General features: G+C 42.5%; 1 pseudogene; it reads left to right on the top strand.

The window, feature by feature from the left end:
• Positions 1-402: 402 nt before the first annotated feature.
• LOC139361139 (large ribosomal subunit protein uL23 pseudogene) lies at positions 403-40,308 on the top strand (annotated as a pseudogene).
• The last annotated feature ends 19,202 nt before the right edge of the window (positions 40,309-59,510 follow it).

The following is a 59,510-nucleotide window of genomic DNA, read 5'->3' as shown; positions in this document are numbered from 1 at the left end:
CCCTGCAGTGCCCCGGCGCCAGCAGGGGGCGCTGGCCACAACTGTAAGAAAGAGGGCCCTGCAGTTGCTCTAGTCACCAGCAGGGGGCGCACTGGCACAGCACCGTGAGCAAGAGGGTCCTGTAGTGCGCGGCTGCAAGCAGAGGTCACCGGAGCCCGGCTTTTCAGATTACTGATGTTTCGCCCCTGTCCGCGGCTCCCCTCGCGGCGTGCGTCTCTGCGCCTGCGCCGCGACCCTTCCCCTACCCCCCCACACCGCGCGGGCATGCTACTCTGCGCTTGCGCGACGCCGTCCTGCGACTCTGCACCTGCGCCGGCCTGCGCTGGGGCCTGGCCCACTACTCTGCGCCTGTGCGGCGCCGGCCTCTGACTCTGCGCCTGCGCCCGCCTGCGCCGCGCCTGGCGTGCGACTCTACGCCTGCTGCGCGGGCGTGCGACTCTGCGCCAGCGCCAGCGCTGTACATTTGTGAGGGCGGAGCTGCATTCTCCTCAGCCCAGACACTGAGAGTATCGCGAAGGCGGAGCTGTGTTCTCCTCTGCACCATCCTCGGGGTACCGTGAAGGCGGAGCAGCGTTCTACTCAGCCCAGACCCTGGCGTGGATGGCACCGCGAGGGCAGAGGTGCGTTGTGCTCAGCACAGACGTTGGCGGCACCGCCTCGCTTTGGGACAACTCGGGGCCGCATCCACAGTGAATAAAATACTTCCTGTTTCTAGCCCTGAATAACGTAGGTCAGAGACTACTTAGAATGGTTCAGTGTGGAAAACGGGAAACCGAAATCCCCTCTGAATCCTGCGCCCAGAGGTTCTCTCCACCCAAGGGTTAGGGTTAGGATTTTAGGGTTAGGGTTTTAAGGCTAGGGTTAGGGCTAGGACGAGGACGAGGGTTAGAGGGTTAGAGGGTAGAGGATTAGAGGGTTAGGGTTAGGGTTAGGGTTGTGAGGGTTAGGGGTTAGGGTTAGGTTTCGGGTTTCGGGTTTAGGGTCGGGGTCAGGGTCAGGGCTAGGGTTAAGGGTTAGGGTTAGGGCTAGTGTTAGGGCTTAGGGTTGGGGTTAGGGTTAGGAGTTAGGAGTTGGAATTGGGGTTGGGTTTGGGGTTAGGGATGAGGGTTTGGGTCAGGGTTAGAGGTTACGGTCAGGATTAGGCGTCAGGGTCGGGTTCGAGGTCGGGGTCAAGGTTAGGGTTTAGGGTTGGGGTGGATTAGGGTTGGGTTAGCTGTAGGGTTAGTGTTAGGGTTGGGTTAGGGTTAGTGTTAGGGCTAAGGCTAGGGTTAGTGGTTAGGGTTAGGGGTTAGGGTTAGGGTTGGGTTAGGTTAGGGTTTGGTTCTGTGTTAGGGTTAAGATTTGAGTTAGCGTTCGGGTTCTGTTTTGGGTTAGGTTTAGAGTTAGGGTTCGGGTTCGGGTTAGGGTTTGTGTTTGGTTTCAGGTTAGGGTTCAAGCCATTCTCCTGCCTCAGCCTCCCGAGTAGCTGGGATTATAGACACACACCACCATGCCCAGCTATTTTTTTTTATTTTTGGTAGCAACAGGGCTTCACCATGTTTCCCAGGCTTCTCTCAAACTCCTGACTTCGAGTAATCCACCTGCCTCCGCCTCCCAAAGTGCTGGGTTACAGGCATGAGCCACTGTGCCCAGCCTTCACTTTCTTCTCTGAGTTAGAGATCTCTAGTAAGATAGCCTTTTCACAACTTTTATTACCACGGAAGTATTTCAGAACTTTGTCAGGTTAAACTGTTAAGGGTATGTCTGTTTTTCTGTGATACACCGAATTTAGGAATTTATGAGTCAGTAATGAAAGTTGATCTGGCATCACCCTTGGCATTTGAGTTCCTAGATGGAGAAGGGTCTGTTTTTCTGCCATGATCATGGCTTACAGGAATGCAGCACCCCAAGAGGACCCTAGCAATTGGGAGAATTTTGTTTACATGACACTAAGCCCCAAGTGACCTTAAATTCTAAATAAAAGTTCCAAGGGTAATTTGTATAAGGGTCTTGTTTTTTGTTTTTTGTTTTGAGATGGAGTCTCACTCTGTCACCCAGGCTGAAGTGCTGTGGCATGATCTTGGCTCACTGCAACCTCCACCTCCCGAGTTCAAGTGATTCTCCTGCCTTAGCCTCCAAAGTAGCTGAAATTACAGGTGCCTGCCACTATGCCCAGCTAATTTTTTGTATTTTTAGTAGAGACGGGGTTTCACCATGTTGGCCAGGCTGGTCTCGAACTCCTGACCTCGTGATTTGCCCGCCCCAGCCTCCCAAAGTGCTGGGATTACAGGCGTGAGCCACCGCACCCAGCCAGGGCCTTGTTTTTAAAGAAAATAAATTATATGACAGGTTTGTTTCATATACATATATATATATGTTTATATATATATATGTTTCATATACATATATATGTTTGTTTCATATACATATATATATATATATAAACTATACTCGTGAACATTTTACTCAACATTTAAAAATCTTTAAGACCTTTCAGTACATAAAGCTTACATAAGAAAATCTAGCAAAAGTGTATAAAATCTAAACACATTTCTAAAAGAAAGGGTGAGGCTTTCAGGGTGGCTATGCTGTGTTGGACGTGGGCAGTGTTCTCTCTCTCTTGTGATTTTGCTTATATGGCAGTTCCAGCTCACAAGATCCCTCGGAGCCTGTCTGTCGGCCTGCATCCTGTGGCATTTGGCAAGTGAGATCTGTTTAATATAAGGTGTCCATAAAGCCAAGGTTATGATATCTAAAAATAATCAACACTAATTCCCCAGAAATTTTGTCTTTTTTGACCAAGCCACTGGTGCAATGTGGAGTCACTGCATTATATGCAAAAAGAATAATGCCCTCACTCCAGAGTCTGAACCAGAACTGACCCTCAGTCGTGACTCCCCCTTTATTCTAGGAGGTGTTAACATTAGCTATGGCAATGTAAAAACGGTGTTTCTGGAGGCAGTGGGGGCCGAGAATGGAAAGTCCTCTGCAGCCGTCAACATGGAGAGTGAGACAATGCAGGTGTTGACTCACGGAACTAGACAAGAATCTACTACTCCTTCTCTAGTGAGAGTCTCTGTCATTTGCATAGAAGGCTTAAACGCAGGGAGGGCATGGGGATTCCGTGTAAACTTCAGTAAGCTGCATAAACAGAGGCCGTGATGTGTTTTGTCTCTGACCTTTTCCAGGTAGATCTGACCCCAGGGTTGCAGCGTGATGCTCACTAACAGAAGCTGACTCAATTGTGTTATGTCTCTGATCTTTTCCAAGGACATCTGGACCCAGGGTCGCAGTGTGATGCTCACTAACAGAAACTGACTCAATTGTGTTTCCTGGTTTTGGGGAATATCTTTAATTACTGCAAGAATGTTTGTAAACTGTTGGGGCTAAATACGAAAGTTGCTCTTCAGGTGCCCTCTCCACCGAGCCACTGTGTACATTTTCTTTCTCTCTCTTGCAGCTGTTCTCTTCCTACAAACTGAACGAAAATGAAAAGGAAGTCATTTCTGCATGTGTCACAGAGGCATCCTTTGGTTCTAAAGGGAGCTGAGTTGGATTCCACAAGCGTATGGTCCTTGTAGCATGTGAATAGGATTCAGTCACGGACGAGAAGGAAGGGTTCGGGGGAGACTGTCATCGCCCTGTCCAGGCTAACCCTCCAGCTGCCCAGGTGACAGGCTGGCCTGTGTTTGTGTTGTGTAAGTGTGTACAGCTGCTAATGTAGGGTCCAGAAACATCTTACAAAGTAAGCCTATCCCTACATGTAGTTTTATGTGGGTATAAATTCATTTCAGTTCTTAACATGAACATTTGTACAGTGCTTCCAAGTGAGAGTTTGACTGCCTCACATCTGGAATCCTTCAAGTTTATCCTTCTTGGAGTCAGTGTCGTGAACGTTTTCCTCTAGGTCAAGAGTCTGCTGTCAACATGATGTTCTCTAATTACACGGCTTCATACAACTCCCAGCTTTGTGGACATATATTTTAGTATTTAAGGTGTTCCTTCTTTTACTTCTGTTTATAGTTCATCCTTGACAGTGCTCTTTTCCCACTGCCTTTATCTCAGGTCCTTCCCAAGCTTTCATCCTGGCTGACTTCTTTTAAGTAATGGAAGGAGAGGACGTGGGGTCAGTCAGCCTGACTTCCGATCCCTTCTCCACCCATTACTTGGCAAATTAAAGCTGTGTTTAGGCTTCATTTATGTCATCCTGGATTTCTCAAGAGTTACAATTTTCTGATATATTAATTACAATTATAGGATTGTTTAAAGATCAAAGAAGACAATGTATATTGATGTGTTTTGTAATCTTTGTTGTTGTTTGTTTGTTTGAGACTGAGTCTCACTCTGTCACCCAGGCTGGGGTTCAGTGGCATGAGTGACCTTGGCTCACTGCAACCTCCGCCTCCTGGGTTCAAGCGATTTTCCCGTCTCAACCTCCCAAGTAGCTGGGACTACAGGTGCCTGCCACCACACTTGGCTAATTTTTGTATTTTTAGTAGAGATGGGGTTTCACCATATTGACCAGGCTGGTATTGAACTCCTGGCCTTGTGATTCACCCAACTCGGCCTCCCCAAGTGCTGGAATTACAGATGTGAACCACCGCGCCTGGACTGTAATCTTCAAAGCTCAATAGAAACGTAAGATCTTGCTATTATTATGCGATGATAAAATCTTTCATTCTTTGCTTTTTCCTTGGTTGCTGGCCTAGAAATTGAATCAATTCTGTTCTCTCTTTTTTTAAAAAAAAAACTTGAACGTGTGAAATTGCTGGTATTTTAATATGTTGCTGATGTTTGATCTATTTGAATGGTAGCTTCCTATGGTTTCTTCTAATAGTTAAAACTCTATCAGGCCGGGCATGGTGGCTCATGCCTATAGTGCCAGCACTTTGGGAGGCCAAGGTGGGAAGATCCCCTGAGGTCAGGAGTTTGAGACCAGCCTGGCCAACATGGTGAAATCCTGTCTCTACTTAAAATACAAAAATTGGCAGGAGAACCACTTGAACCCGGGAGACGAAGGTTGCAGTGAGCTGAGATTGCATCACTGTACTCCAGTCTGGGCAACAGAGTGAGACTCTGACAAAAAACAAAAACAAAAACGAAAACAAAAAACTATATCAAAGTGATATATTTGTGTAGTGAAACCCCAGACAGTGCCGCTAAGTGAATGATGATATAATACTCTTATTTCTTATTTTGCTACGATGTTAGTTTCTCAACAATCACTCCACCTGCCGGGTTGGTCTTTTTTCCCATTGGGATTGGTTTCCCTTAAATGTCTGGTGATTCTTCATTGTTCACATTTAATAGTGACACAGGAAGAAGAAGAAAGGAGTCTGTTATCATTAGTAAAAGGCTCGTCTAGAGGGTTTTTTTTCCGGGAGTCGATAGGGTTTCCACATGTTAGTAAGTGATGTCTTTGGTCTAGATGGTTTCCTTTCTCTGGAGAAAAACTTCTCTCCTCTCTGGAAGGCAGGTGCTTGCTGTTGGTTGTCGGTGTTCTACTCACTGGTTACCTGAGGGGTGGGGTGCAGGCATCAGTGAGGGAGGATAATAAGAGTTGACTGTTAATGTACAGATTTTAATCAACCCTCCTGTTTTCTGACGCCTGCCTCACTTCTTCGCCCCTCACCCCCAGGAAGGTCCACAGATGATGCTCCTTCTCAAGGCTGTGAGGCCATCAAATCACTTTTTTGTCTCTGCTGCTCTCTCTACATGATGGATAACCATCATGGTTTCTTGGGAGGGAAAGGAAACAACTGGGTCAGTATTTGGTCTACCATCTTTAAGTTGGAAGCTGCTTCTTCCAACTGAAGCTAAAATAACAAAGCTTCAGAGAGGGTTTTAAAAATATCTAGTATCTCAATTTTTGGGGACAATTTGAACATCTTAAGGCACAAAGTTACTGAGTTTTCTGAAAAGGGTGATGGGGGAACCATTAATTAATTAATTAATCTCTGCTTTGTTTTAAATATATTGCACCAGATTTGTGTATTATAATTCACACTCAAAAAGTACAGATTTAATTTTGATATATTTTCTTTGAAGAAATAGCTTAACTACTCTTCAGTGCTGCATTTACGATGTGGCCAAATCTTTGAGACAAAATTATTTCTCTCTATGTAAATTAAGATGTTGTACTTTGAAAAGTCATTCCTTTCAGCATTTTTAGATCTTTCTCAGTTTTCTTGAACCTTTTGTGCAGGAGTAATGACCTTATATTTCCACATTATTCCTATTAAACACTTAGCTGTGGGCCTGAAAGAAATGTGCAGCTCTGTTAGAAAAAAGGTGGAGAAGGTAGTATCACTATTCCTCTTTCATGAATGGGCAAACAGGTTCAGGAATTTTCCAGAACTGAGATTTTCTATCTTATAATTGGGTGTTCTTTGTCTCACAATGTGCACTTCATCCTTCTGTATGGATTTCTTTGCTGAGGCTGACTGTGAATTTCGGCTCTCACATGCTAAGTACACATTAATTTCTCTTATCCTTTGTTCCCACATAGTGTACGAGTGATTTTGAGAGGGTCCTGTATGGCATGGTCCTCAGGTGCTTGGCAAAATGGATCCATTCTCTCCCAGGTAACCCTGGCTCTAGGCCCTTTTCCATGTCCTGGCCTTCCCCAGCAGTCCCTGGAGCCCTCTGCTGACCAAAACTCCACAGTGAAGCACCACACTAATGGTGACCTGTGAAGGGTTCCCAGTTTGGGACACGTTATTCCTCTTCTGTAAAAACTGCACCACTTTCAGATAGACTCTCAGGCAAAGGCACAGAAAATTATGATTAGATTAATGATCTTTCAGAGGTTTCCTATCGCTGAGGTTGTCTGAGCCAGTAGTTTTCAAAATGAGTTGCGGGCTTCATATCCTCAAATGTTGCATTTAAATTCTAGTTAAAATTAGTTTCACCACTGTATTTTTCCATTCTAAGACAGATTTTTTCCCATGCTTTACTTACTCTGGAGTTAGCCTGCATCTTACAATTGATCCACTGCGTTTCATATGATGAGATCTCTTCTGTTCTTCTAAAAAATTATCAATAGTTTTGTGATGGATATTGATTGAATAGCATCTCAGAATGTAAAACATCCAGGTTACAATCATTAACTCTTCTACAATATTTACATGCAAGAAGACAATATTTCTTTCTTTTTATAAGCCAAATTATATCTAGCAGAAACTCCCATGTATCGAGATGTGGAAGATTCCAGTTCATGGAAGTTTCTCGTCATATTCTGTGCCAGACACTGGAGGCTGGGATGGTGGCACTTCATGCTCCTCACCATCCTGTCTCACTACTTTCCCTGTGACTGCTGACTGCTGGCTCTGAAGGGGGTGAGAGGACCACTGCCCTGGCAGTGGGGAGGGGATGCTCCTCTCAGCACAAGAAGTGCCAGGAAGGCAGCCATCACATGCCGGAACCTTGGCCACACCAACCACATCTGGAGAACTGCATGTGACTAGGGCCTAGCCCATTAGGAATGCTACTGTTCTGGGAACATCTCCCTGGCATCCTCATTTTGTTTTCCCATTGGCTAGTCCAGCTTAACTTAACCCTTAGATGATTCTAGATCTCCCTAGAAAATACCTAGGTGAAAGTTATCCAGGCAAATTCTCTTTTCCTCCTTTAAACCCCTAAAGGCTATATTGTGTGAGTGTGTGTGTGTGTGTGTGTGTGTGTGTGTGTGTGTGTTACAGAAAGACCTAATCTGCAAAAGCACAGCTTGGCCTTCAGGAAATAGATGGGAAAAGGGCTGCTTTATGATTTCCTGGTGCCTCCAAAGCACACACAAAGAGGATATAAGTTAGTACTTTCTCTAATAATTCCATCTGTAACATTGAGCATTTGAAAGTTTTAATAATACATTTAAATACCATGCCCATACAAGTGCATCATCAAAGGTAGCATTAATGAAACAGTTAAATGTCTCAACTTAACCTGTCTTCTTGTAAGCCTTGAAATAAATTTCTCTCATTATCTCTATGTATATGTTTACCATTTGTGCAAATATATCACTGAATAGAGATTGTAGACAATTTTTATTTTGACAACAGTCCATTCATGTAAAATTACACACAAAAATAGTACAGTAACCCAGGTGCATTGCCAGATCCAAGTAAATGTGAGCCAAGGCCCATTTGTTCATGCATGTCTTTTATGATATTGTCTGTTTCCTTTGTGACTTACATGTTTATAATACGGGATGTGAGAAGAGTTAGCTCTTTGTAGTTATTTAGCTTTAAGACATAGAAAAGTGTTCTAGAATCTTTAAAAAGTAATTGCAAGAATTTTTTGAAAGCTTCTTGAAATTACAAGTCAAGATTTGTTAAAAATTATTATTCTTTGAAACTACATTTCTGTATACATCAAGATTTATCAATAACATATAAAATAAATCAATAGCAACAAAATAAAATGGGAAAGGATGGTAATGGACACCTCATATTGCTTATTTCTTTTTTTTTTTTTTTTTTTTTTTGAGACGGAGTCTTGCTCTGTCGCCCAGGCTGAAGTGCAGTGGCCCCATCTCTGCTCACGGCAAGCTCCACCTCCCGGGTTCACCCCATTCTCCTACCTCAGCCTCCCGAGTAGCTGGGACTACAGGCGCCCGCCACCTCGTCCGGCTAGTTTTTTTGTACTTTTTTAGTAGAGACGGGGTTTCACCGTGTTAGCCAGGATGGTCTCGAGCTCCTGACCTCATGATCCGCCCGTCTCGGCCTCCCAAAGTGCTGGGATTACTGGCTTGAGCCACCGCGCCTGGCCTTGCTTATTTCTTTTATAATAACTAAGTCATATAAATTGAGGTCACAAAAATATTTATATTAATAAAATTATAATTTATCATTGGTAATGTTTGAGTTTTTCTTGTACATTTTTATGTAGCAAGAAAAACAGTTTTTACTGTTAAAAATGGTTTTTAAAAAATCAGAGCAAGCCTAAGCCCCTTCATTTTATAAATACAATAACCTGAGGCTCATCAGTGCTGGTGACTCACACAGGCACACACTCAGCATTGCTGGATGTCAGCTCAGGATCCAGAATGCATTTGAACAATTCGTGCTAAATTAATAAATGCACTTTAAAATAGGCCCATATTAATCCCAAAATAACTAAACCTGTGGAATTTGTAAAATAAGATGTTTATGAATGAGGACATGGCATTTTGACTTAGTTCTGATTCCCCCCTTTCTGAAAGCAGAACCTACAGTCTATTTTCCCATTGCTAGATTTCAGAGGAGAGCCTGGTGTCACTTACAGCAGACATTGCAGATGCCTCAGCATTTCAGATGAAGACGGTAAAGACCTTCTTTGTTTCAAAAAAACCTTTTTTTCCAGGGGAGAAAACACAGGTTGGATCTAAACTCAATCCTCCTATTGAAATATTTTAATGACACTGAAAGAGGTTGTTGCATTTGGCAGGTGCAAGTGGAGCCGTGCGGTCCTGCACTGAAGCCCTGCAGTCCTGACTTCTGAGTGGAGCTAGAGGAGAATTATATTAATGTGTTTGCACTACTTGCTCAACTGTAAAGCATAACAAATATATTTAAGGCATGTTTTTAAAATGAGAATAAAATAGTTTAACAATGTTTACACACCTATTTTAGTTATTACATTCTCTAATCTATTTTTATCCTCACAACCATGGAAGCGCTCCACCATCTCCATTTCAGAAAGTAGACAGTAACTGAACAACACTATCTTCTTTTAAAAAACATTTATTTCATTATGAAAGTTTATGGTTTATGTAATTAATACCTTTTTGTGGTCTGCATTCAATGAGTGTGGGCATCTGCACACTGTCGTGGGTCCACTATTGTGAAATCGCACACAGTGGTCTCACTGCCCTAAACAGCCAGGGCTCTCTGTCCATCCATCCTTTCCTCTCCCCAACCCCTGTCAACCACTGATCATTTTGCTATCTATGTAATTTTCCCTTTTCCAAAATGTCACATAATGCCCACAGCAATGAATGCGAGTTTCTTTTGCTCCACATCCTCACCAGCATTTGGTGTTTTTGGTCTTGTGGATTTTGGCCATTCTAATAGGTATGTAGTGGTATCTTACTGTCGTCTTAATTGGCAATTCCTAATAACACATTATACAGAGCATCTTTTCATATGCTTAATTTCCATCTGCATATCTGTTCAGCTTTTGCCCATTTTTAATTGAGTTGTTTGTTTTCTTATTGAGTTTTAAGGGTTCTTTGCATATTTCAGATATGAATCCTTAGATATATTTTTCAAATATTTTCTCAGTCTCTGATTTGTCTTTTTATTCTCTTAACAGTATCTTTCACAAAACTAAAGTTTTTTTATGTTAAAAGTCAACTTCCCAATATTTTTCTTCGTGGATAATGCTTTTGGTGTTGTATCGAAAAGAATCTCCAAATCCAAAGTTATCTAGAGTTTTTCCTTATGTTATCTTCTAGGAGTTTGAAAATTTTGCATTTCATATATTGATCTAATATCTACTTTGCATTAACTTTTGTAAAAGGTGTAAGGTCTGTTTATAGATTCTTTTTTTTTTTTTTTTTTTTTTTTTTGCACATGGATGTCCATTTGTTCCAGCACCATTTGTTAAAAAGACTCTCCTCTCTCCATTGAATTGCCTTTGCTCCTTTGTCAGAGATCAGCTGGCTGTATTTCAGTCTTTTTCTGGGCTCTCTGTTTTGTTTCACTGATGTATGTGTATATGTCTTCTGTTTTGCCTTCAGTTAAAAAATATGTAATTGCTCCCTCAATTTACTTATGAATTCTCATTTGTAAACAGAAAAGCATAAATTAATGCCGGAGTATATTTTAGAGTAGATGTTGCCTTGAATACAATGAGCAGAATGAGTTATAATTTTAAAGTGAATATAAAAATTTGACCATAGTGGTAACAGATTTGCAAACTAGTGATATCAATGACAGAGTCCATTGCAATATTGCTTCATCCTTTGGCTCAGCTGTGCTTCACACCAGGTAACTACCAATCCCTTTTGTGATTCGTTCAAGGATTTCTGTGGGGTGGAAAGTAGAAATATGATATCAGTGGAGGGAGAGAAGGCAGTTTCCCAGACTGGGAGCAGTCAGATCTCCAGTGGGTCCCAACACTGCTCTGTGGCAATACCTAGAGGGTGATGGAAACAGAGACAGGGTGCAAATGAGGTGGGTGCTGGCCCTAGGGTTCCCAGTGTTTCCTGGTTCCCATGGTCTATAAGACGTCCGAAATGAGACCTTCCGGGCTTTGGGGGGCCCCTGTGGAATTGGAAAATGAGGAAGTGAGCAGTGACAATCTAGACTGATTATTAGAGGTACGTCTCTCATTTTTCAGCAACCAAGGAGCCTTTGATTAGTAGTGAAATTGTGGCACCCCAACAATGGTGGAGTGGAATGTCCTGCCACTCTGGAGGGGTGATGGCTCAGGGTCAAGACTGAACTAATTAGAAAAAGAAATGCACTCCAGGAATATCAAGTCCAAAACGAAGCTCTTCAAACTATCTGGGAAGAGAAAACAGCATGACAAGGAAAGGTATATTTGTCTGATCCCAGGAATCAATATAAACATCCATGATAACCCCACCTATTTTTTACATATATGATTTGGATGAAACAAGAGAAAGAGACTGATTGTTGCTGAGTCCCTGCTGCAGTCCTGACACAGCTGGAGATGCCCTGCTCCCCTGCTCCCCTGCTTCCCCGCTCTCCTGCTCTCCTGCTCTCCTGCTCTCCTGATCTCTTTATTTTGTTGATGCTCATGAGGACCCTGATGTCTGAGGAAGAAGGTTCCTGTCCAGCTCTGCCCCTGGTGTGTCACGTGCCGGCCTTGTCAACTCACACGAGAACCTGACAGGGTGAGTGTTATAACCCCAATCATAGAAAAGGAAACGTCTCTAAAGTCTTTAGCATCTTGCCTGAGTTCGGACACTTAGCAGAGGCCTGAGTTTAGATGCAGCCCCGTCTTGCTCTTTGACAGCCTCAGCACCACGTGCCCTGGGTGACCCACGCAGTGAGTCACTGACAACCCTCGTGGTTGGCTCATGGCACAGCGTGGAGCGAAATGGCCCACTGACCTTTCCAGACACTGGGATAATTCGTGATATAGTTTATGCGGTCACTCCCAGTGAGTTCTATTGTTCAGTTTAATAGAACACCTAATTCTGTGTTTATTATGAATAAAGGGAGATTTCTTGTGTTTTTTAAGAATATGAAGCATATCTATTTTGTATACAAGTTGGAAGTTCCAATACTATAGGAAGCATAAGTGCAGGTTATAATGATGGGTCTTCTATAAGACTGAATTCACATCAAACTGAATCAGTAACTCCGGCTGTATGAACAGGGTGAGACATTAAACATTTAATGAAAAGAATTCCTTTCTTAGGTCACAGCAAGGACTAAATATGTTTAATTATCATGCCCGCTAAGAAGATTTATTGTGATATTTGCAGTTAATCACTCAGTTCCAAGGGTATTTATTGTCTGCTCTGGGCATAACAACAATTGGAAGCAGTATGTTCACATGAAAAAAAACTTACCTGAGGCTCTAAGTCACAACTTTCCATGACCAGCACACATTTCTGATTTGAAATACATATCTAAAGCTTCAAATACATAAATAGATATCCCAATCTAGAACTAAGTTAATAGTTGCTTAGAATTAATTGTTTAAATTATCCTGGGAATCAGAAAGATATGTCTACACGAAAAAATAAAGGTTATATTAGAATTAATAAACTTTAGAAGACCATTTTTATCTTAATATATAAGCATACTACCTAGGCACACTGTTTAAATACATCTGCAACCTACTATTTTTAGATTTAGGTAAATCATTAATCCTTAAATTTGGAAGATTCCAGTGTTAGAGCTCTAGACTATGAAACTTGGATGTTTTTCTAAAATTTTTGAGTTTTTATCCAGAAATATATATTTTCCTGGCACTGAGAACTGCAAGAAATTTCACTTGGAGTCTCCAAATAGTCAGCCATGTGTGATGTCAACTTCAGTGTAATAGATACTATCACAAACATCCTGTGACTTTTATTTTATTTTTTTTATACTTTAAGTTCTGGGATACATGAGCAGAACGTGCAGGTTTGTTACACAGGTATACACGTGCCATGGTGGTTTGCTGCACCTGTCAACCCGTCATTTATGTTAGGTATTTCTCCTACTGCCATCCTTCCCCTAGGCCCCGACCCTGCAACAGGCCCACGTGTGTGATATTCCCCTCCCTGTGTCCATGTGTTCTCATTGTTCAACTCCCACTTATGAGTGAGAACATGCGGTGTTTGCTTTTCTGTTCTTGTGTTAGTTTGCCAAGAATGATGGTTTCCAGCTTCATCATGTCCCTGCAAAGGACGTGAACTCATCCTTTTTTATGACTGCATAGTATTCCATGATGTATATGTGCCACATTTTCTTTATTCAGTCTATCATTGATGGGCATTTGGGTTGGTTCCCAGTCTTTGCTATTGTGAATAGTGCTGCAGTAAACATACGTGTGCATGTGTCTTTATAGTAGAATGATTTATAATCCTTTGGGTATATACCCAGTAATGGGATTGCTGGAGCAAATGGTATTTCTGGTTCTAGATCCTTGAGGAATTGCCACACTGTCTTCCACAATGGTTGAAGTAATTTACACTCTGACCAACAGTGTAAAAGCGTTCCTATTTCTCCACATGCTCTCCAGCATCTGTTGTTTCCTGACTTTTTAATGATCGCCATTCTAACTAGCATGAGTAGGTATCTCATTGTGGTTTTGATTTGCATTTCTCTAATGACCAGTAATGATGAGCTTTTGTTCATATGTTTGTTGGCCACATAAATGTCTTCTTTTGAGAAGTGTCTGTTCATATCCTTCACCCACTTCTTGATGTATTTTTTTTCTCCTTGTAAATTTAAGTTCCTTGTAGATTCTGGATATTAGCCCTTTGTCCGATGGATAGATTGCAAACATTTTCTCCCATTCTGTAGGTTGCCTGTTCACTCTGATGAGAGTTTCTTTTGCTGTACAGACGCTCCTCAGTTTAATTAGATCCCATTTCTAAATTTTGGCTTTTGTTGTCGTTGCTTTTGGCGTTTTAGTCATGAAGTCTTTGGCCATGCCTATGTCCTGAATGATATTGCCTAGGTTTTCTTCCGGGGTTTTTATGGTTTTAGGTCTTATGTTTAAGTCTTTAATCCATCTTGAGTTAATTTTTGTATAAGGTGTAAGGAAGGGGTCTAGTTTCAGTTTTCTGCATATGGCTAGCCAGTTTTCCCAACACCATTTATTAAATAGGAAATCCTTTCCCCATTGCTTGTTTTTGTCAGGGTAGTCAGACATCCTAAACTTTAAAATTTAAGAATTTACATTTTTTTAAAGTAACTGACAACTGACAATCATTTGAAAATCCATAACTTAAAAAAATAATAATTCCTCCTACGTTTTCAACCAAGAGAAGTGAAAATCTGTTGACACAAAGGCCTGAATATAAGTATTCATAACAACTTTCTTCTTAATAGCCAAATATTTTTAAAATAGCCTACCACTGAAGAATAGATAAGCTGTAATATATTCCTACAATGGTTACTGCCCAACATAAGAATGACATACACTGGAAACCACATGGACATATCTCAAAGGCATTAGAATACATGAAAGAAACTAGGTATAAGATAATATTCTGTATGATTCCATTTATATCAAATACTTCTTTTTTGAGATAACATCTCACTCTATCACCAAGGCTGGAGTGCTGTGATGTGATCACAGATCACCACAGCCTTGACCTCCCAGGCTCAGGTGATTCTTCAGCCTCCTGAGTATCTGGGACCAAAGGGGTTGGGACCAAAGGGGTGTGCCACCACACCTGGCTAATTTGTGTGTGTGTGTATTTTTTTTTTTTTTTTTAGAGATGGGGTTTTGCCATGTTGCCCAGGCTGGTCTCAAGTTCCTGGGCTCAAGTGATCCTCGCTTCTTAATCTAGTGCTAGAATTACAGACTTGAGTCATTGCACGTGGCCTGTATCATATTCTAAGACAGACAAAACTAGAGTGAAAGAAGGCAACTGCCGGGAGCTGTGGTGTGGGGCAGGGGTCACTGACTACAGCAGCTTGCAAGGGAATTTTGGGGGTAATGAAATGTATTTTAATGGTAGTGTTGTGTACATGACAATATGTGTATTTGTCAAAACGCATTGATTTGTACACTTAAAATTACTAAATTTTATTATATGTAAATTAAACTCAATTAGATAATAAAAAATAAACTTTTGATCCTGAAAAAATACCTACATACATACAAACTACCTCTGAAACAAACTACTTTTTCAGAATTTCTAATTTAAATATTCAGAAATATGAATGATGATGATGAATTTTAACAAGGCTTACATAATTCAGTTCTATTTTGGATCACGTCTGAGAGGCATATTAGCTGCTGGACTTATTTGGATTTCCTTACCTCCTTTGCATATGAAAAAATAAGAGGTTGAGACAGAAACAAGGTATGTAATTTATGTACAATGAAACTTTCTACTGCCCAGGAGATGAGGCTTTCTATTTTCCAATGAATTGTGCCTGGCAGCACAATTCACTGCTTCACAATTGATCGTTCTTTTTACCCTCAGAGCATCCTTGAAATGATTGACTCAACCATGAGAGAAACACTGTAAATATTCTCAGATGCAAACTCACAGTACCAGCGTCACAGAACACCTGCAGCTTCAAGTAACTAAAAATCCAGCTCAATTTGACTTTAAATACAAGGGAATTTATTGACTTAGGTGGGTAGTTCAGAAGCAGGCCAGGCTTCAGGGTGAATCTGAGCACAGAAGCTCATGGATGCTACCAGGACTCAGTCTCTTCCCAATTTTCTGCTCTGCCTTCAGTGAAGTCAGAATCATTCTGCGTGTGGCAAAATCTCCAGGAACAATTTCTGAGGTTGCTTTCTTCACCAAAGAGGGAGCATGAACAAGCACACTCTTGTTCCTAACAACCTAGCACAACTTGTATTTGACTCTAATTGGAACAACTCAGACCCTTGCCCATCCCCAAGTCCATTGGGGGACCAAGGGAGTGCTGTGTGGCACCTGGCATGAGTCTCAGTTATGCACCCACTTTGGAACCAATAACTGTGACACAGGGTGAGACAGTGCTGGTTAAGTCAACCAGGACCCACCGCATGTTTCAAACCACGTGACTGAATAATTCAGGGCTCTGTTAGGAAGGAGAAAGGGGGATGCTTCTTAAATAGCACCCAACACTCAACTACAATTTAATTTGACAGGAACCCGGAGGCCCTGCCATAGAAATCTCTCACAGTTGCTTGGAATGAGAGCACTCAATACAAAAATCCTATGGCAGCAACTCTATGGCCTTAAGGGCACCACGCATTTGGTGTGGAGGGTGGGGCAAGGAGGGTGGGGAAGGGCTCAGGGTCTTCTGAAGATGAAGCCAAAGAACAGATGGCACTGACTTAGCAGAGTGGAAAATGTTTAACCCCAAGAGATTCCTACAGAGGCAGCTAAGCCACACCACAGACTCCTAGAAGGGCTTGTGTTAGGGTTCCCAAGTGTCTAGGTAAGCAGAGGAGATGCTGAGGCAGACACAGAGGGTCGGTTCAAAGCACATTGGGAAGACTGTGATCCCAAGACCCCTCAGTCCACACTGGCAGTCAAATGCTCCTCCCTGACATCGGGAAAAGAAACAATTTATTTTCTTCAGATATTGAAACAGAACTTTTCTAACCTCCAGGACACTGGATAATGCTGCTTATGCAAAGACAGTATTTAGTGCAAGCCAATTTACTGAGCAGGGAGATCTTCAGACTCTTTCTCCCTCTTGGCTCCCAGAATGCTGGGGTCAGCTTGCAGTCTTAGGAGATTGGTGACCTCTTTTTGGAGAGGATCTGCAGATACCAACATTTTCAGGGTTTCCTCAGGTCCAGGAGTGCCAGGCTCCTGTGGACTCTTCCTTTGGGGAAGCAAAAGAAGACTCCATCTGTGTACACAGAATGCATTAATTGTATTTTCTTATTTTCTGTTTTCTTGACGCTCTAGCATCTGGTGTTTACTGGGAAAAGATTGTCTTTCCCAGGGCCAGCCAATTAAACTACCAATTCAGAACCCATACTCCTAACCACCTACTTTATCTGGCTCTGATACTGTAGGAGACAATACCGCCCTTCCTTAATCACCACAGGGTGAGGTACTAGGCAACTAGAAATGGCCCCTATGCCCCAGAGCCTGATGAAGCTATTCATGCTGGACAGCCTAAGCCTACCTGCCCTGCCTGCCCTTGCTGTCCCACAGAGGCCACAGCAGAGGATCCTGCCCATGTCTTTCCCTCTCCTGTCTCTGCCTGGGGCGTCCCTGTGCCTCCTATTTCTAGGGATCTGTGAATATGAATGGGACAGTCACTTCCATGTCTGCAGGTCTTAACATCCCTGATTGAAACAAAATCTGAGTACATTTTAAAACATAAGGCTTCCAATGGAATTTTTAAAACCCTTATATGGAGAATTTTAAACATATATGTAAATAAACATGAATATAACAAACCCCTGTATATCTATAACCCTTCAGAACAACAAGAAACACATGGGCAATTCTGTTCTGTCTATATTCCCAAATAAAATTCATACATTGTGATTAGCTGATGTGTTTTTAAGTCTATATAATTTATACATTTCCCTTGTATCTCCTGTATATCATTTTCTTGTAATTTGTTGAAGAAGCTGCGTTGATTTTCCTGATTCATCTTCAGAGTTTAAAATAGAATTTCGCAAAAAGGAAAAAATAAAAGCAGACGGAAAGAATAAAAATGTCAGAAAAGAAATCAATGGGATTTAAATGGTACAGCTGCTTTGGAAAACAATCTGGCAGTTCCTCAAAAAGTAAGACATAGAATTACTCTTTCATCCATCAATTCTATTCAAGTATTCATACTGAAGAGAATTAAAAACATATGTCCACACAAAAACTTGTAGAGCAGCATTATCCATAATAGCCAAAAAGTAGAAACAACCCAAACGTCCACCAACTGATGAGCGAATAAATAACATGAAGTATTTCCACACAATGGAATATTAGCCTCAAAAAGGAATGATTGCCAGAGGCTGGAGGAGGAAAAAATGGAAAATGTAGTTTCTCTCTTGGGTGCTGAAAATATGTTAGAATTAAATAGTGGTGAAGTCTGTGCTACTTCCAGAAAGTGCTAAATTGAACACTTTACATGAGTAAAATGTAGTATGTGAATTATATCTCAACTTAAAAATCAAGAACATTTTCCAGAAATAAAGTTTATGATTTTCAGATTTAAAAGATCTATTGAGTTCCCCTCAAAATGAATTTCAAAGTTCTTCTACACTAAGCACATTATTGTGAAATTTGATAACATCAGAGATAAAGATCTGAAACTTCCAGAGAGGTGAAAGAAAAAGATCACCTGCAAAGAGTCAAGAACGAAAATAGCACTGAAGTTTTTCACTGAAATTCTAGATATAATAAGAAAATGAAATTTGGCCTTCACATTCTGAGAGAAATATATATATTTTAAACCCAACTAAACCGTCAACCCAGTGTGAGAATAGTGCACAGGCATTTTGGGACATGCACAGCATCAAAGCTTTACCTTAGATCAGGAAGCTACAGTAAAGTGGCAACCTAAGAAATGGGAGAAAGGAATTCTAGGAACAGATGATCCATGCAGGAGAGAGGAGCAGCATTGCCGAGAGCCAGGGGTGAAGCAATTCAAGCTGGAGACACTGAGACAAACACAGGAGCGCCTGACATTCTCTGAGAGGCAGTGCAGTGGTTCTGCACTGTGTGCAGAACTAAATGTGGCATTTACCTCTTATTGGTTACAATGTGCCTTCCCAGGCCTGCCAGCAGAGATTCTAAATCCTAATGCAAATGATATGGCAACACTTGTGATTATAGACATGAGTGTTTGAATTACAGATCCAGATCCAAACCCAAATCCTCTCAGTAATTAACTGTATGCTGTCATTTAATTACTCAATCTCTCCAGCATGCCACTTCCTCAGATCAATTCGTATGGGAATATAAATTCATAGGAGTGTTATAAAGGGTAGTTTGTACAATGAGCTCGTGACTATGAAATGCTTAGCATGGCATCCAAAAAGTCCTCAATAAGTGGTGCAACAATACCTTTTTATTACAGGAAACACACCCAACTTAGAAAACAGCGTTCATGGAGGATTAAGAGAAGTAACTACAGTCGGGTGAGCAGAGGGAGCCAGCGTGGGGAGGGCCTTTCCTAGGTGAGGCATCCACCACATTTGAAAGTGGGATGCAGGGCCAGAGCTGAACATCAACCAGGATGGGCAGGAATGAAGTAAACAGCTCATACCTATTCCTTCATGGGTCAGTTCCTTTCATTTTCACTTTTGACTCTGATGCAAAATTAGAACTGTTCTCTGCTCAAATGTCACTATTCTTAATAAAGTAAATAAGTAGGATCCAAAAACTTCAATTGCGTAAAATACATGCTCTTGTTATTGCAAGGCAAATGGGAAATATTTTGCAGTTGGTCATCGCCATCACAATAACACAAATTCTAAAACTTACACTGTTTACAACTGAACCACACCCTCAAATAATCAAAAAATGGTCCCTCCCTAACCTCTCTCCCCAGCAAGAGAAGGTCTTTGGCCGCCCCAACCTAAGCAGGAGAGGAGGAGAGTGGGAGCCCACAGTTGCAGTGGCAAGAAGCCTGAGGGTGATGGCTTTGACCAAATAACAGGGAATTGGGTTGACTTGTTTGAATCATTTTCCAAAAACTGATATATAAAACAGATCAGACTCATTGAAGGAGCTGGGGAATGGGAGCCCACCCCTCAGTCTCCAGCCTCCCCAAACTGCATGTTTCTCTAGAGTAACCTTGAGCCTCTCCCAGCATGGATTAAAACCCATGGCTCTTCCAGATCTAAAATCTGAGGCTCTACAATTTAAGTCATAGTTAGGCACTTCCATACCTGTGATGGTAACATGCTTACATACTCAGTCTATCATTGTTTAATATTGAATGAAAGACACACATTTTGTTTACTTCTTATGCAGCAGGTTGGCTGTGTTCACCTGTGTTGTCTCAGGGTCAGCTCTTTTTTTTTTTTTTTTTTTTTTTTGAGATGGAGTCTCGCCTGCGGCCCAGGCTGGAGTGCAGTGGCGCAATCTCCGCTCACTGCAAGCTCCGCCTCCCCAGGTCATACCATTCTCCCGCCTCAGCCTCCCGAGTAGCTGGGACTACAGGCGTCCGCCACCACGCCTGGCTAATTTTTTGTATTTTTAGTAGAGACAGGGTTTCACCGTTCACAGGATGGTCTCAATGTCCTGACCTTGTGATCCGCCTGCCTCAGCCTCCCAAAGTGCTGGGATTACAGGCAAGAGCCACCACGTCTGGCCAGGTCAGCTCTTTATTTCCAAGAATCCTGTCCCATTTCCTGGAGCCTATTGACTGGGGAAAAGATGTGTCAAAAGTTAAAAGTATGTTGAGCAAAGCCTTAGAAACACAGCTTTTCTGACAAAAGCAATGGGGATAAGACTCCCTCTTCAATTAATGATGCTGGGATAACTGGCTAGCCATGTGCTGAAGATTGAGGCTGGACCCCTTTCTTACACCATATACAAAAATCAACTCTGGATGGATTAAAGACTTAAGTGGAAAACCCAAAAATATAAAAACCCTGGAAGACAACCTAGGCAATACCATCCTGGACATAAGAACAGGCAAAGATTTCATGACAACGACACCAAAAGCAATCGCAAGGAAAGTAAAAATTGACAAGTGGGATCTAATTAAACTAAAGAGCTTCTGTACAGCAAAAGAAACTACCAACAAAGTAAACAGGCAACTTACAGAATAGAAGAAAATATTTACAAACTATGCATCTGACAAAGGTCTAATACAGCATCTATAAGGAACTTAAACAAATTTATAAGAGAAAAACAACCCCAATAAAAAGTGGGCCAAGGACATGAAGAGGCACTTCTTAAAAGAAGACAAACATGTGGGCCAGGTGTGGTGGATCAAGAGGCTGGGCCCCCACCAGCTCTAAGGTACACAATCTCAAAGTAATCCCAGCACTTTGGGAGGCCAAGGTGGACAGATCAAGAGGACAGGAGATCGAGACCATCCTGGCTAACACGGTGAAACCCCGTCTCTACTAAAAATATCAAAAATTAGCTGGGCATGGTGGCAGTCACCTGTAGTCCCAGGTACTTGGGAGGCTGAGGCAGGAGAATGGCATGAACCCAGGAGATAGAGCTTGTAGGGAGCCAACATCCTACCTCAGCTTTCCGAGTAACTGAGACTACAGGTGTCCGCCACCACACCAGGCTAATTTTTTATATTTTTAGTAGAAACAGGGTTTCACCATGTTAGCCAGGATGGTCTCGATCTCCTGACCTCATGTTCTGCCCACCTCGGCCTCCCAAAGTGCTGGGATTCCAGGCGTGAGCCACTGCGCCCAGCTGGAAAATCTTTTCTTCTAAGGTGAGATTCAGCCCCCACTGGAGAGGAAAACACCAGAGAGTTTTAAAAAGGAAAAACCATGGTAAACTGAGGAGCTTCTTGACAGGAGACACAGCAGAATCCACCCAACTGGGGTGAATCTCTGCAGTTCCCCAACAGGACAGTGAGCAGGATCCCCAAGTCACTGGTCCCTGCAGCGTGAGAGCAGCATGAGCCATCTGTGGTCACATTGTCTCCTCTAGCAGCAGCCTCCAACCAGAAATCCATCTCAGGGTCTTTCCTCACAGGAACCTGATGCCAGAGCTGTGAACTGAAAGGATTTGGACACAGGTATTTTGTGAAACTGAGCATTTTCCAGGTCTTGCTGGAGGTCATTCTGTGTGAACTTGATGAAGCTCTTTCTCATGGGCTTTTTTTCTAAGTGTGGGAAAGCATGGCCTGCATGACTGCTGGCTTTCAGCACGTAGTGTGCAAACCCAAGCCAGGGTGTGTAATTCACTGTAGCCCTTGACAAAATAGCAGGGGATAAAAGTCATTTCTTAATCTTCTGTTTATTACTCTCAGCCAATTAACTTCTATCTATAGTAGAAGATATTTTACCATTTTTTTTCAAAATGGAGAAATACCATGCTCTTTAAAAAGTCTTTTACAGGCACAGACTTCTCAATTTCATTACTTTAAAATCACTAAAAGATAGAAAAAAGTGAAATTTACGTATCAAAGACATTTTCTTTTGGCAAAATATTCTATTTTGTGTTTTTGTGTTTGTGAATTTTCCATGCATGTGTCCATATGCGTAAGGAGTTTATTCATTCAATTAAGTTAAAACATTAGATAACATGGTACATTCAAAAAGTAGTGAGGACACATTTTGTTTCTGTCCCTTTAACTGAGAAAACTGGCTGATGCCTCCTGTGTGCGAGCACTGTGTAGCTGACGCAGATACGGAAAGCGAGATTTTCGTACTTGCTGCCGCTGGCCTGGGCACCGGAAGATGACTCCAGGAGGGCAGGGTGTCTGTTTTTATTACCACTCAGCAAGTGTCACACAAATACACATGGGTGTGTCTGCCCTCTACTGGATCCTGGCAGGCACTGTTCTTATTACCACTCAGCAAGTGTCACACAAATACACAGGGGTGTGTCTGCCCTCTAGTGGATGCTGGCAGGCACTGTTCTTATTACCTCTCAGCCAGTGCCACACAAATACACGCGGGTGTGTCTGCCCCCTAGTGGATCCTGGCAGGCACTGTTCTTATTACCACTCAGCCAGTGCCACACAAATACACACGGGCGTCTCTGCCCTCTAGTGGATGCTGGCAGGCACTGTTGTTATTACCACTTGGCAAGCACCGCACAAATACACAGGGGTGTGTCTCCCCTCCAGTGGATGCTGGCAGGCACTCTTCTTATTACCACTTGGCAAGCTCCGCACAAATACATGCGGGTGTCTCTGCCCTGTAGTGGATGCTGGCAGGCACTGTTCTTCTTACCACTCAGCCTGTGCCACACAAATACACCCGAGTGTCTCTGCCCTCTAGTGGTTGCTGGCAGGCACTGTTCTTCTTACCACTCAGCATGTGCCACACAAATACACAGGGGTGTGTCTGCCCTCTGGTGGATGCCGGCAGGCACTGTTATTGCCATTCTGCAAGTGCCACACAAATACAAACGGGTGTGTCTGCCCTCTAGTGGATGCTGGCAGGCACTGTTATTACCACTCGGCAAGTGCCACACAAATACACGCGGGTGTGTCTGCCCTGTAGTGGATGCTGGCAGGCACTGTTATTGCCACTCAGCAAGCACCACACAAATACACGCTGGTGTCTCTGTCCCCTAGTGGATGCTGGCAGGCACTGTTCTTATTACCACTCAGCATGTGCCACACAAATACACACGGGTGTGTCTGCCCTCTAGTGGATCCTGGCCGGCACTGTTCTTATTACCACTCAGCCAGTGCCACACAAATACACACGGGTGTGTCTGCCCTCTAGTGGATCCTGGCCGGCACTGTTCTTATTATCACTCAGCCAGTGCCACACAAATACACACGGGTGTGTCTGCCCTCTAGTGGATCCTGGCCGGCACTGGGAGCAAATGTGACTATAAACAAAATTAAAGGTTTTAAAAATATCCATTATCTCCAGAAGGGATTTAATTCTAACAGGAGGCTTTTTTTGTTTTCTTTTTCAAATGGGCTGATGTGTAAAAATAATACAGGACTGGAGATGATGGAAAAAAGCACACTGCGTTTGCCTTTCAGCATCTATGATGACTGAATCCTTCCTCAGTGCTGCCACAGGGAGCACATTCACATTTGTGTCACACAAATACCAGGGTTAGGTCAAAAAACCAAGTGTTACCTGGAGGAAGCCACAAAGGCTATGAGACTAAGCCTTCACCTAGAAGACACTTGACAGTTCAGAAGCTGAGATCCTGCAAGGTGTCTCGGAGAACTCAGCTGTGACCCTGCACTGTATGGAAGGGTGGGCAGTGGGGCCCAGGCAGGTGAAGAGAATTGTCTACTGTTGAGCATCATCAGCCTAAAACCCACATGCAATGCTGTTGCTGCAAAACCACCAACTGTTGAAGACACAAACCACAGAAACAGAACCCCTTTATGGTCTCACTGTGCACCTGGTGACTTTTCAGAAGATGAAGATTAAACATATTAATCATAAATTCAAAGTATCACAAGAAACACTAGGAGATTTTCTAACCTCTGCTACCATGACTTTTTTTTTTGCAAGATTCTTGAATTATTGTAAATAAGCTCACATAAGCCAAAGTGCTCCCCTGAAGTCATCCAGAAAGAGGCAAGCTACTAATCCCCATGTCTGACACATCTGTGTTTTCTTAGGATAATACAAAAATTAAAGATAAGGGAGAGAGAGAGGGACAGAAAGAGACAGAGAGAATTGGAGCCAAGAGAAAACACTTTCATGTTTTGACCCCCAAAATTCCCATTGAACATTCCTGTTGCCAGTGGGTGAAATCCAAGGCCCTGGCTCCAGGATCCTGCTCTTTCCTATGTTGATTCCTGTTCAAATTTGGCATAGAAAAAATATGGAACTTGTTACGCTTCTCTGGACAAGTCATTATGCTTTTGGCTCATAGGCTCCACTTCCCCAGACACTCCTTTGTCCTAAACTTCAAGTAATTCAGCTTCACCCTTCAGAGAACAGCTCAGCTGTCACTTCTTCTAAGGACCCTCCCTAGCTGCCTCTCCAACAGAAGGGCCCCCACCTTGTTCTTTGCACCTCTGTCCCTCGAAGTGCTGCTGTTGTCTGTGGAGGGTGGGACCCCAGGGACTAGAGCCCCTCTCATTCTGGAGACACTCAGCACTCAGTAAGTGTGTGCTGAGCGGATACAAGTGCAGCAAGCTTGCATAGTCTTACAATGTGTACCCTCTTGTCTGGAATAGAGCCCCATTTTCATTCTTTGTAAAATGAGTAAGTGGGGCTGGGTGACCCATACTCTCTTTTCAACTCAGAAGTCCACTATGAGCCTGACATCAAATAGCTTCCCAGCCAGCACCAGACCAGGACCGAGGTTATTCAATGTGCCTGTGTCCCCCACAGCATGGGGAAAGCATGGAGAAATGGGACCAGCTCTGCTGCCTGCTGCCCAGTACCAGCCAGCAACTCCAGGCTCACAAAGCCAAGGCACCTGCAGGAGATCTTGGTTATTTAGTAGCTGTGATTGGGCTGGGAGGGGAGTGTGTTCGCTTCTAATTTTCCAGTGACTAGCACGAGACAGTTTGAAATGTGATTTTTTCTCTTGGCTCCACCCCCCCAAAAAATAAAAGGCTTTTTTACCTTCTCATCCTTGGAGCCATTGGCATTAGCTATGGGCCTGATAGTTTAAGAAAACTTTATTCTCCAAAGTAACATTTTGATAAATAGTGTAATTCTTTATTACAGCAAAACCATTGCTTCAGTGGGCAAAACTCTAGAGGATAGGAAAAGACACTCTTGAAAAAAGGTGGTGATGCCCTGAAATTCAGCAAACTGCAGGGGCACGTGTTGTTCTACCCCAGGTCAGAGTGTGTCAGTCATCACTCAATGCCACTCACAGACCACCAACTTCAGAATATCTAGGTGTAAAGGTCTGTACAATAGTCGTAACATAATTGAACAATTTTACGTTATTAATAATTATTATTTATATTATACAATTACACAATGTAAACACTATTAAAACATGTTTGTCTTCAAAGAATGGCCTTAGTTTCTGTGGGCAGTGTCTCCTCATGGAAAGGTAGTGCATTCCTGCTAAATCACGGACAAAACGGGCCCCCAGGAGCTCCAGGCTGCAGCAGCAGCTTCTCATCTATGTCCTTCACTGCATGATGTTGTTGTTGACTTTGAAAGCTCCTTTTCGTTTAGTTTTATCAACAGAGCTGGTATTTCATGAGGATCTACTACATGCCAGGTTCCAGAAAGCTAAGTGCTTTTTGTTTGTTATTATTCACTAAATACAAATAACAACTCTCTTCTCATTATTCGCACAACACAATTTAGCAGAGGGAGATGGAGCGACTTTCCCAGGGTCACACAGCTACTAAGAGCAGAGTTGTGTTTAGATTCATGTCTGAATACTGAACACCGAAATGAACCAGAGGAAAAATCATACGTTTCAAAAGGCTATTCAAGCCATTTGTTCTTAATTTAAGGAAAATATTTCTGCTAATTTTAAACTCCAAATACTTATGAATGGCAGAGATATACAGATTTGATTATGATGTAAGAGACGATGCTCCCCGGCTGGTTACTGATACTATCCCACAACCCTGAGCATACTGGACAAATGTCTAAGCCTGGTGGTTAGTGGGGACAATGCTGGTGGAGTCTGAAGTTGTCATGCAGTGACTCATGAAAGCTTAGGCAGATTTGGTGATATATGACACAGATATGCAAAGAAATGCAGTAGCTGACAGACACGGGATGGCTCTGGGAGATGCAGAAGGAGCATGTCACCCAAAATAGAGCCAAACGGGTATCCTTAAGGAAGGAGCAAAGGGGCTGAAGAAGGGATTTGTCATGAGAGATGGGACAGGAAGTTCTCTAGAGGCAGAGGGACAGCATGAGAATGTCAGGAAGGGACGAGACATTCTCGCACATCTGAGAAGCTGACAATCCATCAGCATGGCCACGAGGAAAATAAGGGGAAGCAGAAATAATAGATGAGGCTGGATAGAGAAGCAGAGTTCAAGCTGGGTCTATCGTGGTAAAGAGTTGTGATTCTATCCAGAAGGCAATAGGTAGCTTTCTAAACAAAGATCTTTTAAAACAAGAGTCAGAAAATATTTTCTGCAAAGGGCTAAATGTTAAACATTTTAAGTTTTCCAAGCCATATGGTCTCTCTGTTAATGATTTAGCTCTTCCATTGTACCATGAAAACAGCCAGAGATGTCATATAGCACATGTATGTGGCTGTGTCCCAGTACAACTTTACTTACAAATGCAGACTGCGTCAGACATGGCCCATGCCTGGTAGTTTGCCATACCCTGTTTTAGAAAGCTCAGGTTTGTGATATGATGGAGAATGCCTATGAGAGCTCTTGTTTTAAATGGTAGAGTGAACATACACTGCAATTCTATCCTGCTTGACCCAAGCTTTTGATAGTGAAAGGTAGAAAAGATAGATAGCAAATAGATAGATGATAGGCAGGTAGATAGATGATAGATAAAGAAAATACATAGCTGTTCCAGAAAACAGAAAGGGATAACTTCATGAACCAAAAAGAAAGTAATATACTTTAGAAATGAAACAGGCTAGAAAACCCACAGTTGCAAAGCAAATAAAATTTCCAATTGCCTCTTTGAGTCCCTTCCTGGAAGTAGTCACAGCTGACTTCCTTCTCTGTTTTTTGTTTTTTTGTTGTTTGCTTTTTTGTGGGGTTTTTGTTGTTGTTTGCTTTTTTTTTTTTAAATCCCTTTCCCTGCTTTTTTGTCACAGCAGCCTTTGTCACTTCAAACACTGCAAGTGTTCTTTTAAAAAAATTATATCAACCTTTCAATTAAAATGCAACATGTCTGCAACCTGGTATCTAGAGAGGTGAGATGGACAAAGGAGCCCTTGTTACTGCACGTTTTCTTGCCCCAGCCTTCACCTTGCACATAGCAAGAGACAATGCACAAAGCCACTTCCTTATTGACTGAAATTCTGATCCTTTTATGACCGGCCTTTCCATCCTTCACCTTCCCCTCTCCCATGCTGTGAATGATTGTATTGGACATTTTTGCTTTAATCTCAGTTACAGGGGAACACAGGTAGCTCTAATATAACTGTGACCCAGATGCTTCTGTTTCTAGCATGTATTTATTTTGTAGCAAACATTTACATCCATCATTTTTCACTGTCTTTTGAAAATAATTAGGCAATATCTCATCTGAGGTAGAATGTTTCTAGTGGTTGTGTTCTGAGGGGAAAAAAACTAATCTGTTCTCTATCCACTGCATTCCAGGAACAGTAAGAGGACCTTTTGCTTGAATAATTTTTATCCACACTACAGAGTGGGTAATGAGCAGATTATGTAAAAACAATTCCGCTTCACTTCAGTAACAGCCTCCTCAACTCATTTCTTCTCAACAAACTTATTTTTCCACCAGAAGAATCCCAGGCTTCTTAGAGAACCTAGTGACTTTTTGCACCTTAAATCGGTGAAATCATCGTGTTTTCTTCTGCCGTATCCATAGTTCAAACAAAGATGAGGCAAAGCCAGACTCATTCCTGAAGGAACCCAAGAAATTCCTCCTTTCTCTCTCTGGAATGAAATGAATTCTCTAGACCATCAGTTCTAACCTTCAAAAACCAAACCTGTTATTGAGATCTCCTTCAAATACTACTGTAGACCCCAGTGTTTATTCATTAAATTTTTTGAATTTGTTTTATTTTGAATCAATTTATTTGTAAGTTTAGTATTTGTATTAGTATAAGGGAGAAATGTTTAAATCTGTCTATGTCATATGTGCCTCTGGCTTATTGCCCAATTAATTTTAGCCTCAGTCTAAACTTTGGTTTCTGTCTTTAATTTTTGTCAGAACAAATATAAGTGATCTCAAAACATCTGCTTTTATTGTAGGGACTCATGCTGCCATCTCCATTCCTCTCTCTTTTCTTGCAATCTGGGTGGAAATTCTTTAATGTGAACATTTCAACCACCTTCACTCTCCCATGTCCGCTATCAGCACATTCAAACTTATCTGGCCAAGGCTGTCACCTTAGGCCAGGGATTTTTTAGGAATCTATTTTGCTGTGATACGGCTGGCACCCCTTTGACTAATTTTATCACCCCAGGGTTCTTTTCATTTTAGGAGCCCAAGAGGGCAGAAAAAGAAGTAGGCGAGCAATTAAACCCTCTGAGTCAGGAGCGTCTCCCCTTGTGTTAAGCAACGTTGTAGAATATCGTATTTAGTAAGCTCCTAGCAGATGAGCCACGTGACTGCTGAGCACACATGCCTGCTTGCTGCTGTGAGCTCAGACACCATCATCATTAGTCTTTTCCACCTCTGGAGGGAATTATAAGGGCCACTTAATAACCTGTAAATCATAGAGAGTTAAAGGTGTTTCCCCAAAATGCTGATGACAGAATGAAAGGTGAGGAGTGTTAGCCACAGGTCAAAAGTGCAGGAAAGTCTGTCAGTGTGGGTTGTTGAAGAAATGTAGGTCTTTTTTCTTTTGGAAGTCTCACTAGAATAGGGTCAAGGACTCTGCCGATTCTAGGATGAAAAATTGGGATATTGGACACCCTCAGATATTTATCCCATGTCTTCATTTAGGGCTTTTAATTAGTTTGTTCGACCATCACAATCTCAAATGCTAAGCAGGGCATTTGAATCTCTCCACAGTCCAAATCAGCACCGTCTTTTAAAGTTGAATTTCTCATTATTCTCACCTGATATACCTTATTTATCCCACACCCATCCAATAACATATCGTGCTCACTGTTATCTTGAGACAACACTTGAATTTTACTCAAACTGGAGTGCTCTTCACATGTCTTGTCCAGATCCAGTTTGGACTCATTCTTCAGCCCTGCATCAGCCAATGGGGGCTAGGTTAAACTGTGGTGACAGACAACCTCCAAATTTCAGTGGCTCAAAAATCTTCTTCCTCATTTATATACATCTCATCATGGGTCAGGTGAGAGGTAGCTCTGTGCTGTATCATCCTAACACAGGAATCCAGACGGAAGGAGGGACCATCAATAAGATCCCCATTGCTATAGAAAAGAGAAAAAAGCATGTGGAATAGAACTCTGTTTCTTGGAAATCTCTCCTGAAAAAGTCACATGTTATTTTTTTCTCACCTCCATTGGCAAAGAAAAAAAAAACCAGTCACGTGGCCATGTGAAAATTTAAGTAGGTGGGATGGAACAGTCAGAATGCATTCATAAAAGGTGAACTGAAAATATTTGGAGAACAGCACCAATGACTATCATGAATGCCAACATGCATCCCAAAAAACCCAGTGCTGTCACTCTCTAAACCTTTTATGTCTTGCAAAGTATTAGAACTTATCTGAAGCCATGCCACTCAGAAGGACTACAAAATACATAATGACATTTCCTTTAGGATGTCCTTAGAGAATTCAAGGAAAAGAAGTTAAATAATTTAAAAGTGCGTATGGGTACAGCTATTTACCACTAGAAGGTAAGACTAGAGATAGATCGTAAACATAGTAACAGGGATTATGCTCAGAGTCAGGGCCAGAAGTATGGTTTGAGGTGGGGTCATGGTCAGGGTCAAGATCAAAGTTAGGGTCAAAGTAAGGATCAGAATTAGGGACCAGGGTAGGGATCAGGGTTTAGGTTCAGGGTCGAAGTCTTGGACAGGGTTAGGGTTAGGATTAGAACCAGAGCTTTGTTCTCCTCGGGACCCACCCGAGAGTGGGTCACCATGGCTTTGGAGCACCTAGTAGCGTGTCCACTTTGAAGACCAGAGTTTCGTTGTCCTTAAGACTGACCTAGGGAGATGTGGCTGCAGGCCATTGAGGAAGGTGAGGCAAAAGCTTCCTGTCTGCTCCCCATGTGCTGAGGAGGGAGCTCTGCTATGGGCTTTACTTTCACATGTTACATTCTACAAGTCTTGTTTTAGAAAAGCCTCCCTGCCTTGAGGCTTTGGCTGCTCGTCGCTGCTCATCATCACAGCGTGCCATAACATATGGTAAGATTTAGGTTTGTTTCTGGGGAGAGATCTTGGTACACAGAAAGGAGCAATGCTTAGAGCCACCATCAGGACAGTTGGGATGAAAGCTGGGGATGGGCAGAGGCTGGAGGAAACATGTGCACACTGCTGTAAACACTTTTATTCATGTTTTAATTACTAATTTTTCTTACAGTGTTAAAGTAGTAAAAAATAGTATTGAAAAATTGAAAAGTAGCCATACTATGTACATTGGTTCAGTCCAGAAAATTGAGAAGGCCAGACAGGGGGCTTCCAGGTCATAGGTAGGTAAGAGACAAATGGTTTCATCTTTTTGCGTTGCTGATTACTCTCTTCAAATGAGACAATCAGATATGCATTTCTCTCGGTGAGCAGATGGGTGAGTTTGCATAGAATGGGAGGCAGATTTGCCCTCAGCAGTTCCCAGCTTGACTTTTCCCTTTAGTTTAGTGATTTTGGGTCCCCAAGATTGATTTTCCTTTCACAAGGTCTAACATGTTTTCCTATGAGCATTAATTATTCATTGTGTATTTTATTACACAAATAAGGCACAGATTTTAAAAAAATCATCAACTTTGTGGCTAGCTATATAGACATAATTACACGGAAGCTCAATTAAATTTGCAAACATTCCAGAGTTTGGGTTTCCAATAATTTTTTGTGATCTTTAAAAGGTAAAAGTATTTTTTCCCGTAAAGCATAGCAGCATCTAAAATCACCTGTAGAATGTCCTGCCATTTTTGTTTCTCTAGTTTCCTCATTTTCTACAAAGCCTCACTGAGGAAATTGACTTTGAATATCCTTTTACACTCTTCTGTTTTAGAAAACATTGTGGTAAAACATTGAATCATCATGGTCATAAGTTCTCTCCACATACTTTCTTTCTTTGAATATTTTTTCCCAGTGGCTAATATTTGATTCTGTTGTATTATGGCTAAAAGGTAGGCATGGGCACGAAATAAAGACAAGAAGTCTTTGGAATAAGTGATCCCATCACAATGAATCAATTTTCCATTGGAACATATTTTTACAAAGTCACTGTTTTGAAAATATTTAGCCATGAATTGAAACAGAGTCTGTAAGGTTATTTTTTTTTTCCCTGGTCTAAGGCAAACAACATTTTAGAGAATGAACCCAGGACACAACCACAGCACAAGAAAAAAATATGATAATTAAGTTTACACGTATGTGTGACTACTCTAACAGAAAACACGTAAAGAGCATTTGTTTTGATTTATATATCAATCTGCACTGTTTAATTTTTTGTGTCATAAATGTTCTTATTTAAAAAAAACAGGACTAGTTAACAGTGTCAATTACTAGTAATTCGTGGTATAAATAATTAAACAAGGAAGTGTTCAAAGAATATAACTGTTTTCAATAACGTTTTATTTTACATCACTTTTTTTACTTACTCAGAAATTGCCCCCCCAAAAAATGCAGAGATTTCCCATGTAGCTGCAACCTAGTTTCATCTCTTATTAACATCTTCTATCAGTGTGTCTCACATGGCTTATTAATATCTTACATAATTTGTCATAGTTAATGAACCAATACTGATAGACTATTATTAACTAAAGTTCATATTTCATTTGGATGCCCTTGGTTCTGTCTTACTCTGACCCAGGATCCCATCCAGGATCCCGCATGACATGTAGTCATCACGTCCCTGTGGGCTCTTCCTGGCTGTGACAGTGTGTCAGGCTTTCCATGTCATGATGACCTTGATAGTACTGAGGAGGATTGGTCAGGAATTTTGTAGAATGTCCCCCATTGTCACTGCATATTCTCAAGGTGAACTGTCACCTTTGATGTTCACTTGGATCATTTGGAAGAGCTACTGTTTGTCAGGTTTCTCCACTGTGAATTTATTTTTCCTCCTTGCCCATACTGCATGTGTTCTTTTGGAGCAAGTCACTGTGCGAAGCCCACATTTACGGAGTGAGGAGTTGGCTCCACATTATTGATGGCTGAGTGTCTACGTCAATTACTTGGAATCTTTTTGCAAAGGAGATTTCTATGCAACTTATTCACCTGTGTATACAAATACAGACACCTAGATAATTACTTTCAGCTTTAGTTATTATTCAACACTACAATTCATTCCTGTGTTGGCCATCAGTAGCTGTTTTTATTGGCTATTATTTTTCTTTGATATATTTTAATTTTTTTTAGTACTTACTTACTTACTTTCTGATACTTCAAGATTATCCCGACTCCTATACTTACTGTCCCAGTTCTAGTATCAGACATTTCTTCAAAGAGCCTGATTCCTTTCAGAATGGTAGGAAAACTTACATCTGGCTGCCGAATGAGCACATTGTTGAATGAGCACTTGTTCCTCATTAGCAATGCTAGGAAGTATATGTGTGTGTGTAACCTACCTATACACACCTAATCATAAAGTTTTCTAGGTAGAACTGTGTGTATCTATATTAAACTAAACATAAGTTTACGTTCATGTCTCCACCTCTGATCTACTATCACATGAATCATTCTAGCCTTCTCCCCTTGCTAATTTGTAACCTCCCACTTCAACAGTGAGAGACCTGGTTCCTACCATCTGCAACTTATGTAAGTCATTCTTTTATTCCAGATACAGATATTGTGGTTTTACAATTGTTCACAATTGCTTCTGTTGGAAAGAACTTTATAAAATAGAATCCAGTGATGAAGTATAGTTCGTTTGCCTTCAGCATATGGATTCTATTCATTTTCAAAGTGACTTAGGTCAACACCATTTTCCCTACACCTTCAGTGAGTTTTTTCCTACATTTGTGTATTAGTCTGTTTTGTGCTTCTGTAACAGAATACCTGAGGCTGGGTAATTTATAAGTAAAAAAGGTCCTTTTGGCTCACAATACTGGTGGCTGGAATGTCTGAGATTGGGCAGTTGCATCTGGTGGAGTCTCAGTCTTTTTCACCTCATGGTGGAAAGTGGAAGGGGAGCAAGGGGTGCACCAGAGATCACATAGCAAGAACGAAAGCAAGAGGGAAGCCAAGGAACCCAGACTCTTGTTAACTACCTACTCCTGCAGGAATTAATCCATTCCTGTGAGAGCAGAACTCACTCATCCCCATGGAGGACATTAACCTATTCATGAGGGATCCGTCCCCATGACCCAAACACCTTCCACTAGGCCCCACCGCCCCACACTGCCACATTGGGGGTCAAATTTCAACACGAGTTTTTGCAGGGACAAACCACATCCAAACCTTAGTAATTTGTAGCATAGTTAAATTATTTTTCACATAATGTATTCTGTCCTGGGATACTCCACATCCTGAGTAATTTTATTTAATTTGAATAGAGTTTGATTTACCCATTTGGTTGTAAAATTCTGCGTAATTTGACCAATGCATTGTGGTAGGTATCCCACTATTAAAGTATCATATGGAATGCTTCAAACCCCTATCCCATGGAGCCAATGGTTTCCTATCTGTGTAGTTTGCCTTCTGCAGTGTCTCATTAAATGAGGTCACATTGTGTGTATTCTCCTCAGACTGTCTTCTTCCACTTAGCAATGTGCATACAAGATTCACTCATGTCTTTGTGTGAGTTGATAGCTTGTTCCTTTCTATGGCTAAATAGTATTCCATTGCATGAATGTACCACAGTTTGGTTATGCATTTTGGGGAGCAAAACCTTCCTCTTCTAACTTTGTTCCAGGGTTGGAGACCTTCAAATTAACTGACAATAGATACATTAGTAAGAGACACAATACTTGGCTTCTTATTCCACAAGTATCATTGTGGGACAAAATTCATCAGATGGCAGGATCCAGTTTACAAAGAGGTAAAAATAGCCCAAAAACAAGAAACAAGACTAGAATCTGATAACCCAGAATAGCTATAGCTTTCCTTAAAAAAATTTTTTTTTCGAGACAGGGTCTGGCTCTGTCACCCAGGCTGGAGTGCAAACGTGCAACAATCTCAGCTCACTGTAACCTCTACCTCCTTGGTGCAAGTGATCTTCCCTCCTCAGCCTCCTGATTAGCTGGGACTACAGGCACATATCATATCTAATTTTTATATTTTTGGTAGAGACGGGGTTTCAACATGTTGCCCAGGCTGATCTTGAACTCCTGGCCTCCCAAAGTGCTGGAATTATAGGCATGTGCCACCATGCCCGGCCAAGTTATAGTTTTCCATTGAAATATAAAATTTCTCTCTGTAGTAACCATCATTTTTGATGATAATCAAAGTAAGACTATTCTTGTTTTAAAATTAAGTATAGTTTTGTTAGATTTTGCTTGATTATTTACGTAAGTGCAGCAAGAACAGGAGATGACCACATAGGTGCTTTCAAGTTTCTTTGCTGGAAGTTTTCATACAGAATCTCAGATTTGACTTTTAAAGGCCTTATTCAGGCTAAAAACCAAGCTAAGAACATACTATCAAATTTCAGCTGCAGTACTTATAGCTTTGTGTGAATTCCTCTCTTCTTGAGGCCCCCAAAATATCCCTAAATTCCTGGGCCTACCAGGAAATGACCTTTACTAACCTGTAAGGCTGTGAACCCTGTAATGTAAGTATCAGGCTGACTTTTCTCAGAGTGCTGTTGGGAGTGAAGTTTTGGTGTTCCAAAAAACAAAAAAAAGAATTAACATGGGAACAAATAATCTCTTAGCAAGGCGAGCTTTACTTTCTGCAGAAAGGGTGCTACTCAGTAGCTGTCCAGCCACAAGAGCACACCGAACAAAGGAGACAGAGTTACTTGTAACCTGATGTGTCTACCCTACTGCTGTGTCCAGTTACCATTGGCTGAAATAGGACCTCACATTTTACACTTTACCCAGTTGGCTATTAGTTTAAAACTTTCTTAATTAGGTAAAGGGAATAGAACAAAGAAGGAAAAGGAAGTTGCCAGGGATAGTTAAGGAAGCATCTCCAAATAAGGAATGGCATATACTATGGGTTGGGGCTTGTCTAGTTCTGTCCAGGCATGCCGGAGCAAGCTAGGACAACTGATTTGGAACACACACACACACACACACACATAAAAATAGTGGATAGCAATCTTATAGTAAGAAATTGTGACTTTTTACAATCTTTGAAGAAGAACTTTCCCATTTCTCACAGTACTTTGTTAGCATTGTCTCCATAATAGTCAACCTTACTTCCTTAAAATTGCTGGTCATAACTGATCTTAGGTACACTCCCAAAATATGATATTCCACTAAAAACTTTGATAATATAACCAAATTTTCCAATTATTTCCTGTTATAAGGTGAACAGATTCTTACTGGACTTTTACCAATAACTATATCATCATGAAAATAAGAGTATTCAGTAAGAATTTCAAAATTCTGGAGAGATTAGGCAGGGAGAAAAAGATAAATGCTTCATTTCTGTTTACAAAAGTATAATCTACTAAATTGTAAGTTACAGTTAGATTAAGAGAAAGAGATTTCTTAAATTCAGAAACTAGAACACTAAAGAACCAGCAATGCTCTAAAAAGCTATAAAATTATAATCAATTTTCATCAGTTCATTCAGTGCCATGTAATCAATTCCAATCTTGCTGGATCTTGGGTTACCAGTCTCGTGACCCCATCAATTTCTCCACCAGGCTTCTGGAGATCTTCATTGAGTCAAGTGTATGGTCTTAAAGTTATTTAAGCAATATCATCAGAAGTCTTTAACCAGAGTACCTGTCATACTCTTTTCCATGAGCCTCAGAGGGAGTCCTGTATTGGAGATGAACATTCTGACCTGTAGCTGATCGCAGGAGCTTTCAGGAAAGCATCAGGGGGAAATAATATCTAAATGACAAAGAGTATGACATGGCTGTGATTATACCACAGTTGACAAGGATATTTGATTTTTTCTGTGGCATACAATATTTGTTTGTTTGTTTGTTTATTTATTTATTTATTTGGAAACAGAGTCTCGCTCTGTCACCCAGGCTTGAGTACAGTGGTGTGATCTCGGCTCACTGCAAGCTCCGCCTCCCAGGTTCATGCCATTCTCCTCCCTCAGCCTCCCGAGTAGCTGTGACTACAGGTGCCCACCACCACGCCCAGCTGATTTTTTTGTATTTTTAGTAGAGATGGGGTTTCACCGTGTCAGCCAGGATGGTCTTGATCTCCTGACCTTGTGATCCACCCACCTCGGCCTCCCAAAGTGCTGGGATTACAGGCATGAGCCACTGCACCCGGCACAACATTTAAAATAATAATTGGAATTATGACTCGTAACTCTATACTGGCACATAGCATGGAGAAGGAGGACATTGACAAATTTCCAGGAATTTTACATAATTTCTGAAAACATAACATTTTAGCCATACAAATATAACACAGGGAAGGTTCGATATCTCTTTTTATTTGTATCTTTTGTAAGGTTTTGCTTATAAAAAATACATCCTACTTGTGAAACATGCCCTACTTTTCTTGCATGCTTTCCATAGATTTGTTTCTAGTTATTCTATTGCTTCTGGTAGTTTTATTTACACATATTGATTATAATTTTAATACTTAGTAATCTTTTATTTTCCAGAGAAAACTAACAAGTAAACAGTTATAAACTGTCATATATTAGCATTCCATAGTAGGTTAGAAAATGTATGAGTATACCATCTCCCAACATCTACAGGGATGTGTTTCCTCATCATACAATTTCTCATTGTGGTAGTCAAAAGTATGTTTATTAATGGTCCAAAATATCTTTAGTCTCTCTGTAAAAATAAGAAGCGAAAAGTATATAAACTTGAATTATTTATGTTCAGTAATTAATGTTTTAGTACTGTATCTTATTTATAAATGGTCTAGATATTTAACGCAAAACTTTTACTTAGCTTAACTTTAAGGTTAAAAATTACCAAAAAGTATTTTGGAAACTATTATTAAGCAGATTTACAGTAAACAAATTATTTTTGCAATAATGTTTTTTCGCTTTTCACAAGATGGCACAGAAAGTGAAGAAGGAAGTTCCTGCCCCTCCTAAAGCCAAAGCCAAAGCCAAAGCTAAAGCTTTAAAGGCCAAGAAGGCAGTGTTGAAAGGTGTCCACAGCAACACATAGAAAAGAAGATCCACATGTCACTCACTTTGAGGTGGCCCAAGACTCTGCGCCTCCGGAGGCTGCCCAAATATCCTCAGAAGATCACCCACAGGAGAAACAAGCTTGACCACTATGCTATCATCAAGTTTCCGCTGACCACTGAGTCGGCCTTGAAGAAGATAGAAGAAAACAACATGCTTGTGTTCACTGTGGATGTTAAAGCCAACAAGCACCAGATCAAACAGGCTGTGAAGAAGCTCTGGGACATGGACGTGGCTACAGTCAACATCCTGATTCGACCTGATAAAGAGAAGAAGGCATACGTTCGACTGGCTCCTGATTATGATGCTTTGGATGTTGCAACAAAATCAGGATCATCTAAACCAAGTCCAGCTGGCTAACTCTAAATATATGTATATCTTTTCCCCATAAAAAAGAAATAATGTTTTTCATAAGAATGACAACTTAATTAGAATCAAATTTATAAGCTTTAAGATTTTACGTTTCTAGTAAGTATAATATTAGCTTATTTGAGTAGAACTCAAGCGGAATAGGAATTTATGTTTGTTTTATATTCAATAGTGGTAACTTTGAAGACATAGTTGTTTTATTATACCAAAAATATTATATTAACCTTATTTAACTAAGTTGTATCCAAATCGTGTTAACTTAAAAAACATTTGATCAGTTCCTATATTTCTAGGAGTTTGGTGAATATTTATTTATAAATGCTTATTTTTTTCCAAGCCAAGTTAGAATAGAGCACTTTTAAAGGATTTTAAAAATGAATTTTGCAACGCTATCCTGAGTTAAGAAAATATCACATATACATAACACACATTAATAGACATACCAACACAAATAGAGATTTCATAGCTTTTATCCTGAAATTTCAACCATGAATCAGGCATAAATATTCTGACGGTTAATTTTAGACATCTACTTGATTGGATTAAGAGACACACATAGCTGGTAAAACACAATTTCTGGACATATGTGTGAGGGTGTTTCTGGAAGACACTGAGGTAACCCTGACCCAATGTAGATGGGCACAGATATGATTTGGCTGTGTCCCCACTCAGATCTCACCTTGAGTTGTAGTTCCTATAATTCCTACATGTCGTGGGAGGGACCCAGTGGGAGGTGATTGAATCATGGTGGTGGTTACTGCCATGCTGTTCTCATGATAGTGAGTGAGTTCTCATGATCTGATGTTTTTATAAGGAGCTTTTCCCGTTTGGCTCAGCACTTCTCCTTGTTGCTGCCATGTGAAGAAGGACGTCTTTGCTTCCCCTTCCACCATGATTGTGAGGCCCCTCCAGCCATGTGGAACTGTCAGCCCATTAAACCTCTTTGTCTTTATAAATTGCTCAGACTCAGGTATTTCTTCATAGCAGTGTATAAATGGATGAATACAGGCACCATCCAATTTGTTGAGAACCCAGATAGAACAAAAAGAAAGAGGATAGGGGAATTATCTCCTTCTGAAATGGAAACATCCTTCTTCTCCTGCCCTTGACATCAGAACTTCAGGGTCTCAGGCCTTTGGCCTCAGAATGAGAGTTACATCATTGGCTTCCCGCATTCTGAGTCCTTTTGACCTGGACTGAGCCATGCTATGCTTTCCTGGTTCTCTAACTTGGCGCTTTCCTGGTTCTCCAACTTGTAGACAGGCTATCGTGGAACTTCTCAGCCTCCATAATTATGTGAACCAATTCCCCTAATGAGTCTTCTCTCATCTATCTATCTACATATATCACATTGATTCTGCCTTTCTGGAGAACCCTGACTAATGTGATTACAATAATACAAAATTCACTAGTTTATATAGAAGACTTGTTTTTTGTCTTTGCCCCATTTTATATTTGTATTATAACTGTGTTTCTGGAAAATGGAACAAGTTTTTACCTTCTTCATATGAGGGCTAAAGCTTTTTTCTCGCTAATACTTTTGGAGATTTGTAAGATTTTCTTTTGTTTTGACATACAATCTTACGGAGGCTGAGAAATAATTTTTTTTTCTGTTTTATTTTTCAGCCCCAGGTGTTTGCTTTTGCAGATTCTTGAGCATGTTGAGAGCCTCCAAGGCATGGAGCAGAGTGCCTAAAGTTTCAGTGATTATAGGGAGTTGAGAGACTCAAATGGGAAGGGAAAGGTCTAAAAGGCGGCAGTTTGGAAGGTAAAAATTTTCTCAAAGGAGCCATTAAAGTTCTAAATAATTCTTATTCTTAGTAAAGTAATGCAAACAGGAAAGGAAGTAGACAGAATTAGCTCCATATTGGTGGAACACACAGTCAGCAGAGGTTTGAGAAGGGAGAACTTAGTCAACTGAGAAGTTCCCATGAAAGGAGCAAGATCAAGATCACAGAGACACCATGAAACAAAAAGCCAGGAATAACTTCCAACCCAGGAAGAGAACACAGAGGCCTCAAAACCAAAGCTAGGATAAGAAACTTGTAGCCCAAGAGTTACCTTCCAGACAAAGAAGCCTGATATTCCAACCCAGCTTCACAGAGTACTCACTCAAAATGTTACTGAAACTGTAGGCTTTTCAATGACTTAGACATGCATGCAAAAGGCATTCCTTAAGGTGGTACAGAAGATGGAGCCCCCATATCCAAAGATAGCCAAGGAGAAAGAAAGACCCCTGTTGGTAGAGCCTGTGGGCAAAGGCAACAGAAAAGGAGACAAGAATCCTAATGGGATGAGATCCTTTCAGATTTAGGCTTATACAAACTCTTGAGAATTGGCAGGTTGACAGCCATAAATGGGGTGCCAACTTTTCTACTCATTGGACTACAAGTTCTTCAGCATCCAAAATGATTAACAAAATGACAATTTCTAGGGCTTTTGTGGGAGAGTATGGAAGGTCTTTTTGAACCTTTTAATGCTGTCAACAGAAGAATGATGACATTCATAAATTTGGAAAGGAGACATTTATTTATTTTTATTTTTTTTTTGAGATGGAGTTTCACTCTTGTTGCCCAGGCTGGAGTGGGCAACCGAGATGCCCCCTGCTGGCAGCTGGGGACACTGCCAGATGTGTCAAGCCGAGATGGTGTGATCTCGGCTCACTGCAACCTCCACCTTCTGGGTTCAAGCGATTCTCCTGCCTCAGCCTCCCAATTAGCTGGGATTACAGATGCCTACCACCAAGCCTGGCTAATTGTTTGTATTTTTAGTAGAGACAGGGTTTCATCATGTTGGCCAGGCTGGTCTCAAATGCCTGACCTCAGGTGATCCACCTGTCTTGGCCTCCCAAAGTGCTGGGATTACAGATATGAGCCACCACACCCAGTGAGAGATTTATTTCCTAGAAAGAGTTGCAGCCTGCAGGATTGTCCTTCTCACAGACTGGGAAGCATAGCCTCCAGCCAGAAGCCAGAAACAGATGCTTCAAGGGAGATGTAAAGGAAATAGTAATTTATGCTGAGTGGAATTGGCAAAAACATATATTTAATAAACTCTAGGAGGAGTCATGAATATTTATGAAAGGAGAAATGCATGCTTGTGCAATTGAGTTTCTTGCTTCTTCATGGGTCCCATGTACAAAAAATGGCAGTGTTAGCACGATCGCAGGGTAGAGTTTTCAGCCCTCTGACCTTAAAAGGTGAAGCAGAGGACATGAAAACTCGCTCTGTGCATCCTCTGTACACAGGCCAGAACCTCTCCATCATGGGTGGTCTCTTATTAGGCAAGAAAGGAGAGGTTGATATCAGTGGCAGTGCCTTTGAAAGGGCTGGTTTCTGTTTAATCCATAGGGAAGAAAGCCTCATCATGGTTAGCAAACGAGGGAGTACAACAAGGTGTATCTGACCCCCATTATCCCATCCTGGCTAAGGTGAGAACTCAGTTTTGAAAGTTACTCTGGGGTTCCCTCAGCCAACAGTTGGTCTGTTCAGTCAGTTGGGAGCTTAGGATTTCATTTTCATTTATCAATGCTAATGGGAAAGAGTACACTGTCTTCATGGCAGCTGAATTTGCAAGAAACTCCTTTGGATGGAGTTAATGGCAGCTGTATTTTTCTGGGAACTCTGCTTTAATTGGATAAAGTAAGTTCTGGTAAGATTTCTTCCTTTATTTTCAGTATCTCAAATGTTTTCATTTAAATAATCCTTATAAGAACTCTTGATGTCTGAGTGGATTCCCACACAGTCATCTACTATAAGACTTGCTGATTCTTTTTTTTGTTTGGTCATTATGAATAGAGCTTCTGTAAATAATTGCATGGTAGCTTTTATTTAGAAATAACATCAAAGTAGTTGTCAAAATACTTAGGAATGTGATTTTTGGATTGTAAGGTGAGACTTGTTTAGCTTTGGAAAAAACTGCCCAACTTGTAATAGGGGAGGACAAATAATTTTCTGTGTTTTTGGAATTCTTAGATGGGACCCTCTGTAACAAATGACAGATTAAAATGAGAAAAACAGAAAAGTTTAAAAACTTGTATACGTTATTGATAAGACTCTTTAGTGATATAGTTATCCTTCTGTTCTTGGTGCTGAGAGAGAGAGGTAGCTTTTAAATGGGAATTTCCTTTATAGATGTAAATTTTCCTTACACAAGGGTAACTTCTACTCTGTTTTCAGAACTTCCTTTGTTGGCATTTTTTTCAAAATAATTAGCTTGGAATAATTCTTAAGCCAAAGGGACATATTTTTGGGTGGCATATTCTGGTTTCCTGCCATTATATTTTAGGGTGGCATATTTTGGTGTTATACACTGTGTTCCACCAGCAATGAAAACAGTTCTTGTTTTTCCTCCAGCAATTTGTCATCTTTTAAAGAGTTTAGCAGTTCTAACAGATATAGACCAACTTTGCTATCTCATTGTGGTTTTCAGTTATCTACTATGTTGAGCATCTTTTGGTATGTTTACTTGCCTTCTGTAGATCATCTTTGGTGAGGTGTCCGTTCAGATATGTGCATTTTTAATTGGGCTGTTTAACTTATTGTTCAGTTTTAAGAATTTTGTATGTATTTTGAATACAAATTCTTTCTCAGATCTGTATTTTGCAAATATTTTCTTTCAATACGTGACTTATCCTTTTGTTCCCTTCCCAAGGTATTTTCCAGAGTATTAACTTTAAATATTAAGAAATCCACATTGTCATTTCTTCTGTGTATATCAACCTTTTGTGCCATTTGTTAAAATTCATTACCAAACCCAAAGGCACATAGCTTTTCTTCTCTAGTTTCTTCTAGAAATTGTATAGTTTTGCATTTTTAGTGTAAGGATGATTTTGAGTGATTATTTGTGTAAGTTGTAAAGTTTTCATCTTCATGCATATCATTTGCTATGGTTTCCAATTCATTGTTCCCTCACTATTTCTGGGAAAGACACAGGATAGTGGGCTCTGTTAGAGTAGATAGACAGCTAGACATGAACAGGAGGTTGAGCTCCTGGAAAAGGGGATGTCTGGGAAGGCTCACCTGGAGGGACCACCAAAAATTCACATATTAGTAGCATCTCTAATGCCGGAGTGGACGGGCACTTGTCAATTGTGGGTAGGAGGGAGAAGAGGTACCTATGCAGAAAGAAACACCCTAGAACTCCTCTTAAGATGCCCCAGTCATCATTCACTCTGCAGTAAAAATGTCACAATATTGGTAGCTACATGCTGATAAGGACAAAGGGGACATTCTTAAAAGAAACCTGGCACCATAAGTACAGATTAGGGCAGAGAAGGACATTCAAAAGAGATGGGCGCAGTAGGTACAAATGTGACTGCTGTCAGCCTGCCTGGGATGGTGGGAAGGAGCCTGGTGCCAGAGTGGATTCGGATGGATGACCACACATGTGCCTGAACCAACAGTGAGGAAGTCCCACAAGCCTAAGTGGGGCAAGTTGGGGACCTAAGGCAGTAGCAGGAAAACCAAAGAAAACAGGGGCAGACCTGAGACCGAGGCAGGAATGTGAAGAAGTCCAAAATAAAATTCCCTGCACAGGACTCTTACGCTGCCTTCCTGCATGATCAGCCTACTCCTCCCTATTTTTCTACAATAAGCTCTTCACACTGTATTTTTTTCAATGAAGTTGTCTGCCATCTTCGTACTGCCTCTTGGTGAAAATCTTTCTTCCAAGTTAGAAAAGAACTGGGACATGAGCTCTCCCCAGTAATAGCTCCGTTTCAGTTTGAATTTCCAGAACTGGTGGCACTTAATAACTGGCGCTCTGACTTTAAGTGGTGCAGGAGGCGGCCAGTACGGGTCGCCAGCCGTCACACCTGGAGCAAGAGGGCCCTGCATAGCCCCCATCTGCCTGCAGGTGTTGTGCTGCCATGACACTGCCAGCAAGAGGGCCGGGCAGTGTCCCCAGCATCCAGCAGGGGGCGTACAACGACTACACTGTGAGCAAGAGGATCCTGCAGTGTCCTTAGCTGCCAGCAGGTGGCACACGGGCACCACACCATGAGCAAGAGGAGCCTGCAGTGTCCTGGTTGGCAGCAGGGGGCGTGCTGCCACTCCACTGTGAGCAAGAGGATCGTGTAGTGCCCCCAGCGGCCAGAAGGGGGCGTGCCCCCACTACAAGGCAAGCAAGAGGGCCCGGCAGTGTCCCCAGATGCCAGCTGGGGAGCCAGCTGCCACTTCACTTGGAGCAAGAGGGCCGGGCAGTGTCCCCAGCTGCCAGCATCGGGAGTGCTGCCACTACACTGTGAGCAAGAGAGCCCTGCAACGTCCCCAACTGCCAGCAGGCGGCGTGCCGTCACTATACTGCGAGCAAGAGGGCTCTGCAGTGCCCCGGCGCCAGCAGGGGGCGCTGGCCACAACTGTAAGAAAGAGGGCCCTGCAGTTGCTCTAGTCACCAGCAGGGGGCGCACTGGCACAGCACCGTGAGCAAGAGGGCCCTGTAGTGCGCGGCTGCAAGCAGTGGGCACCCGAGCCCGGCTTCTCCGATTACTGATGTTCCGCCTGTCTCTGCACCGCTCTTCCGGCGGCGTGCGTCTCTGCACCTGCACCATGCCCCCTGAAGCCCACGCGGCTTGCGTCTATGCGCCTGCACCGCGACACCCCCCAACGACGCGCGGGCGTGGGACTCTGCGCCTGCGCCGCGCAGGCCTGTGGCTCTATGCCTGTGACTCTGTACCTGCGCCAGCCTGCGCCGAGCAAGCCTTTGACGCTACGCCTGCGCCGGCCTGAGCCGAGCCGTGCGCAGCCCCGGCCTGCGACTCTGCGCCTGCGCCGTGCAGGCACTGTGCCTCTGCGAGGGTGGAGCTGTATTTTCTCAGCACAGTCCCGGAGAGCATCACGAGGGCGGAGATGTGTTCTCCTTGTTGCAGACCTCGGGGGTACCGCGAAGGCGGAGCAGCGTTCTACTCAGCCCAGGTCCGGATGTGGGGTGCACCGCGAGGGCGGAGCTGCATTCTGCTCAGCACGGACACGGGGTACACCGCGAAGGCAGAGCAGCGTTCTCAGCCTCGCTTTGGGGCAACTCGGGGCCGCATCCACGGCGAATAAAATCCTTTCTGTTTGTAGCCTTGAGTAATGGTTCAGTGTGGAAAACGGGAAACCAAAAGCCTCTCTGAATCCTGCTCACCGAGGTTCTCCCCACCCCGGGCTAGGCGGCCTCAGTGCGAGGTCCACACCATAGCCCGGAACACAAATACAGCATATGCAGACATGACACCCCAAATACGACACCCGCAGTGCTCACGGAACAAGCACCTGTAATGCTAATGCACTGCCTCAATAGAAAAGTTAATGTAAGATCTGCATTCCCCATGCTGCCCTGGAGTGCTAAGACAGTGATCATAATAAAACTGACATAGTCAATGCAAACGTAGCAAAGAACTTAGCAATAGGGTTAGGGTTAGGGGTTAGGGTTAGAGTTAGGGGTTGGAGATAGGGGTTAGGGTCAGAGTTAGGGATAGGGCTAGGGTTAGGGTTTAGGGCTAGGGTTAGGGTTAGGGTTAGGGGTTAGGGGTTATGGTTAGGGTTGGGGTTAGGGTTTAGGATTAGGGTTTAGGGTAGAGGTAGGGGTTAGGGTTAGGGGTTAGGGTTAGGTGTTAGGGTTTGGGTTCAGGTTAGGGGTTAGGGTTAGGGGTTAGGGTTAGGGGTTAGGGTTAGTGTCAGGGTCAGCTTCAGGGTTAAGTGTAGGGGTAGGGTTAGGGGTTAGTGTCAGGGTCAGGGTCAGGGTTTAGGGTTATGGCAGTTAGGGTTAGGGTTCGGGTTAGGGTTGGTTAGGGTTAGGGTTAGGGATTAGGGTTAGTGTAAGGAATTAGGGTTAGGGTTAGGGTTTTAAGGTTAGGGTTAGTGTTAGAGGTTAGTGTTAGGGTTAGGGTTTGGGTTAGGGTTTGGGTTTGGGTTTGGGTTAGGGTTAGGGTTAGGGGTGGGACAGGGCGTCATTCCTCAGCTCACCTGCGACAAATACCTATTTGGTTGCTTCCTCTGCCCTGTGTAAAATGCAGCTTCACTTAGCCACACTAAGTTGTAAGTCACTATTCCTCTACCCCCACTCACAAGTCAATGGTGTATTCACCGAAAGGCTTATGAAAGACTCAAAACTATGCAATCCTTTGTCTCTTGTCCCCCTATAACCTGGAAGCCCCCCACCTTTGTGTTTTCCTGCCTTTCCAGATGGAACTCTGTTTCTGAAAAACAAACAAACAAACAAACAAATTTGGTTTTGAGACATTTGGATGTGGGAGTTCTTCTTGCAGACCAGATGTCAGACCCTTGCCTGAGGCAGCGGTGGGGCCACCAAGGAGATGGTGGCCCTCATGCTGCCCCAGTCTCACTCCTACAGGCTCACCCCCAATCTGGCCCACGATGCAATGTGACTACAGAGAAGTGGGACATACTCACTGTAGGTACTGCTGATACTCATGCGCATTCTTCCCATGAACAGCATGAACGTTGACCAACTCCAGCGTAATGAGGAACAAGATCAGGCTGAGCACAGGGGACAGTAGTCTGAAACTAAAAACAGATGAAAGTAAATTCAAACCTGAGGAACGTTGGTATTTTCCACCTTCATCAGGAAAAAGATGTTTCACCTCATCAACATCCTTAAGTCCCAACTTCTCAAAAAATAATTTTCCTAATCCTGAGAGCCCAATGCCTGCTTCCAGCCCCCAGGCCCGTGGCTGGCGGGAGTGCCCAGTGTAGCCCTTGCTCCCGGCCCATCCTGCACGTCCGCATTCCTTGCTCATCAGTCATCGTCTGAGACTCTCAGACATCTGACGGTCTATGTCAGGGCTGCCAGGGGCTCTGCACACTCACGGGGCACCAGGCAGGCCCAGTCTGTGCCCAGCAGCCCCCCTGCTCCCTGCCCTCTGACATCTAGGGAGGGACTCTCACCAGAGGAAAACAAATGGCTTCAATATGAAAGCAGGCTCAATGCCACCAGATTAAAGAAATCCCAACTAAAGTAAGATCTTATTTTTCCCATGAAACTAGTTGAGACATTTAAAAATATTCTGGTTTTGGAGAGTGGTAATAAGAGAATGACCTTGTCTTATAAACTGCTGGTAAGAGTGTAAATTAAGTAACACCCTTCTGGAGGGGAATCCAGTGATATCTATTTAAAGCTTTAAAAACACAGATACCACTCAACCCAAAAGTTCTAGAAATGTATCCAAAATGGTCATTTTTTAAGGATGTAGCACATTCTAAAATATACACTGTAAGTGAAGGAACCATAATGCTGTTAATCTGCTATTAAGTTAATCTGCTGTTATATTTTAAATCCAAATCTAGTTAATCTGCTGTTATACTTTAAATCCGAATATTCATTTAGGTAGATGGAACCCACATTTCCATAGGCCAAATTACAAACACTATTTAAAATAGTATGTACTATAACTTTCTATGAAAATCAGCATGGGGAGTCCTCACAGTCCTCAGATAACATCATTTCGTTCAACACCGTTTCATCACAACATCAGTGAGAAAAGAATTCGATACACCGTGAGGGCCACGGTCTGTGTGGAGAAGCACGTTCTGCATGGGTTTTCTCCCATCCCCCAGTTTCCTCCCACATCCCAGAGCCGTGCACATTAGGTGAACTGGTGCATCTCCATGGTCCCAGAGTGAGTGTGGGTGTGGGACTGGCCCTTCGAAGGAACCACGTCCTGTCCAGGGTGGGTCCTGCCTTGTACCCGGAGCTGCCGGGATAGGCTCCAGCCACCCACAACTCTGAACTGGAATGAACAGGTTGGAAAATGAATGAATGAATGAATGAATGAATGAATACAAATTATAAGAACTTGTCTTATATAAAGTCTACCATCATCATATAAGTGCTCGACAGTGCGTGTCGGTACAAAAGTGCTCAGTGACCCACACATTTGTTCCTGTTGGTGCTGGAGCTGTGGGTGGGGGGAAGGGGGCGGGCCTGGGGAGGTCTCGCTCTGCAAACATTTACTGCCTCATTTAACCACCACAGGACTGCCGGACTGCCGTCACTCACTGCCTCGCCAAACACTGAGTAGTTCTCACTTGTTTTTATTCATCTTTCTTAAATGTCCATAGAGCTCATATGTACCTCAATGTTTAACACTGTAAGTGTTTTGGGTCTTTCTTTAGAAATTTGGTAATATTTTTATGACTAGAAACATGCTGTGGGAACTTAACTTTTGTTTCCACTGTGCAAGGAAAATAAATCTCAGTACCCCAAACTCACTAAGCCAAAGGGAAAAGTCAAGCTAGGAACTGCCTCAGGCAAACCTGCCTCCCATTTTATTCCTAAATAAGGTGGCTACAAGAGAAAAAAGCTACATACAGACCTCCCTCACAGTTTGTCCACAAGGAAATGCCTCGTGGGCCTCAAGATCTCTACCCGGAAAGACTTCTGCTGAATTTCACCCTGGCAATGCAGTTGCCAGCTGATCTTCCCAGGGGTGGGACAGGGCGTCATCCCTCAGCTCACCTGACACAAATACCTATATGATTGCTTCCTCTGCCCTGTGTAAAATGCAGCTTCACTGAGCCACACTAAGTTGTAAGTCACTATTCCTCTACCCCCACTCACAAGTCTATTGTGTATTCACCGAAAGGCTTATGAAAGACTCAAAACAATGCAATCCTTTGTCTCTTGTCCACCTATAACCTGGAAAGCCCCACCTTTGTGTTTTCCTGCCTTTCCCCAAGTACCTGGGGCACATGCTGTCAGGATCTCCTGAGGCTGTCACAGCACGTCCTTAACCCTGGGAAAGTAAACTTTCTAAAAGGATTGAGACCTGTCTCAGATACGTTGGGTTCATACTCTCAGTTGTGAACTCCAAGTATATCAACACCTGTTGATGGGTTTAGTGAGGGGCCTATTGTGTGTGTCTTCAGTGGGGACTGGAACTGCATCTGTGACGACTTCCTGCCCCACAGTGCCCCTCCAGAACAGGAAAGTGAGCACACACCTACTCCATATACGCAGGTAGTTCTGCCGCTGGAAAGACCGCAACATCCTCTCCACCCACTGCCTGTGTCTCAGCTCCGAGGCAATGGTGACCTGGCCAGACACGTGGTGACACTGCTTGCCGATGCTTTGGAGCACAACCAGCACTTCCAGCACAATCCTGGGGCAGAAGAGGGTAGGAAAGGGTGTGCTGCAGAGCTCACGGAGCAGCTGGGGCCACCTGCAAACAGAGCCAGACTTGGAGCAGGCATTGTGATCCTGACCTGTACCTCACTATCCTTCTGTACCTGCAAGGCTGCGGCTTTCTGGGAGCCAGGGCTAGCTGCGTATCACTGGTGGGTCTGCAGGGACAACCGTGACATGCGGCAAGTGTTAATTAAATACACTGAATTGTGGCAAACAGAATGTGACATTCACAGCCTCATCAGCTGTGCCACGCTTGCACAGAGATTGTCAAAACTGATCTCATAATTCCTCTTGGAGCAGTAACAGTGGGATTCTAAGACTACTTTATAAAATCTAAAACGTAGAAAATGTCTAAGTTTGCTATGCCAATCTGCAGAATCAATGTTTCAACAGTTGTCAGGATGTCCTGGAACTTACGTCTCGGTAGGAAGATGATCCAAGTCCTTTAAAACACAATGATTCTCAGGCACATGGTGATACAGCTCATCCGTCATTTTTGTAATTAAAGAGTGGCTGACATTTGTTTCAGAATTATCTTCTAATCTGAAAAATAGAAAATATTTAAAGATACATGACAATTAAAATGCCCACATTAGTGCCCATGCACAATAATGGTTAATGGTTCACTGAGCAGCAACCTGACTGTGAATCTTAGTTTCCCCAAATATAAAATGTAAAAAGCCACCATCACGGGACAGTGGAGAAAGAAACGATGCCCTATGCCAAAAGCAAAGTCCAATGATGACTGATGATGAGACGATGAACCACCTGCGTATTCTTCCTGCTGAACAAGTATGTCTGCTGTTGTCTACGATTCCAGAATGCATGCCTCCATCCCCACTTCTCTCCTGAGCTTCAGACCCATCTTTCTTCCTGCCTACTCAGTAGTTCTCATGGACGCCATTGTCTACCCACAAAACCTGCCTCTTGTTCCATGTTCAGTCTCCACCAGGGCCCCAGGCCAGCTGGAAGATCGCATTCAGCATCACTTGCAGCTCCTCACAGCCACCAGGGCCCAGAAATTCCTCCTTCCCCTTTTATCTTCCAACAGCCTCACTAAAGAAGAAATGCTGCTGAAACTAACAGTACCAGACAAGCTTGAGGTCAGCCAGGCCCCAGGATGCCACGTACCTGACTGCTTCCCAAGTGAGTTCTTCGGGGAAAGGCAGCAGAGCCCAAACCCTGATACTCTCCTCACAGCTCAGCACCTGGGATGAAATGTTTTATTGACTTTGTAGATTTCACGGTAACTTCCTAGAAAATCTGTTTTTAGATTATTATGGATGTTACATCACTCTCTAGAAAATACGTATCTATAAAATTATTACAAATTCTAAACATTTTAAAACCAGAGGGCGGGTGTCAGTTCTTCACTACAGATGGGGGAAGGCTGGGGAAACCACCAGGGGATTGGTAGGGAGTGAACGTCTGGGGTGGCTATGACCATATTCACAGGTTCTTTCGACACCTGCCATTGAGAGGGAGGACCCCACCAAATCTGCACGAGCTCTGGTGACTGGCCTGGAACCAGCAGAACACAGCAGGTGTGAAGATGCTGCACGTTATGCAAAGCCATGTCAGAGGCGCAGGTGTCTCTCCAGTTCAGGCCGGGCTCGGGGTGCAGCCGCTGTCACCTTGAGACTGTCCCTGCAGTACCCCCATGAGGCCTCTGGCCAACTTCCAGTCTTCTCAGACGCAACATCCACGAAGCCCTGGGTGACCACAGCCGTCCACACCCAGGCCAGGCCACACGACAGATCCCTTGGCAGATGCTCCCCATTTCTAACCCACTAGCACATGAGCAAGTCAAACGTGGCTGCTGACACCATGGAGCGTGAGTGGTCTCAACAGCAGGAATAACCGAAGCCCAGGATGCAAAGCTGCCTGAATACCTGTGAGATGCCAGGAGGGGGACAGGAAGTGGTAAGGACCCAAATAGCCACAGTGGGGCACGGGAGAGGATGGTCTGGAGCCTCAGCAGCTCTGGTTGGAAGACAAAGGCTGCCTTCTTGAAGCTCCTCTTCCTTCCTAAATCTTCCCTCCTCCACCTTCCTAAGGGCTTGCACTTGGAAAGCATGGCAATCCCCACTGGTAAAGCTGGTCTGCGGCGCCAACGGGGAATGGCATCCGACCAGTGCAGCCCGATGCTCTGCCTCCAAGCCACACCTCTAGGAGGCTGTTTTCCCAACTTCACTGCTGACAACCCCCTTCTGACAGTATTTTCCTGAAGGCATTCTCAAGGAGGCCTCCGACTTCTCAAGGCACCATTTCCTTAAAGCGCCTTTGCAAATCTCTCCTGACCCGCTGTATGTTGATTTTACAGCTTCCTTTTAGAGGTAGTCTCATTTATGAATTTTCACCTGCACAGCTGTCACGATGCTTATATTCTTGGGGACTGTCTCTTTCATCCCCTTGCACGACCCTTGTATCCTCCCGTATGTAGAATAAAACACCTTTACTGATTGCCAAATTGGAACTTCCTGGCAGAAATGCTTAAAAAATTGTTTGTTTCAGTAAGTTAACAAAAGCTAGTCCGTGTAGGAGAAGAAAAACTGACATTACTCACCACTGACAAATAAAAACTGCTCCCAGCTCTGCGTTACTGCCTACAGCAATAAAAGCCTGCCAGGGGATTCAGCAAAAACACTTCCCGGTGCTCATCCATTTAACACTAAAAACCTCAGTGCCATCAGCACTGCATTACTTTCAACAGTGAGACACGGAACTTGAGGCTCAGAAGACTGAGCAACCAGGCCAGGGCCACAGCAAGCACCACGCTGGCTAGAAAGCTGGATCTGCCCAACTCAAAGTCTGACTCAGCAGGCAAACTGCACCCTTCCAGCATCTCTGCAAAAGACAGGTGGTTTCAGAGACGTACACACCCCTCCCAGCACCCTGCATTCGGCATACCTGTTTTTTAGGCTGAAAAACCGGATGGCAGCGAGAACTATAGTCTTCTGCAAGACTAATCAACAATTCTACTGCTGCTTTTTCCTAGTTTAGAGAAAACAGTGGCTACTATCGTGTTTGGGTAGACTTAGTTTTCTTCTATTGAACTGTAGGCCAATTAGAGTCCCCATTTCTCATTATCTTTCTTCAAACAATTTTTTGCAGCTAGAAAAGTAAACGCTTCACTAAAATAGGTTTCACATGGCAAGGAAATCACAGCCAATAAAATGATTTTAAATGGAGGCCATTAACAATAATAGATCACAAATGCCACACCCACCCTCTGTGCACAAAACTGGAGATGAATAAGAAAAAAAGGATTCCAAACAATTGGAAATTTAACTAGGAAATAGTTACTTAAACACTAAAAAACAATACAACTAAAAAACAATACAACTAAAAAAAATCACATAATCATTTAATTGCTAAGCACATACATATTTTTACAAGTATAAAATTACATCATTTGAAGCTGATATAACCACATAACTTAAAAATCCAAGTCAGTCAACTGAAACCTATGAGAAACAAAGTCAGTGAATTGATAGTTGACAAATTAAAAAATCTGTAACTACCTACAATTCTTTTTTCTTTTCTTTTTTCTTTTTTTTTTTTTTTTTTGAGACACAGTCTTACTCTTTTTGCCCAGGCTGGAGTGCACTGGTGCGATCTCAGCTCACTGCAACCTCTGCCTCCCAGGTTCAAGTGATTCTCCAGCTTCAGCCTCCTGAGTAGCTGGGATTACAGGCACCCACCACCACGTCTGGGTAATTTTTTTGTATTTTTATTAGAGACGGGGTTTCACCACGTTTGGCCACACTGGTCTTGAACTCCTGACCTCAGGTGAACCACCTGCCTCGGCCTCCCAAAGTGCTGGGATTACAGGTGTTAGCCACTGCACCCGGCCCGCTACTACAATTCTTAAAAGCACAAAACAAACAACTCAAGTAGCTAGATGTTAACTACGGAAGAAATGTGCTGGCCTTCCCTTCACTCAGATGTGTGAGAGCCTGGAGTGCACTAGGGAGTGTGCTGGGCGGAACACGGGAGGCACACACATGTGCCTGCACGGGTGATGTCCCCACAGGGCAGACCCACACGCAGCATATGTGTGCCACTGCAGAGCAGCGTATGTATCCCACTGCAGAGCGGCATATGTGTGCCACTGCAGAGCAGTATATATATCCCACTACAGAGCGGCATATGTGTGCCACTGCAGAGCAGTGTATGTATCCCACTGCAGAGCGGCATATGTGTGCCACTGCAGAGCAGTATATGTATCCCACTACAGAGCGGCATACGTGTGCCACTGCAGAGCAGCGTATGTATCCCACTGCAGAGTGGTGTATGTGTGCCACTGCAGAGCAGCCTACATATCCCACTGCAGAGCAGTGTATGTGTGCCACTGCAGAGCACCTGGCTTCTGTTCCAAGACATGAACCCATCTGAGGGCTTCTGAGGAGAGGATGACATGTTGGGGAAGGATCAGTCTGGCTGCCGTGTTATGACAAGGGGAAGGGCTCGCAGAAGTCGGTGGGCAGACCAGTCAGTACCAGCGACATTCCAGGGAGGGACCAAGGCGGTATGGCCAGGTGGTGGCACAGGAGGGACAGAAAGAAGCAGATGTGGAACATATTTCTTTTTTTTTCTTTTTCTTTTTTTGAGACGGAGTCTTGCTCTGTCATTCAGGCTGGAAAGCAGTGGCACAATCTCGGTTCACTATAACATCTGCCTTATGTGTTCAAGCTATTCTCAGGACTACAGGCACCCACCACCATGCCCAGCAAGTTTTTGTATTTTTAGTAGAGACAGGGTTTCACCATGTTGGCCAGGCTGGTCTCGAACTTCTGACCTCAGGTGATCCACCTGCCTTGACCTCCCAAAGTGCTGGGATTACAGGCATGAGCCACCGTGCCTGGACTGTGGAACATATTTCTAAAACCTGTTCCAAGGACGGAGTATGAAGAGAGGAGAGGAATCTGAGGCTTCCAACTTGAGCAGCCACCTGGGAGGCTGGAGGTGCCACGTAGATGGAAGGACTTGAGGAACGAAGATGCAGAGACACTGTGTCCCTGAATAAGCTTCAATATTGTGAAAAATGTCAATTATCCCTAACTCAGTCCATGAGGTGTTCTTATTTGTTTTTGGGGTTTTATGTTTGTCCAAGTTTACACAGAATAATAACTATTAATTTTTTTTTTAAAGTAAAGCTAGACTCTGTACCTTACTCTCAAGATGAAATAAATTCCAGTTGGATCCAAAGACGTAAATGGAAAATAAAGAAAAAATAGGTAGGGCACGTTGGCTCATGCCTGTAATCCCAGCACTTTGGGAGGCTGAGGCGGGTGGAACATAAGGTCAGGAGTTCAAGACCAGTCTGACCAACATGATGATACCCCGCCTCTATTAAAAATACAAAAAAACTAGCTGGGCGTGGTGGCAGACACCTGTAATCCCAGCTACTCGGGAGGCTGAGGCAGAGAACTGCTTGAACCCAGGAGGCAGAGGTTGCAGTGAGCTGAGATTGTGTTACTGCACTCCAGCCTGGGTGACAGAGTGAGACTTTGTCTCAAAAAAAAAAAAAAAAAAAAAAAAAAAAAAAAAAAAAAAGAAAAAGAAAAAATAGAAGTACCAGGGAAAATGTACACCTATATTTTTAATTTTGAAAAGCAAAGATTCTTTTCAGAATGACTCCAAATGTGAATCCAGAGAAAAAAAAATCAAAACCTATGAACAAATAACAAAGCAATATATACACAAATAAGGCTAATGAACCAGTGGGAAAAATGAAACTGAAATAAATGGAGAAAATACATTAATAGGCAATTAATGAAATAATTATAAACATCTAGTAAACATAAAAAAAGAATGAAAATAAAAACATAATCTTGGCTGGATATGATGGCTCGCGCCTGTGGTCCCAGCTACTCAGGAGGCTGAGGCAAGAGGATGGCTTGAGCCCAGGAGGTCGAGGCTATCATAAGCCATGACTGCACCACTGCACTCTAGCCTGGGCGACAGAGCGAGACCCTGTCTCATAAAAAATAAATAAATAAATAAAAGAAAAGAATTTTAAAAACCTTATTGATATCTTTTGTCTTAGAACTTTACTTTTTAAGAGTATTTACATAAGTGCCCAAATGAACAAAGATGTTCATTTCAGCATAATAATTAGGAATTTTCCACATCAGGAACATTACAACTCATCCATCAATGAAGGACTGCTTAGGTAAATAACAACATATTGATAAAATGGAATATCAAACAGCTGACAAAAAGAATAATACAGAACAAAGATGCCAAAAACACACTGTTAATGAAAAATGCTAGCTATAAAACACAACGTATCTTCCTACGAACTCACTTTGGTACACTCATAGCAAAAATGTGGTAGCAACACTACCTAATTATTAACAGTAGTTATTTCTGGGAGATGGAATTCTTGAGGGCTGTTACTTTTCACATTAGTTTTTCTATTTCTAGTAATTTTTCTTTGAACATTTAAACATTTTTAAAATAACTGTCAAATGTATAATTTGAAAAAAGATTAAAATGTCAATAACAAATATTCTAACCTAAATTATTTACTTTGAAATAATAAAAGAATTAGTTTATTGATGATGCAAATATCCTACCCCATCGATGCAGCAAACATCTGTAAAAATTTCCTAATATTTGGTTAATCCTGTTTTATAATTTGCTCTTTGATTTTCAATACTTAGCTGCTGTTACATACAGCATATGTGTTTTTAAGAAACAAGTTAAATCATTTTAGCTAAGATTAATATTGATTGATCTGTGATAGAGAATATAAACTTATGTGTAATCCAGTCACTTTTTTTTCTGATGGAGGATACTGTAACTCAGATATACTAAAAGATGATTAATAGTTAATTACATTTGAAAAATAAACTATATCCTTTCATAGCTGAATGAGTTAATCTAATTAATGATTTTCTTCCCTGTAAATTACCTTAAAAACTGATGGTAGACCTTCATCAACAGATCTGAGTAACAGTACAACAGAAAATGCAAGCAACTAATTAGTTGTTTCTTTTGAAAATTCATGTAAGTTGATCTCCCTGTGGCTTAAATTATCTCTTATGCGGGGACCCTCCTGATGGTTCAGGAAATCCCAGAGAAATTCCTTTCAGAAATTAAACAGAGAAAATGTTTTGTTAGTATCCACAGCAGAGAGCTGTGCCTGGTGTTGCTAACAGAAGGAAAGAGTGCATCCATCAAGTCCTCTGAAGCCCTGGGTGGGACCCTGCTGCGGAGAGCTGTTCTCCTACACCCACAGCTGGAGAGACTGTGGGGGAAGGCAGAGCTGCCCAGGTGGTACTGGAGTCTCATCAAATTCCAGTCTTTCTTGTTTTCACAAGGGGTGCCTCACAATATCGCAGTTGGTTGTACACCCCCTGCAGTACAAAGAATAATATTCTCTTCTCTTCCTTTAGCTCTTGAGAACAATATCACATGGCGGGGAACACGCCATGCACTATTGGAAGTAATATCATTCTCTCTTATTCTGGATAGTAGGAACAATATCTCAGGCAGGATGGACAAGCCCTGTGATATTGAGAGTAATATCATCCTCTCCCAACAAAGATATTAGGAACCATATCACAGGGGGCGTGTACACTTATTCAATATTGGTAGTGATATCATCCTCACCTCCCTGGGTATAAGAAACAAGGTGACAGGCAAGGTGGAGACCCCCCACGTCTTGGGGAGTAATTTCCCTCCCTGGATATTAGGATCCACGGTGGACACACAGCATGTTTACGATTCTGACAGTAATATCATCTCCCCCTCTAAACATTATGAACAGTATCAAAGACGGGTGTACACCCTCTGCAATATAGGGAGGAATATCATCCTCTTCTCGCCTGGATATTAGGAACAATATCAAAGGAATGTTTATGACCCCTGCGATATTGGGAGTAATATCATCCTCTCCCAGGTGGAAATTAGGAACAGCATTACCGGGGGCGTGTACACCCCTGCGATATTGAAAGTCGTATCATCCTCTCCCCTCTTGGATCATGGGAACAACATCCCTGGGGGGTGTACACTTTCTGCGATATTGGGAGTAACATCATCTTCTGTGCCTTGGAATATTCAGGATAATATCACAGGGGGAGGGGGTGTGTACATCTTCTGCAACATTGGGAATATTATCCTCTCTACCCCTGCAAATTCGGAAAGATATCACAGAGTGGGTGTTCACCTCCTGCAATATGGGGATTAATACTGTCTTCTCCCATTCGGGATATCAGGAAGACTATCACACAGGGGTGTACAGTGTCTGCGATACTGGGAGTAATATCAGCCTCTCGGCCTTGAGATATTGAGAAGGATGTCACAGGGTGGATGTACATCCCCTGCCATATTTGGAGTAATATCAACCGCTCCCCTCCATGGATATTTGGAACAATATCCCAGGCTGGGTGTACGCCTCCTGCTCGACGGGGACTAATATCATCCTCTCCCTCCCAGGATATTAATTACAATATCACTGGGCGGCTGAACACAGCTTGCGAATTATTATCATCCTCTCCCCCACCGGATACTAGGAACAATATTGCAGAAGAGCTGTACCCTCCCTGTGATATTGGGAGTAATATAATACACACTTTCCATGAATATTAGGAGCAGTATCACCGGGTGGCTGTCCATTCATTGCTATGTTTGGAGTCATGTCATACTCTACCCCTGTTTATATTAGGATCAGTGTCACGTGGTGAGTGTACACCTACTGTGATATTAAAACTAAAATCATGCTCTCCGTCCCTGGATATTAGGAACAGCATCACAGGTAGGTGTACACCCCCTGTGGTATTAGGAGTAATAATATAATTAATTATTAAACATCAATGATCGATTTTAATAATTATCAATGATACTATTAATAGGAATCCATTTATTAATTATGGATAATTATTTTAAATATATGATTATGCATACTTAAAATTAATTATTAACATTAATCACGTTTAACAATATTATTAGTTCTTAATATTAATTATTATTTTATTACCAGCATCACTTAGTATTGATTTAAGTAACATTATTGCTGATATCATTATTTTATTTTTAACAGTGATATTACTATTAATTATTAATACTAATCTTTAACATTTTTAACCAGTATTAATTTTTACTATCTTTATTGTGATTATTAACATCGATGATTACTCTTAATTTTTCTTATATTTATTAATATTAATAATTAATAGACTTGTTCCTGATATCCGGCGGGGAGAGGATATTACTCCCAATATCGAAGAAAGTGTACACCCCTCTATGATGTTATTCCTTATAGCCAGGGGGTAGAGGGTGACATTATTGAAACTATCGCAGTGGGTGTACAACCCTTCGGTCATCTCATTCCTTATATCCTGGGTGGGAGAGGATGATACGACTCCCAACATCGCAGGGGGCATAGACCTCCCCTGTGATATTGTCTCTAACATCCAAAGGTGGAAAGGATGACATTTCTTCCGATTTCGCAGGGGGTGTACACTACCCCTGTGATATGGTTCCTAATATCCAGGAGGCGAGAGGATGATATTATTTTCAATATTGCAGGAGGTGTACACTCCCTAGTGATATTGTTCTTAATATCCACGGACGGAGAGGACTATATCACTCCCAATAGAGCAGGGGTTGTACACCCCTTCTGTGACATTGTTCCTAATAGCCAGCGGGGGAGAGGAAGATATTACCCCCAATATCACAAGGGGGTGTATACCTTATATCCTGGAAGGGAGACGATGATACTAGTGGCAATATCGCAGGGGGTGTACGCACCCACTGTGATATTGTTCCGAATATCCAGAGAAAGAGAAAATGATATGACTCCCAATATCACAGGAGGTGTACATCCTCCTGTGATATTGTTTCTTATATTCAGGGGGAGAGGATGATATTACTCTCAATATCACAGGGGTTGTACACACCTCCTGTGGTATTGTTCTTAGTATCCCGAAGGGGAGTGCATAATATTACTCTCAATATGGCAGGGGGTGTACACCTCCTTTGTAATATTGTTCTGAATATCCATGATGGGAGAGGATAGGACTCCCAATATCACAAGAAGTGTACAGCTGAGGCCGGGCGTGGTGGCTCAAGCCTATAATCCCAGCACTTTGGGAGGCCGAGATGGGCGGATCACGAGGTCAGGAGATCGAGACCATCCTGGCTAACACAGTGAAACCGCGTCTCTACTAAAAAATGCAAAAAACTAGCTGGGCGAGGTGGTGGGCGCCTGTAGTCCCAGCTACTTGGGAGGTTGAGGCAGGAGAATGGCATAAACCCGGGAGGTGGAGCTTGCAGTGAGCTGAGATCCGGCCACTGCACTCCAGCCTGGGCGACAGAGCTAGACTCCGTCTCAAAAAAAA

The sequence above is a fragment of the Macaca nemestrina genome, assembly GCF_043159975.1.
Source record: "Macaca nemestrina isolate mMacNem1 chromosome 11 unlocalized genomic scaffold, mMacNem.hap1 SUPER_11_unloc_1, whole genome shotgun sequence".
In the NCBI taxonomy this organism is placed as follows: domain Eukaryota; kingdom Metazoa; phylum Chordata; class Mammalia; order Primates; family Cercopithecidae; genus Macaca; species Macaca nemestrina.
The sequence above is the reverse complement of the archived record's forward strand: the minus strand, read 5'-3'. Positions and strand labels throughout refer to the sequence as shown.